The sequence below is a fragment of the Aegilops tauschii genome, chromosome 3, assembly GCF_002575655.3.
Source record: "Aegilops tauschii subsp. strangulata cultivar AL8/78 chromosome 3, Aet v6.0, whole genome shotgun sequence".
Lineage (NCBI taxonomy): Eukaryota > Viridiplantae > Streptophyta > Magnoliopsida > Poales > Poaceae > Aegilops > Aegilops tauschii.
Genome location: NC_053037.3, coordinates 572,393,199 through 572,465,287, shown reverse-complemented (window position 1 = coordinate 572,465,287; position 72,089 = coordinate 572,393,199). Strand labels below are relative to the sequence as shown.

Sequence of the window (72,089 nt, the reverse complement as noted above, 5' to 3'; positions counted from 1 at the left end):
CGCGAACAAGTTATTACTACGTCGGGCTCCTGCATAGCATATAACCAACTCAACAACGAACTGATTGATCGGCACCCCTGCGGTGATAAAGCTCTACCAGCTGCCATGTCCCCGCCTCCGGCTGGCGGGTGGCGGCACTGAACGCAGAATGCAGGATCTCAGTTTGGTGAGATATTTGGCATCGATTTCTCACCTTAATAAAAAGTTAAAAGGCTGTATCTATTCTTAGGTCAGTTCGGTGAGATATTAGGCATCGATTTCTCACCTTAAAGTTAAAAGGCTGTGTCTACTGTCTACTCTACTCTTAGGTCAGTGTCTTTCCTGCTAGCAATAGGCGGCAGATGTAACCTCGTTGTTTTGCTTTCGTTATTGAGCGGATGATTTGATTTGGTTGTTGTTCCGTTATCTAACGACAGTGTGACCCGATTTATGTTGGATCGTACAGGGGGGAAATAATATCTACTCTTAAGTCCAGCATCGAAATTCTGATTTCTAGGACGATAATTCTAAATTTTATTCCTAGGACGATAATTCTGATTTAACAGTAATTTAGTGTTACAATTTAAACAAAAAAAAAATGAAGTGTTGTTATAACAGATTAAGCTGGGGGCAACTTGAAAATTTTCCTTCCCCTCTTGCGAAGCGGCTAGGTGAAGAACTTGTGATCCCCTTCAGGCTCTCCCGCGGCTACCCATCTGCATGCTGCTCCACCAGCCAGTGAGTGCGGGGGTACACTGGCAGAGCTAAAACAAAATTGTTGGACGGGCCATAGTAGTTCGGACTAAAGGAAAACAATTACTTCCCTGTAAAGAAATATAATATCGTTTGGATCACTACTTTAATGATATTATCGTTCTTTATAGAGTGAGTATTTTTTACTCTCAGAGCCCACCTTTTTGCCTTCACCCTCTAATTTTTTCAGCCGAGCTGGGCGACACACTGCCTTGTTTTGTTTCAAGGAAGCTCCGCCCCTAGCCCAGTAGTTCACTAGTAGAAAAGAGGGCTTTGGTTCAGGCCGGGTCAGCCCATTACTCCCGGTTCAGTCCAGAACCGGGACCAATGGGGGCACTGGTCCCGGTTCGTGAGGCCAGGGGCCTGCCAGGCCTCGTGGGGGCATTGGTCCCGATTCGTCTGGCCCCTTTGGTCCCGGTTGGTGGGACGAACCGGGACCAATGGCCCACCATCATTGGTCCCGGCTGGTGGCTTGAACCGGGACCACAGGCTGCCCTTTAGTCCCGGTTCATGCCACGAACCGGGACCAATGAGGTGCCTATATATACCCCTCGTCCGCGAGCAGAGCACTCCAGTGCTCTGTTTTTCTCTGGCCGGCGAGGGGAGGTCTTTGTGGTGCTCTAGCTCACCTCCTATGCACATGAGGTGTTCGATGAAATGCCCGAGCCACACTAGTTAAGCTTTTTCCTCTCGAAGCTCGACCTCAAAGCTCCATTTTCCTCGAGATTTGTCTAGGTTTAGCGGCCCGTCACGTCCCATTCCCGTCTTCACCGTCGTCGATCGCCCGCGCCGATCTCGTCGCCGGCACCACCATGGTGAGCCTCTTGTTCTTATCTTCTTTCTGAAAGAAAAAATTCTTACTTTAGATAGATACTTGTCTAATTTTCTTACTATTTTATTGCTTGTTATTATATAGTGCGATGGTTTTGGTATCCGCCCCCGTCGGCCCTCGTCCTGTCTATGATTCGGATGTGGTATATATTATCTTTATAACTATTGGTTCATTTATTGTTTATGAAAATTATGCCGACCAACGTGACATAGATTTTATTTATGTAGGAGGTATGTGAACCGGAAATTCCAACCGACCCTATTGTCGAGAGGTTAAATTTAGTTGAATAAGAAAACAATTTCTTGAAGGAAAAAATAAAAAAAATTAAGGAGGAGAAGATGATATTGGAGTTGCATGTTGCGGATGTCGTCAATGATCACAAGATCAAGATGGATGCAATGCGCTTGAAAATTAGAAGGATTAGAAAATATATCATTCATACCGAGGCTTGGTATCATTATGTCGTTGGATCAATTGTTACCTTGGTTGCGATTATGATCGCATTTGTTTTCGCATTGAAATGTTTTACATAGTTTCAATGTATGGTTTAATTAATTAGATGCTCTGGAGAGCTATATGTTGTTAGATGAGAACTATGTATATACTTTGATTTTAATGTGATGATGAACTTCTATTAATTTGGTCATTTAATTATCTATTCATGATGTTCTGTAATGGTTTTTGACACACTTAATTATATATAATGCACGCAGATGAACCGGCAATGGATGTACGGTGACAGACACACCTCCGAGTACAATAAGGGCTGAGGCAAACAAGCAGAATGGTTTTATGTGTTGTCCATGCCCTAAATATGGGAATACGAAGTCTTACTCTGACCGGAAAATCCTTCACACCGACCTGCTTTACAAGGGTTTCATGCCACACTATAATGTTTGGACGAGGCACGGAGAAATAGGGGTTATGATGGAAGACGACGAAGAAGAAGAGGACGATGACAACTATGTGCCCCCTGAATACGGTGATGCTGCAACGGGGGAAGCTGCTGAAGATCAAGAGGAACCAGACGATGTGCCCAATGATGCTGCAACGGGGGAAGCTGCTGAAGATCAAGAGGAACCAGTGCCCGATGATGATGATCTCCGCCGGGTCATTGTCGATGCAAGGACGCAATGCGAAAGTCAAAAGGAGAAGCTGAAGTTCGATCGCATGTTAGAGGATCACAAAAAAGGGTTGTACCCCAATTGCGAAGATGGCAACACAAAGCTCGGTGCCGTACTGGAATTGCTGCAGTGGAAGGCAGAGAATGATGTGCCTGACAAGGGATTTGAGAAGCTATTGAAAATATTGAAGAAGAAGCTTCCAAAGGGTAACGAATTGCCCGACAGTACATACGCAACAAAGAAGGTCGTATGCCCTCTAGGATTGGAGGTGCAGAAGATACATGCATGCCCTAATGACTGCATCCTCTACCGCGGTGCGTACAAGGATCTGAACGCATGCCCGGTATGCGGTGCATTGCGGTATAAGATCAGACGAGATGACCCTGGTGATGTTGACGGCGAGCCCCCCAGGAAGAGGGTTCTTGCGAAGGTGATGTGGTATGCTCCTATAATACCACAGTTGAAACATCTGTTCAGAAACGAAGAGCATGCCAAGTTGATGCGATGGCACAGTGAGGACCGTAAGAAAGACGGGAAGTTGAGAGCACCCGCTGACGGGTCGCAGTGGAGAAAAATTGAGAGAAAGTACTGGGCTGAGTTTGCAGCTGACCCAAGGAACGTATGGTTTGGTTTAAGCGCGGATGGCATTAATCCTTTCGGGGAGCAGAGCAGCAATCACAGCACCTGGCCCATGACTCTATGTATGTATAACCTTCCTCCTTGGATGTGCATGAAGCGGAAGTTCATTATGATGCCAGTTCTCATCCAAGGCCCTAAGCAACCCAGCAACGACATTGATGTGTACCTAAGGCCATTAGTTGAAGAACTTTTACAGCTGTGGAATGAAAACGGTGTACGTACGTGGGATGAGCACAAACAGGAGGAATTTAACCTGCACGCGTTGCTGTTTGTAACCATCAACGATTGGCCCGCTCTCAGTAACCTTTCAGGACAGACAAACAAGGGATACCACGCATGCACGCACTGTTTAGATGACACTGAAAGTATATATCTGGACAAATGCAGGAAGAATGTGTACCTGGGCCATCGTCGATTTCTTCCGACCAACCATCAATGTCGAAAGAAAGGCAAGCATTTCAAAGGCGAGGCAGATCACCGGAAGAAGCCCGCCATGTGTACCGGTGATCACGTACTTGCTATGGTCAATGTTTTACACGTAATCTTTGGAAAGGGTCCCGGCGGACTAGCTGTTCCGAATGACGCTGAGGGACACGCACCCATGTGGAAGAAGAAATCTATATTTCGGGACCTACCCTAATGGAAAGACCTAGAGGTCCGCTCTTCAATCGACGTGATGCACGTGACGAAGAACCTTTGCGTGAACCTGCTAGGCTTCTTGGGCGTGTATGGGAAGACAAAAGATACACCTGAGGCACGGGAGGACCTGCAACGTTTGCATGAAAAAGACGGCATGCCTCCGAAGCAGTATGAAGGTCCTGCCAGCTACGCTCTTACGAAAGAAGAGAAAGAAATCTTCTTTGAATGCCTGCTCAGTATGAAGGTCCCGACTGGCTTCTCGTCGAATATAAAGGGAATAATAAATATGCCAAAGAAAAAGTTACAGAACCTAAAGTCTCATGACTGCCACGTGATTATGACGCATCTGCTTCCGGTTGCATTGAGGGGGCTTCTACCGGAAAATGTCCGATTAGCCATTGTGAAGCTATGTGCATTCCTCAATGCAATCTCTCAGAAGGTGATCGATCCAGAAATCATACCAAGGCTAACGAGTGATGTGGCGCAATGTCTTGTCAGTTTCGAGCTGGTGTTCCCACCATCCTTCTTCAATATCATGACACACGTCCTAGTTCATCTAGTCGACGAGATTGTCATTCTGGGGCCCGTATTTCTACACAATATGTTCCCCTTTGAGAGGTTCATGGGAGTCCTAAAGAAATATGTCTGTAACCGCACTAGGCCAGAAGGAAGCATCTCCATGGGCCATCAAACAGAGGATGTCGTTGGGTTTTGTGTTGACTTCATTCCTGGCCTTAAGAAGATAGGTCTCCCTAAATTGCGGTATGAGGGGAGACTGACTGGAAAAGGCACGCTAGGAGCGGACTCAATAATATGCAGGGACGGGCATTCTTGGTCTCAAGCACACTACACAGTTCTACAGAACTCTACCTTGGTGACCCTGTATGTCGATGAACACAAGAACAGTCTGCGCTCCAAACACCCGGAGCAGTGTGACGACTGGATTACATGTGAACACATCAGGACTTTCAGCAGTTGGTTGGAAACACGTCTCAGAGGTGACACCACTGTTTGTGATGAGTTATACTCGTTGTCCAGGGGACCATCTTCGACTGCATTGACTTACAAAGGATACGAGATAAATGGGAATGCATTTTACACGATCGCCCAAGATCAAAAGAGCACCAACCAAAACAGCGGTGTCCGCTTTGATGCAGCAACCGAGAGGGGAAAGGACACATATTATGGTTACATAATGGACATATGGGAACTTGACTACGGACATGATTTTAAGGTCCCTTTGTTTAAGTGCAAATGGGTCAATCTGTCAGAAGGCGGGGTACAGATAGACCCACAGTACGGAATGACAACAGTGGATCTGAACAATCTTGGGTACACTGACGAACCGTTCGTCCTAGCCAATGATGTGGCACAGGTTATCTATGTGAAGGACATGTCTACCAGACCAAGAAAAAGAAAAGATAAGGAAGCGAATACATCATACGATGAGCCAAAGCGCCACATAGTTCTTTCAGGAAAAAGGGACATTGTGGGAGTGGAGGGCAAGACAGACATGTGTGAAGATTATGAAAAGTTTCATGAAATTCCTCCCTTCAAAGTCAAGGCTGACCCAAGCATCCTGATAAACGATGAAGATTATCCATGATTACGACGCAATAAGCAAATGACGCAAGCGAAGAAAAAGTGAAGACTTTCCCCCGCAACTATTATGATGATACCATGCCAACTTTGTAACAGACGAGTATGATACCATTGTCCGTTTTGTACACGAAGTCCATCCAGTTTTTGCCGTAACCCTCTCAACTTTCTTGCACATGCTATGTGGATGAAATGATGATACCATGCCAACTTTCAACCTTTTCAGATTTCATTTAAAATGTTTTTCAATTTCAGGGTCTTATAGCTCAAAATAATCAATAAATGCATGAAAAATAACAAATGAAGTCAAAAAGGGTTGAAAATTGATGATGTGGCTTTGAATGGTGCATTTTGAACACACAAAAAGTCGGGAGTTCAAATAAGTTTAAAAAAATGAAATCTCTTTCTAACAGACGAGTTTTCGTATGAAATCCTGATACTTCGAAAGAGATTGTCCGTTTTGTACACGAAGTGCATCCAGTTTTTGCCGTAACCCACTCAACTTTCTTGCACATGCTATATGGATGAAATGATGATACCATGCCAACTTTCAACCTTTTCAGAGTTCATTTGAAATGCTTTTCAATTTTAGGGTCTTATAGCTCAAAATAATCAGTAAATGCATGAAAAATGGTGCATGAAAAATAAAAAAATAAAATAAATAAGTAATTAGAAACAAAATAATATAAACCTTAATAAAATATATAAGTAGAAACAAAATAAAATAAACTTTAATAACATAAATAAAATTTATGAAACTAAAATTATCAAAGTATTTTCTGTTCAAAACATTATAAGCAACCTCTAGTATTATTGAAACTAAAATTATATAAAATTGATGCAACTAAAATTATCGAAGTATTTTCTATTCAAAATCATTGAAAGCAAAAAGAATTTTCATAAAGAACTTTTTTGTTAGAAACTTTAATAGCAAAAAGAATTATCATAAAGTAAAATAATAAGTAACTTGAAACAAAATAAAATAAAATAAATAAGTTTTTTGTTGTAAGTAGAAACAGAACAAAATAAATAAAAGAAAAAAGAAAACAAGAAACAGGCAAAAAATAAAAATTATGCCACCTACTGGGCCACCACGGCCTGAATACGACTAGAAACCCATCCATGGGCCAGGATTCAGGCCCGCGTAAGGCCCAGTAGGCCCACAGGCATGTACAGAGAGGTTAGGCCCGTAAGCCTGCTTTAGAGAGGAGCTCGACAGCTCAGGCGCACCGCACCTTATAAACAGGTGCGGCTCTCTCTCAGCTAGCGAGGTGGGACTAAACTCCCACCACCACGCCGCTGTGCAAGGCTTTCCGTCCCGGTTGGTGGCACCAACCGGGACCAATGCCCCCCCTTTAGTCCTGGTTGGTGGCACCAACCGGGACCAAAGGCCGCCGAGGCCTTTGGTCCCGGTTGGTGGCACCAACCGGGACTAAAGGGTGTCTTTGGTCCCGGTTGCTGCTACGAACCGGGACCAAAGGCCTGGGTATATAAGTAGCACTTAGGAAAATTTGACGAACTCATTGCCAGTTGCCCCGACGACGCCGAGCTCATCGATCCGCCAGGCTGCCCAGATCGACGTCGTCCGCTGCCCCGACGCCGCCCGCCGCGCAGACGCCGTCCGCGCGCCCCCGTCGTCGCCCCTGCGCCGTCGCCGCCAGGCTGCCCCGACGCCGCCCGCCGCCCCCGTCATCGCCCCTGCACCGATTCCGGCCGGCGACCTCGACCCCTCCCCGCGCTGTGAGCCCCTGCCTCCTCCCCTTTCCTTCTCAATTTCGTCCCCGCACGCCAAGCGCGCGCCACCTCCAACCATCGTCGCCGTCGCCGACCACCGGCCTATTTTTCATTTTTTTTGTTACGATGTATGTATGTATGTATGTTCACTGTATAATGCTCTGTATATGCTCATTTAAGAAAATGTTCATATGTAACATTTAAGAAAAAAAGTAAATGTATGTATGTTCATATGCAAAAAATTATTTTTGGATGAAATGAGATGAGATGAGATGTGTTTTGTGTTGGAGAAGAAAAGAGGAAGAAGGAAGAAGGAAGAAGAAGGAAAAGAGGGTCGAGGGGGGGTCGATATACCCCCTCCCCGATAACATTTTTTTCCATGTATATATGCAAAAGTTACATTTTCAGAAAAGTTGTATATATCTAGCTAGGAAAGGAAGAAGAAGAAAAAGAATGAGAGGAAAAAGGAAAATAAGAAGAAGAAGAAAGGAGAAGAAGAGGAGAAATAAATAAGAAGAAGAAAAAAGAAGAAAAAGAAGAGGAGAAGAAGAAAGGAATAGAGGAGAAGAAGAGAAAGTAGAATATTCTATTCCTTTCTTCTTCTCCTCTTTTTTTTCTTCTTTTTTTTCTTCAATCTTCACCTCTATTAATATCTTCTTCTCCTCTTTTTATTTCTTCTTCATCTTCTTATTTTTTATCGGATATGTCGTTGTCGATATACCCCGTGTCCCGATAACTTCAACACAAGGGAGGGATTCGACCTACCCCCTCCCCGATAACATTATTTTCCCATGTATGTATGTCGTCGTTGTCGATATAACCCCCTCCCGGATAACTTCGACCGTGATAACTTATAAACGGGAGCACCCCCCGGCCCTCTCGCTCGACCAAAACTCTCGAGGACACCCAAACCCTAGAAAAAAACGATGTCGGTCTCCTACCCCCTCCTGCCGCGCCCCTACCCTTGAAGCGTTGCCGAGGCCACCCCAAACCCGGAATAAGCTAGGTCTACGTTTGCACTAATATATCCACCTGTTGTCATGTTTGTGTAATAATTTCCATGTTGTAATATTTGCAGAAACAAAGGAGCACGGACGAGACGAGGAAGCAGAAGAGGTGTTGGGGGACATAATCTTAGCCGGAGGTGATGTCTTGTCGTATCTTAACGACAATGATGGTCTGGAAGAACAGGGTGAAGAAGCAGGCTACGGTGATCGAAAAGTGGAGGAGGAAAGACATCATTATGATGGCTCCGGTGACCCAATGCTGGTGCAAGAAGGAGCCCGTGGTGACGGCTCCGGTGACCGAACAGAGTCCGGCCAGGTAAATATATTAGTTAAGCCTGTGCTGACTAGCTAATTGATGCATTCATTGTTTTGGTATGTACACATATTAATTAACTCTCGTCTTTCTTCTTTTTTCTAGCCCTCCGGATCGAGCACAACTTCGGTAAAGAGACGAGGCCCGAAGAGAAAGTTGCGCTCGGATGAAAGGTTTGAGATCACAGCAATCGCGCGCGACAGCCAACCGATTGAACCCATCCGGACAAAGGAAGCATTTGCTGCTCAGTGCGGGGTTCTTGTTAGGGACAAGATCCCGATCAGCATCCACCAATGGTATAAGCCTAAGAAGGAAGACCCTGAGGTGTCTTATGTCAATGATATGCAGAAAGATGATCTTTGGACTGAGCTGAAGGCAAATTTCACCCTACCGCCAGAGGAGGATCTGGAGAAGCCAGTTAAAGAGCAATTAATCAAGTGTCATGCTCTTAAGAAGATGGCAGACCTATTCAGGAGGTGGAAGAATGAGCTGAAAACGTTTGTCGACAAAGAAGAGACACCAGAATTCATCGGCAAATATGAGAAGATCAGAGATCACCGGCCCGCATTTGTGGCCCACAAGACATCGGAAAAGAGTAAGAAGTTGTCAGCGACAAACAAGAAAAATGCTGCGAAGAAGAAGCTTCATCATCGCACGGGGTCAGGTGGCTACCTCAAAGCCCGGCCTAAGTGGGCCAAGGCTGAGAATGATCTGCTTGATAAAGGGATCGAACCAGAGACAATGAACTGGCCAGACCGTTGCCGGACTTGGTTCTTCGGGGCTGGCGGAACCTTGGACCCTGTATCAGGGAAGTGCATTTGGACGGACGAGCAAATGAGAATACCAGTCAAGAGGCTTCAGCACTATATCGATGCAACGCACCAAGGGACGTTCGTTCCAGACAGAGAGAACGACGAGCTCACAATGGCCCTCGGGAATCCTGAGCACCCTGGACGGACACGAGGCATGCCAGGCTCCGTTCCATGGAAGGCTTGTTTTCCGGACGCAGGCGGTTACAAAAGCCAGGATAGGAGGGAAAAGTGGAGCAGACCCAAATTCAGAAGCTGCACGAAATGGTTCAAGCGCTAGAGGAACGAGACGTAGCTCGCAGCAATCGACCTGCCGAAACTACCCCCGAAGCTACCCCGCCATCTCAGTGGAGAAGCAGCGTGGCTTCCACCAAGCTACTTCAGCCGGAGCATGTCTTGACGGCTCCTGCTAGCTACCCCGTGGATGCCATCACGGAGTCTCAACATTGCCACCTTATGACGCGATGGGAGAACTTCAAAGTCAAGGCGGCTGTCGGCTCTGTTCGACCTCCTGAACCCGGCGCAACTTTTCACTGTCGTCCGATTCCAGAAGGATATGCTAGGGTGACGGTGGACGAAATAACGGAGGGATTTGAGGACCTCCAGCTTGACCACCCTACCGGTGAAGGGGAGACTCGGCTGGGTTCTGCTCTGAAGACTCCATGCCTATGGCGGAAGGAGCTCATAAACCTTCCGAACTGGACGCCTCCAGCGAGTAAGGGCACTCCGCCTCCTCCTCCGGCGAGTGATCAGGGCACTCAGCCTCCTTCTCCGGCGCGTGGCGGCACTCCGCCTCCTCCTCCGGGTTGTGATCAGGGCACTCAGCCTCCTTCTCCGGCGCGTGGCGGCACTCCGCCTCCTTCTCCGCCTGCGCCGGCGCGCCGGAGCAGCCAGCCTCCTCCTTCTCCGCCTCGTCAGCAAGGGCGGAAGAGACCCGCGGCCGCTCCGGCTGCTCCGGCGCATCGTAGTCCTTCTCCTCCGCCTCGTAAGCAAGGAAAGAAGACAGCCGCAGCCGCTCCGTCTGCTATGTCAGCGTCTAGCAGTACAGCCAGAGGCAGGAGGCAATACAGATTCGGTCCTTCTCTGAAGACTCCAGAGAAGTTACCATACGAGAGGACCGAGGAGGAAACCACGAAGATTGTGCGAGCCGAAGTGAAGAACTTCTTTGAAGGGGTGAAAGCAAAGAAACATCCACCTCCGGAGGAGAAGGTAGATCCGGTGAAAGCGAAGCGCACTCTGGCTGCCCTGACAAAACCACCAAAGTCTCCGCCGAAAGGCAACTATGAGTGCATTATTGGAAAGACATTTGCCGAAGCGGGGCGGTCGGGAAGTACTGTCAGTGATCAAAGGTTAAAAGAACGACGAGCTGGGAAAAAATTGCCCAGCTCGGCGAACAAGCGAACCAATCGTGCCCCCCGCTCAAGGTGTCTAAAGACATCGTCGCTAATGATCCAAGGATGGTGGCCGGTTATAGCAATCTTGGAGATTACCTGCCCGACGATGTACATTATGATATCTTGGAGGTGGACGAACACAAATACCATTACGGGAAGCCTCTCGTCAAAGATGAAAGATCTATAACAACGATGATGCGAAGATTACATGATTGGTACATGAAAACCTGCAGAGCGTCTGGGGGAGGGATACTTTGATACTGAGAGTTAAAGAGGAGCATGACCTCGTTGGAATTGAACTATTGAATGTTCCATTTGAGGAGTTCTTCCAGTTTTTCAATCAAAAGGCCCTCGATAAATCAACGGTCACTTGCTACTGTCTGTAAGTAGTACTACTTCTGTCATTAAGTCTCTCTATATAGGTCAGCTCTTTCATTGCATGTATTTATAATTATCCTCACTATATTATGCAGATTGAAGATCGCCGAATTGAAGAAAAGACAAATCGGTGATATTGGATTCATTAACACAAATCTCATAGATGCAACTGAGGTTAAATATCATGCCGAAAATACCGAGGCCAACTTGCTACGATCGTTGGTAATAAATGAAAACAAAGATATAATACTCTTTCGTTACAACTTCAAGTGAGTGTTACTGTCTTGTGCATATTCGGTTTCCCTTATTAGTCCAGGTTATAGTAATGTAATGGATGACTTATGCATGCGTGCGCAGCTTCCACTGTTGGGGATCGTAGCAGAAATTAAAATTTTCTACGCATCACCAAGATCAATCTATGGAGTTTACTAGCAACGAGAGGGGGGGGGAGTGCATCTACATACCCTTGTAGATCGCGAGCGGAAGCGTTCAAGAGAACGGGGTTCACTACTGGAATCAGCTAATTTGCCATCTGCCAGCTCTTTGCCGTCTGCTAGCTGACGGCAAAGAAGCTCTTTGCCATCAGCTACCCAAAAGCAGACGGCAAAGAAAGGGCAGACAGCAAAGCAGCTGTTTACCGTAGCCTACTTTGCCGGAGCCTTTTGCCGTCCGCGGCTGACGGCAAAGGCCTTTGCCATCCGCCGTTCGAGCCTTTGCCGTCCGACGTGGCAGATGGCAAAATAGCTGTTTCCTGTAGTGGTTGATGGAGTCTTACTCGTCGTGATCCAAATCACCGATGATCCAAGCGCCGAACGGACGGCACCTCCGCGTTCAACACACGTACGGAGCGGTGACGTCTCCCACGCCTTGATCCAGCAAGGAGGAGGGAGAGGTTGAGGAAGAAGGCTCCAATAGCAGCACGACGGCGTGGTGGTGGAGGAGTGACAGTTCTCCGGCAAGGCTTCGCCAAGCACACGCGGAGGAGGAGAGGTGTTGGGGAGGGGAGGGGCTATGCCTTGGATGTGGTGCTGCAGCCCTCCCCTCACCCCTCTATTTATAGGGAGAAGGGGGAAGGGGGCCGGCCCCTCTAGATGGGATCTAGAGGGGGCGCGGCGGCCAAGGGGAAGGTGGCTTGCCCCCCAAGCAAGGGGGGCGCCCCCCTTTAGGGTTTCCCCAAAACCCTAGGCGCATGGGCCCTAGGGGGGTTTGCGCCCAGCCCACTAAGGGCTGGTTCCCTTCCACCTACAGCCCATAAGGCCCTTCGGGGCAGGTGGACCCTCCCGGTGGACCCCCGGAACCCCTCCGGTGGTCCCGGTACAATACCGGTATACCCCCGAATATTTCCGGTGACCGTATGGTGACTTCCCATATATAAATCTTTACCTCCGGACCATTCCGGAACTCCTCGTGACGTCCGGGATCTCATCCGGGACTCCGAACAACATTCGGTAATCACATACAAACCTTCCTTATAGCCCTAGCGTCATCGAACCTTAAGTGTGTAGACCCTACGGGTTCGGGAATCATGCAGACATGACCGAGACACCTCTCTAGCCAATAACCAACAGCGGGATCTGGATACCCATGTTGGCTCCCACATGTTCCACGATGATCTCATCGGATGAACCACGATGTCGAGGATTCAAGCAATCCCGTATACAATTCCCTTTGTCAATCGGTACTTTACTTGCCCGAGATTCGATCGTCGGTATCCCAATACCTCGTTCAATCTCGTTACCGGCAAGTCACTTTACTCGTTCCGTAATGCATGATCCCGTGACTAACTACTTAGTCACATTGAGCTCATTATGATGATGCAATACCGAGTGGGCCCAGAGATACCTCTCCGTCATACGGAGTGACAAATCCCAGTCTCGATCCGAGCCAACCCAACAGACACTTTCGGAGATACCTGTAGTGCACCTTTATAGCCACCCAGTTACGTTGTGACGTTTGGTACACCCAAAGCATTCCTACGGTATCCGGGAGTTGCACGATCTCATGGTCTAAGGAAATGATACTTGACATTAGAAAAGCTTCAGCAAACGAACTACACGATCTAGTGCTATGCTTAGGATTGGGCCTTGTCCATCACATCATTCTCCTAATGATGTGATCCCGTTATCAATGACATCCAATGTCCATGGTCAGGAAACCGTAACCATCTATTGATCAACGAGCTAGTCAACTAGAGGCTCACTAGGGACATGTTATGGTCTATGCGTTCACACATGTATTACGATTTCCGGATAACACAATTATAGCATGAACAATAGACAATTATCATGAACAAGGAAATATAATAATAACCATTTTATTATTGCCTCTAGGGCATATTTCCAACAGTCTCCCACTTGCACTAGAGTCAATAATCTAGTTACATTGTGATGAATCGTACACCCATAGAGTTCTGGTGTTGATCATGTTTTGCCCGTGGAAGAGGTTTAGTCAACGGATCTGCGACATTCAAATCCGTATGTACTTTACAAATATCTATGTCTCCATTTTGAACATTTTCACGAATGGAGTTGAAGAGACGCTTGATGTGCCTGGTCTTCTTGTGAAACCTGGGCTCCTTGGCAAGGGCAATAGCTCTAGTGTTGTCACAGAAGAGAGTCATCGGCCCCGATGCATTGGGAATAACTCCTAGGTCGGCAATGAACTCCTTCATCCAGATTGCTTCATGTGCTGCCTCCGAGGCTGCCATGTACTCCGCTTCACATGTAGATCCCGCCACGACGCTTTGCTTGCAACTGCACCAGCTGACTGCCCCACCATTCAAAATATACATGTATCCGGTTTGTGACTTAGAGTCATCCAGATCTTTGTCGAAGCTAGCATCGACGTAACCCTTTATGACGAGCTCTTCGTCACCTCCATAAATGAGAAACATATCCTTAGTCCTTTTCAGGTACTTCAGGATGTTCTTGACCGTTGTCCAGTGTTCCATGCCGGGATTACTTTGGTACCTTCCTACCAAACTTACGGCAAGGTTTACATCAGGTCTGGTACACAGCATGGCATACATAATAGACCCTATGGCCGAGGCATAGGGGACGACACTCATCTTTTCTCTATCTTCTGTCGTGGTCGGGCATTGAGCCGTGCTCAATCTCACACCTTGCAATACAGGCAAGAACCCCTTCTTGGACTGATCCATATTGAACTTCTTCAATATCTTGTCAAGGTATGTGCTTTGTGAAAGACCTATGAGGCGTCTCGATCTATCTCTATAGATCTTGATGCCTAATATGTAAGCAGCTTCTCCAAGGTCCTTCATTGAAAAACACTTGTTCAAGTAGGCCTTTATACTTTCCAAGAATTCTATATCATTTCCCATCAATAGTATGTCATCCACATATAATATGAGAAATGCTACAGAACTCCCACTCACTTTCTTGTAAACACAGGCTTCTCCATAAGTCTGTGTAAACCCAAACGCTTTGATCATCTCATCAAAACGAATGTTCCAACTCCGAGATGCCTGCACCAGCCCATAGATTGAGCGCTGGAGCTTGCATACTTTGTCAGCATTCTTAGGATCGACAAAACCTTCCGGCTGCATCATATACAATTCTTCCTTAAGGAAGCCGTTAAGGAATGCCATTTTGACGTCCATTTGCCATATTTCATAATCGTAGAATGCGGCAATTGCTAACATGATTCGGACGGACTTCAGCTTCGCTACGGGTAAGAAGGTCTCATCGTAGTCAACTCCTTGAACTTGTCGATAACCCTTAGCGACAAGTCGAGATTTATAGATGGTAACATTTCCATCCGCGACCGTCTTCTTCTTAAAGATACATTTATTTTCTATCGCTCGCCGATCATCGGGCAAGTCTGTCAAAGTCCACACTTTGTTTTCATACATGGATCCTATCTCGGATTGCATGGCTTCAAGCCATTTGTTGGAATCTGGACCCGCCATTGCTTCTTCATAGTTCGGAGGTTCACCGTTGTCCAACAACATGATTTCCAGGACAGGGTTGCCGTACCACTCTGGTGCGGAATGTGTCCTTGTGGACCATGAAGTTCAGTGGTAACTTGATCATGATCGTCATCATTAACTTCCTCTCTAGTCGGTGCAGGCACCACAGAAACATTTTCTTGTGCTGCGCTACTTTCTGGTTCGAGAGGGGTCATCTCATCGAGTTCCACTTTCCTCCCACTTACTTCTTTCGAGAGAAACTCTTTCTCCAGAAAGGACCCATTCTTGGCAACGAAGATCTTGCCTTCGGATCTGAGGTAGAAGGTATACCCAATGGTTTCCTTAGGGTATCCTATGAAGACGCATTTTTCCGACTTGGGTTCGAGCTTTTCAGGTTGAAGTTTCTTAACATAAGCATCGCATCCCCAAACTTTGAGAAACGACAGCTTAGGTTTCTTTCCAAACCATAATTCATACGGTGTCGTCTCAACGGATTTCGACGGAGCCCTATTTAAAGTGAATGCGGCAGTCTCTAAAGCATAACCCCAGAATGATAGCGGTAGATCGGTAAGAGACATCATAGATCGCACCATATCCAATAGAGTGCGATTACGACGTTCGGATACACCATTACGCTGTGGTGTTCCAGGCGGCGTGAGTTGTGAAACAATTCCACATTTCCTTAAGTGTGTGCCAAATTCGTGACTCAAATATTCCCCTCCACGATTTGATCGTAAGAACTTTATTTTCCTGTCACGTTGATTCTCAACCTCACTCTGAAATTCCTTGAACTTTTCAAAGGTCTCAGACTTGTGTTTCATTAAGTAGACATACCCATATCTACTCAAGTCATCAGTGAGGGTGAGAACATAACGATAGCCACCGCGAGCCTCAACGCTCATTGGACCGCACACATCAGTATGTATGATTTCCAATAAGTTGGTTGCTCGCTCCACTGTTCCGGAGAACAGAGTCTTGGTCATTTTGCCCATGAGGCATGGTTCGCACGTGTCAAATGATTCATAATCAAGAGACTCCAAAAGTCCATCTGCATGGAGTTTCTTCATGTGTTTGACACCAATGTGACCAAGGCGGCAGTGCCACAAGTATGTGGGACTATCATTATCAACCTTACATTTCTTGGCATTCACACTATGAATATGTGTAACATCACGTTCGAGATTCATTAAGAATAAACCATTGACCAGCGGGGCATGACCATAAAACATATCTCTCATATAAATAGAACAACCATTATTCTCGGATTTAAATGAGTAGCCATCTCGCATTAAACGAGATCCAGATACAATGTTCATGCTCAAAGATGGCACTAAATAACAATTATTGAGGTTTAAAACTACTCCCGTAGGTAAATGTAGAGGTAGCGTGCCGACGGCGATCACATCGACCTTGGAACCATTCCCGACGCGCATCGTCACCTCGTCCTTTGCCAGTCTCCGCTTATTCCACAGCTCCTACTTTGAGTTACAAATATGAGCAACCGCACCGGTATCAAATACCCAGGAGCTAGTACGAGCGCTGGTTAGGTACACATCTATAACATGTATATCACATATACCTTTGGTATTGCCGGCCTTCTTATCCGCTAAGTACTTGGGGCAGTTCCATTTCCAGTGACCGTTTCCCTTGCAACAAAAGCACTCAGTCTCAGGCTTGGGTCCATTCTTTGTCTTCTTCCCGGCAGCTTGCTTACCGGGCGCGGCAACTCCCTTGTCGTCTTTCTTGAAGTTCTTGTTACCCTTGCCTTTCTTGAACTTAGTGGTTTTATTGACCATCAACACTTGATGTTCCTTTTTGATCTCCACCTCCGCTGATTTCAGCATTGAATATACCTCAGGAATGGTCTTTTCCATCCCCTGCATATTGTAGTTCATCACAAAGCTCTTGTAGCTAGGTGGGAGCGACTGAAGGATTCTGTCAACGACCGCGTCATCCGGGAGATTAACTCCCAGCTGAGACAAGCGGTTGTGCAACCCAGACATTTTGAGTATGTGTTCGCTGATGGAACTATTCTCCTCCATCTTACAACTGTAGAACTTGTCGGAGACTTCATATCTCTCGACCCGGGCATGAGCTTGGAAAATCATTTTCAGCTCTTGGAACATCTCATATGCTCCGTGCTGCTCAAAACGCTTTTGGAGCCCCGATTCTAAGCTGTAAAGCATGCCGCACTGAACCAGGGAGTAATCATCACTACGTGACTGCCAGGCGTTCAGAACGTCTTGAGTTGCTGGGAAAACAGGTGCATCACCTAGCGGTGCTTCAAGGACATATGCTTTCTAGGCAGCTATGAGGATAATCCTCAGGTTACGGACCCAGTCCGTGTAGTTGCTACCATCGTCTTTCAGCTTGGTTTCTCTAGGAACGCGTTGAAGTTGAGGGCAACATTAGCGTGGGCCATTTGATCTACAAGACATATTGTAAAGGTTTTTAGACTAAGTTCATGATAATTAAGTTCATCTAATCAAATTATTAATGAACTCCCACTCAGACAGACATCCCTCTAGTCATCTAAGTGATACATGATCCGAGTCAACTAGGCCGTGTCCGATCATCACGTGAGACGGACTAGTCAACATCGGTGAACATCTTCATGTTGATCGTATCTGCTATACGACTCATGTTCGACCTTTCGGTCTCTTGTGTTCCGAGGCCATGTCTGTACATGCTAGGCTCGTCAAGTCAACCTAAGTGTATTGCGTGTGTAAATCTAGCTTACACCCGTTGTATGCGAACGTTAGAACCTATCACACCCGATCATCACGTGGTGCTTTGAAACAACGAACCTTCGCAACGGTGCACAGTTAGGGGGAACACTTTCTTAAAATTTTAGCGAGGGATCATCTTATTTATGCTACCGTTATTCTAAGCAAATAAGATGTAAAACATGATAAACATCACATGCAATCAAATAGTGACATGATATGGCCAATATCATTTTGCTCCTTTTGATCTCCATCTTCGGGGCGCCATGTTCATCATCGTCACCGGCATGACACCATGATCTCCATCATCGTATCTTCATGAAGTTGTCTCGCCAATTATTACTTCTACTACTATGGCTAACAGTTAGCAATAAAGTAAAGTAATTACATGACGTTTCAGTTGACGCGCAGGTCATAAATAAATTAAGACAACTCCTAGGCTCCTGCCGGTTGTCATACTCATCGACATGCAAGTCGTGATTCCTATTACAAGAACATGATCAATCTCATACATCACATATATCATTCATCACATCTTTCTGGCCATATCACATCACATGACACTTGCTGCAAAAACAAGTTAGACGTCCTCTAATTTGGTTGCAAACTTTTACGTGGCTGCTATATGTTTCTAGCAAGAACGATTCTTACCTACGCCAAAACCACAACGTGATATGCCAATTTCTATTTACCCTTCATAAGGACCCTTTTCATCGAATCCGATCCGACTAAAGTGGAAGAGACAGACACCCGCTAGCCACCTTATGCAACTAGTACATGTCAGTCGGTGGAACTTGTCTCACGTAAGCGTACGTGTAAGATCGGTCCGGGCCGCTTCATCCCACGATGCCCCCGAATCAAGATAAGACTAGTAACGGCAAGTAAATTGACAAAATCAACGCCCACAACAACTTGTGTTCTACTCGTGCATAGATACTACGCATAGACCTAGCTCTGATACCACTGTTGGGGATCGTAGCAGAAAATAAAATTTTCTACGCATCACCAAGATCGATCTATGGAGTTTACTAGATACGAGAGGGGGGAGTGCATCTACATACCCTTGTAGATCGCGAGCGGAAGCGTTCAAGAGAACGGGGTTGATGGAGTCGTACTCGTCGTGATCCAAATCACCGATGATCCAAGCGCCGAACGGACGGCACCTCCGCGTTCAACACACGTATGGAGCGGTGACGTCTTCCACGCCTTGATCCAGCAAGGAGGAGGGAGAGGTTGAGGAAGAAGGCTCCAACAGCAGGACGACGGCGTGGTGGTGGAGGAGTGACAGTTCTCCGGCAGGGCTTCGCCAAGCACACGCGGAGGAGAGGTGTTGAGGAGGGGAGGGGCTGCGCCTTGGATGTGGTGCTGCAGCCCTCCCCTCACCCCTCTATTTATAGGGAGAAGGGGGAAGGGGGCCGGCCCCTCTAGATGGGATCTAGAGGGGGGGCGGCGGCCAAGGGGAAGGTGGCTTGCCCCCCAAGCAAGGGGGGGGGCGCCCCCCTTTAGGGTTTCCCCAAAACCCTAGGCGCATGAGCCCTAGGGGGGTTGGCGCCCAGCCCACTAAGGGCTGGTTCCCTTCCACCTACAGCCCATAAGGCGCTCCGGGGCAGGTGGACCCTCCCGGTGGACCCCCGGAACCCCTCCGGTGGTCCCGGTACAATACCGGTATACCCCCGAATATTTCCGGTGACCATATGGTGACTTCCCATATATAAATCTTTACCTCCGGACCATTCCGGAACTCCTCGTGACGTCCGGGATCTCATCCGGGACTCCGAACAACATTCGGTAATCACATACAAACCTTCCTTATAGCCCTAGCGTCATCGAACCTTAAGTGTGTAGACCCTACGGGTTCGGGAATCATGCAGACATGACCGAGACACCTCTCTAGCCAATAACCAACAGCGGGATCTGGATACCCATGTTGGCTCCCACATGTTCCACGATGATATCATCGGATGAACCACGATGTCGAGGATTCAAGCAATCCCGTATACAATTCCCTTTGTCAATCGGTACTTTACTTGCCCGAGATTCGATCGTCGGTATCCCAATACCTCGTTCAATCTCGTTACCGGCAAGTCACTTTACTCGTTCCGTAATGCATGATCCCGTGACTAACTACTTAGTCACATTGAGCTCATTATGATGATGCAATACCGAGTGGGCCCAGAGATACCTCTCCGTCATACGGAGTGACAAATCCCAGTCTCGATCCGAGCCAACCCAACAGACACTTTCGGAGATACCTGTAGTGCACCTTTATAGCCACCCAGTTACGTTGTGACGTTTGGTACACCCAAAGCATTCCTACGGTATCCGGGAGTTGCACGATCTCATGGTCTAAGGAAATGATACTTGACATTAGAAAAGCTTCAGCAAACGAACTACACGATCTAGTGCTATGCTTAGGATTGGGCCTTGTCCATCACATCATTCTCCTAATGATGTGATCCCGTTATCAATGACATCCAATGTCCATGGTCAGGAAACCGTAACCATCTATTGATCAACGAGCTAGTCAACTAGAGGCTCATTAGGGACATGTTATGGTCTATGCGTTCACACATGTATTACGATTTCCGGATAACACAATTATAGCATGAACAATAGACAATTATCATGAACAAGGAAATATAATAATAACCATTTTATTATTGCCTCTAGGGCATATTTCCAACATCCACTATATTCTCCTAGAGATTAAGCTTGAGCAGGGAGTAGTAACCGTCTTAGACTCGAGACGAAAAGATCCCCAGGACTATGCGGACATGACTCAAATGCTCGAGAAGTAAGTTAAATCGATCATTATCCACTATATCAGCAACTTTGTTCATTTCCTGATATCAAGTAATTGTTTTCTTTGTCTGGCAGGGTTTGGAGAAAATTCACCAAAAAACTCCGGGACTGCCGAAGAAGCTGCAATTTAGACACCCGAAAGTAAGTACTATAGTAGCATGTTCTGCGCATCTCCTAGTTATTCAAGCGCTAATCAATACCATTTAGCATGCTTGCTTATCAGTTTGATTGACCTCTATTTCTTGTAAAGTGGTTGTGGCAGGAACAAGGGAATGATTTCTGTGGATACTATGTTTGCGAGTCCATCCGCCACACGACCTGTGAGCGGGGCTACTCTGACGAACAATATGAAGTGCGTAAGCAATAATATTCACAATTTTATTTTATTACCATCATTTGTGTTGACTTTCATTTATTCACATATATATATGTATTGACCCCCTTCTTCAAATTAGATCTTTCAGATGCGGGATCAACTCCTAGCACCAGATCGTATGCGAGCAATTCAAGAGGAATTGGCGGCATTCTCCCTTGACCACGTGATCGCTGAAGACGGAGAATACCATGTGGACCTTGACTTCGTATATAATTAGGAGATTGTATTGTAAGAGATAATTATTGTATATATGTAGCCAGTAGTGTCGGATAGATATACGAGAACTTGTTGTTCGACCAATCTCTCGGAGAAGGAGAGGTGGTCGATATCACTTCTCTCTGTATGCATATGTTCATGACGATCTTTTGTTTCCTTCATTTTCTTACTAGCTAGCGTGTCTAGTCCTCTCTATACGTATATAGTACGTAGCGTCGACCAAGCACGGAGATAAGAGAGGACACTTTTCTCTATTAATTAGCTAGCTAACACAATATATGAAACACCTAAATTAACCCCCCAAACCCCCCCCCCCCTTCAAAAAAAAACAAAACCCCAGCCCCTGAAATGCTGACGCGTGGATGCCTATTGGTCCCGGTTAGTGCCACCAATCGGGACCAAAGGCCCTCCTGCCTAGGCTCGCCGCACCGGCCACGTGGAGGCCCATCTGTCCCGGTTCGTGTAAGAACCGGGACTAAAGGGTTAGGGCATTAGTAACGACCCTTTAGTCCCGGTTCAAAAACTGAGACAAAAGGCCCTTACCAACCGGGACAGATGCCCCTTTTTCTACTAGTGGTTGAGCTTAGTATTCTTTAGTTCTTGCAGTGGCGGTGCTCGAGCGAATGACAGTGTTTCCTCTTTAAGTGGTCTACGAACCTTCTTAAGCTTGTCCGTCAGAACGGGGCTTCGTGTATATTTCTACCATCTCTTTGGGGTGGCGAGGTTAGAGTTTCTCGTCCCGCGTGCATGACAATCGTGAGGAGCTTCATATCAATTCAAGGGTGACGACTGCGATTCCAGGACGCTGGTCCTTAGTACGAGCAAAAAACTTCCTGGTTGTCGCCGCAAGGTTTGAGTAGGGGAGCGGCGACGCGCGACGTGTTGATGGCTTGTTCTAACTGCAGTAGTGGTCATTTGACGGTCTGAAGGCCTCGTCGTGATTTCCATTATGTTTGTTGTGCTTTGTATTTTTTATGAACATTTTGCCTACACTTTACTTTGATTTTATAATAGAAAATCCGGATACTTTTTCAAAGAAAAATAACCTTTAATTTTGTGAATATATGTGCTCGGGACGTTCGGTTCAAACATGGACCCATCATACGCACATGGGCACGGGCCCCACCACACAGCGGACCCGGTCAGACCGCGACCGGCCTCCTTTCTGATCTGATCTCCACCCCGAACCCGGCGAACGATCTTGACGGGAACTCCAGATAAGCCTCAGGGGCAGCCGCGTCTTTTCACAATAATCACCAGTTCGTACAAACAATCCTACTCCTTCCCTATATAAACACTCTCTCTCGCTAACGAAATCCCCTTCCCCATCCCTTCCATTCGCTCCCGTGATTTAAATTATTAAGGATTCTAATTTATTTGTCCCCTTCCTCGTCTACCCAGTAGCTTCCACGGCTCGCTTTTCTACTTTGTTTGCACCAATTAGGCAATAAAATTCCGGCGCGAGCTCCGTCGGATTCGCCTCCCGGTCGCCGCGCGCAGCTAGCTTCCGGCGTCTCCCCAGGCCCACCGGTCCGTCCGGTGATCGCGCGGCGCGGGGTTTCGGTGGTGGATCGTCGGCAGATTCGGTTCCGGCCTCCGGTAAGGCGATTCGCCGGCTCCTGTGCGCTAAGTTTGGCGGGATTTTCGCTCGACTGTGGTTTGATTCTCTGGCTGGAGGTTTCAGGGGATGGCGCGCCGCGGGTTGCTCAAGGCGGCTCTACTGGCGTGCTTGCTCGTCCTTTGCTCCGGGAGAGGTAAACGATTAGCTTAGCCCTCCTCTTTTCAGCTTGCTGTAATTTGTTAACTGTAAATGATTGGCCTCCCTGATTTATTTTCACGTCCTGCGCGCATTTGGAGCTCTTTGTTGTGCTTACTTAATTGGTTTGGTTTGCTTCCAAACTGGAAACATGTGTAGAAAACTTCGACCGACAACACCAAATTATAACTAGAGATGTGAAACTCAAATGACCAGCAAAGGAAAAACACATGTATCACTAGTGCATTCACATTCCAAATGCCTGGCCTGGTCTTGTAGAATGGTCAGATTCAGAATCAATCTTTTTTCTTCCTGTATATAAGACGGTTCAGCTTAACTTTAAAAGGTAACGGTGAATTTCAGATCCAGAGAAACAGAGCAAAAGGCTGTTGGAAAGATAGTATGCACTACACTTAATTCTGAGTAATACTATAACATATCCTTATCAACTTTGATTTTACAAGTCACCTTGCCATGTTACATGATTCTTTCCTCCATGTACCCAGCATTATCCATGTTGCTCTTGATGCTGATGTTTCTAAGTTTGTGCTACAGTACCTACGGTTATACAACAGCCATCCACTACCATATACAACTCAACCCTTGCCAAGACACTAGTGGAATATGCTGCTGCCGTAAGTTCATTTTTTCAACATTCAGTATTATACAGTATTAGTTTGTCAAATTCTTTCTGGTACCTTGCAAAATCCCTCAAAAGTATACTCTGTTAGTACAGTTTCTACCATTTATCTCCGCAAATTTGGAGTTAAGTTTGGTGATGTCTTGCAGATCTATACTGCTGATTTGACACAATTGTTTACCTGGACATGTGATAGATGTGGTGACCTGATTGAGGTAAGGCTTCTTACCACTCTGAGTGCTTTCTGTTTTCTGTGACATAAGAAACGACTATCCAACTTCATACAACACTGTTATGGATGATGAAGTAAACTTGTTGAATGACCCAGGGGTTTGAGATGATGGACATCATCGTAGATGTGGAGAACTGCTTAGAGGTTCGTCCCTACTTGCCTTCAGTGTGTTTATCTCTATGTTTCTTCCGCCTGCTAAGTGCCTGGGTTGATCCCTTTTTTCACGATGAACAAGCAGGCATATGTTGGTTTTGCCAGTGATATTAATGCTGTTGTCGTTGTGTTTAGAGGAACTCAAGAGAACAGGTAATTACCACACACACCTCATTTTGTTTGGTTGTAATAAAATTGTAATCTATGTTTTGATTCAGAATGTTTTGTCACTGATTTTACGTATTTTGAATTCATTCTTGTGTACTTAGAATTATAAATCCTTGACATGTTTCCTTAGTTTGCATATTTTTCTCCATATGCATGTAATAGTCATTTAAAAGTGTGTCAATATACTTTATAACCCCTCAACTGTATTCATCTTCCAATTTATCAGCATCCAGAACTGGATAGAGGACTTGTTATGGAAACAACTTGATCTTGATTACCCTGGCATGCCTGAAGCAATGGTGAGCATAGCTAAAGCATATAGTTAATGCAATTGTGTCGAACCAAAATCTCTAGTAATGCTCGATTCGTATAGGTACACCGAGGATTTTACTCTGCTTATCATAACACAACCATACGCGATGGAATGGTCAGCGGTATTCAAAAGACTCGGAAATTGCATGGAGATGTTCCGATCATGGTCACAGGGCATTCAATGGGGGCAGCTATGGCTTCATTTTGTGCACTTGATCTTGTTGTGAGTACTGAACTCTGTTTGCTCGTAAATACATTAAAGTTGAGCTTCTCCTATTATATTCTCATAGGAAATGGTTTCCCCTAACTTAAATCTGCTAAAATTTTCTCATTGTGAGTTATATGGACCTTTTACATATTTTACTACTGTTTACTTTTAGTTGGTACAGACTTCTACATGTCTGACAGTTTGTTATTTGCCACTTCTTTCTTTCCTGATGGTTTAACCTCCACAGATAACAAGAAATATGTTTTCTTTTTAGGTGAACTTCGGGTTAGATGATGTGAAGCTGATGACATTTGGGCAACCTCGCGTCGGCAATGCTGCTTTTGCTTCTTACTTCAAGAGATACTTGCCTCACGCGATTCGAGTTACTAACGCAAATGATATCGTCCCTCACCTGCCACCATACTTCTCATTCTTCCCACAGAAGACCTACCATCACTTCCCAAGAGAGGTATGCTCCACTCTGTGGCACTCTTGCTGTTTCTACTACTTGTGTAGACACCTATTTACACCTGTTCATGCTCGATACATGCACATAGTGCCTCTTGAAAAATGCATTCAGTCCTGTGTAGTTCGTGCATAGTGCCATATTGTTTCTTACTTGGGGATCAAACCTTCCCCTGTAAACCAATTGCATCAGTTTCCACTGTATAACGCCATGCTGTTCCTGCCCTCCCTTCCTTCAGGTATGGGTCCATGATGTCGGGCTCGGGAGCCTGGTATACACGGTGGAGCAGATCTGCGACGACTCCGGCGAAGACCCGGCATGCAGCAGGTCCCTCCCTCTCTCTCCCCGCACCACCATCCCCCCTGAATTGTACCACTACGTGCCTCATGGTACCCGCTCTTGGTTAACATTGTTCGCCGCCTTCTCAGGTCTGTGAGCGGCAACAGCATTCAAGACCACATAACCTACCTGGGCGTGAGCATGCACGCTGAGGCCTGGAGCAGCTGCAGGATCGTCATGGACTACGCCGAGCTGCGGTACAAGATGGACCTCCATGGAAACGTCGTCTTGTCGAAGCAGCACCAGCAGCCCGGTCTGTCGGACGAGCGAAGAAGACACAGCGCCCAGTGAAACCAATGTAAACAAGTTCTGTATCATCATAGTAGCACCACGCACGCAACTTGTCATTCCCCTCTCTGCTTCATTGTTTCTGCATCCAGAGAGGGGATAACACAACCACGCTCGACAGGAAAATGCTTGCTGTAAATGTTTGCTTGGTAATGTGAAGCATTTTCCAGTACAAAATACCTCTGTTCTCTTTGCTCGCCTGTTACCACTGAAGTTCTCTTCCATGGTATTCATGGTCGTCGCTCCCACAATCAACGCGATCAGTTTGAAAATGTTTTGAGCTGATTTGCAAGATGCGCGCATGACTGACAAAAATAGCAGTATATACATGAACAACATGGTTTCCAGGAACAAAAGTAGGGATAACATATGGGCACTGAAATTCTGAATAACCTGGTACTTTTGCTGCATGCTAAACCATGTTCGCACGAAGATACAAGCAGAAGTACGCCGAAGCTAATACAAATAAATGACCGATCCCGCGACTCGACACAAAAACAATAGCGGCTGTACGAAACATGGGTAATCTCTATCCTATCCCCCAACCAAACCTGAAATCTCATCCATCAGAAGAAACTGCCTGGCACGGTTGCGCAATCAGTTCCAGAACACAGGTGCAGCGGTGCGTACTCGTCGACATCGTGTAACTGCAGAAGAATGAAAGGAAGGGCCTGACAGACGCAGCTCTGCGGCTTCGACGGTCTTGCAGTTCCCTTTCCTACATTTCCAGCTGCATCTTGTAGGCTCCTGAGCTCTAAAGGAGACGAGTACATGACACAATCACATTCGCAAGGAATGGACGCCGCCCGGAGAAGGCATGTCAACTGCAACAACTTACAGATAAAGCAACCGTGAGGCAGTGCTGATGGCAAGAAAAGCCTTTATTCACAGACAACGGGACAGAGCTGGAACAAACACCGTGTTCCTAAACCTGGCCCGTCTGGTGCTGATGAGCAAACTCGTCGACCCCCTGCTAGAGTGACGTCGTGAAAGAGAACTGTCCAGTTTACTCATTTGTACTATCAAAGCTGTCGTTCGGTCGCTTCCGCTCTCTGGAGTTCTCCCCCCACATTTTAGCGTCCGCAATGGCGCGCTGCCTGTCAGCGGTCCTGGGGGTTTCTCTCTTCCTTCCTGTCTGTGCTGGGCTGCCTGCCTGTGATCCTGCCATGTCCATTTCATCCAATCCTGACCTCCGGCCAGAATCACCACCAGTAGAACTAGTCCGGCTGACCTCCCCTCCGTGCTTTGATGTCCTAGGAGAATGATGATTTGGTGAGCGTCCGTTGCGCTGTTCGCTGTTCCGCCCACCAACATTTCTGGCCCTAGGGGTCGATGAATTGCTCCGAGTATGTTGAGTTGGGGCATTTGGATCATATGTCTGAGAAGCTAGATATGAGAGAGCAGTGACAACATCTCCTATATGAGGACGGGTTGTGGCTTGCTCTTGCAAACACATGGCAGCAACAGCTAAAGCCTGATACAGACCCCTCATGGGAAACCGGCCTTGAAGCATTGGGTCAGCCATCTTCGGAAACTTCCTGCGATCCTTGAAGAGTGGACGAGCCTGCAGATCAGACGAGATGTATTATTATCCAAACTCAATGACCAGAAGTTATATCTTCTGCTAAGAAACTGCAGTGGCAACTGGTTCCAGATAGTAATTTTAGAAAAGTGACAGAAAAGAACATTTTCAGTCAATGGCTTAGCTGGCAGGATGGTGTTTCACTAAGAAAGCTGAAGTGAAACCAGGAGCTACTTGCAAACCCTGGCAGAAAATTATCAGGTATAGCCTGCCAACTGAAATAACTATAGCATAGAAGCATACCCATGCCACCAGGTTTTGCTCCCCCTGGGGTTTGGTGTTGTCGATTGCTTTGCGCCCTGTAATCAGTTCAAGGAAAACAACGCCAAAGCTATAGACATCTGATTTCACTGTGAGCTGCCCAGTCATAGCATATTCTGGGGCACAGTAGCCATAAGTTCCCATCACACGTGTTGAAACATGAGTGTTGTCACCAACTGGACCGAGTTTTGCAAGGCCAAAGTCAGACAGCTTCGGGTGAAACCCTTCACCAAGAAGAATGTTTGACGATTTGAAATCCCGGTAAATAACAGGAGGGCTGGCCTTGTCATGAAGATGCTCTAAGCCCTTGGCTGCACCTGCAGCTATCTTCATCCGTGTGTTCCAGTCAAGAGGTTCCTTCTCAGGTGGCACATCTACATATATTAGAAAATAATACTTTAGCCTTCAACTAAAGATGCCATTGATTTTTAAAGGATTCATGAAGCAGTCATGCTGAGTACATATGTAATAATAAAAATACTACGTACTTTGTATATACTGCTATAAGCACACACGGAATTTTTAAAGATGGCATTGCAAAGAGAAGATAAACGAACCATGCAAGTGATCTTCTAATGAGCCCAGTGGCATAAACTCATAAACAAGGAGGCGTTGGTCACCATCAGCACAATAACCAATTAGATTGACAAGGTTAGTGTGATGCAAGAGACTGAGCATGAGGACCTCAACAAGGAATTCTCTATTTCCTTGGAGACCGTTACGATCAAGTTGCTTCACAGCAACAGCCTGAGAAGTACAATCAGTTTGTTAGTGTCCAGGACTAACCCAATTAAAATAAACATAGAAACTCTACCAACATTTCGCATAAGAGGTGAATATTTCAGCTGAATCGCTCAAAATCTATAAGTTAGAGTGTATTCAGGAAGATCTCAGTGTATAGAGACGGTATACTGACCTGCCCACTCTCTAGGCGACCTTTATATACACGTCCGAAACCTCCCTCACCCAACATGCAATCTTGTCTGAAGTTCTTAGTGGCAGCAGCAAGCTCACGGAAAGTGAAAATCTGTGCGGCAATGTTTTGGCTGCTCCCATCGCGAGGGATGGTTAGATGATTATTCTTAGGGTCTGATCCACCCTGCAGCCTCAATTTATCTGAGCAGAAAAGGGTTCAGAGTTAGCAGTCAGTTTTAGTAGAATCAGTTAAATTAAATAATTTAACAGGAAAAAAGTGGTTCACTCTTAGAGCACCAACATTCTGCCAGCAGAGAGTAGAAACATTAAAAGAAGTTGAGTGGTATTAGATGAAGGAAACTTTGCTACTACTCTAGAAGGACTTCAGCTTGAAGGAAATACCTATTTTTAACCATTTGTCTTAACCACGCAACAACAACAAAATCATATTCCTCCCATGGGAGCTAGTGAACAGCCACATTTAAGTAGAAGGCTTGGAATTAATACTCAGCTTGTTTGAAACAGCCGTTAGGTAGAGAAAAATTCGGCAAGGAAACTTTGCTACATGAAGGAAACTTTGCTACTCTACAAGGACTTTAGCTTGAAGGAAAAACCTATTTTTAACCATTCTTCTTAACCACACAACAACAAAAAAACATATTCCTCTCCTGGGAGCTAGTGAACAGCCACATTTAGGGAGAAGGCTTGGAATTAATACTCAGCTTGTTTGAAACAACCGTTAGCTAGAGAAAGATTCGGCAATCAGTTTCTGAAGTAACACCAGGAGCATTACCACAATGATGTAAATATTGAAAGTATTTTCTACAATTCCTCCATCACTCAGTTTCATGAGAAGAAAGGATCCTCTGCCAGTCTTTTGTACACCAGAATAGGCAGGGTCCTCTTAGTATCAGTCTTCTGTACGCTACCATTGGCTTGCGCTTTATGCTGCCAAACCGGCAAACCTCCCAAGGAAAGGAATGGCAGATAAATTGTGAATCGCCACGACGAGTTAGCGGCCTAGCTGGACAAATACACGGCCTCAAACATAACCACTATATGTAAAAAGGAGTATTGAAATGGCAGCCACATCATGTGTGTGTGTCCTCCCCTCTCCTATCTCATCGACTGTATACTCTCGCGTGCTATGTGCCTAGGGTTCAAGGGATGGTAACAAAATATCCATGACTTAGTACCCATGCATAGACAGCCTGCTACCTGTTGTCCGAGTTTCAGTATTGCCAGAACAAGTACCCAGCTCTCAATCCAACGCGCTATGTGCTAACTAACCACGGCTAAAAACAATCCAAGCACCAGCATATGCATTCCCATCTCTTGCTCACTAAGTGTAGCAAAAGTAGCACACATAGTCAGTCCTACTGTCAAGATGGCAGCTCAGCCCATTCCTCTGCTTCCACCCACCACAACCATGGCTGGCACGCAGTAAGCAAGCAAAAGTAGAAGCGCAGTACAATAAACAACACCACGCCGCTGCCGCCGCCGCAGGTCTCCTAGCAAGTACTAGCAACGCGAAGCAAAGAGAAAGCTAAAGCCAGAGGTGGAGAGGGATTTGCAATTGCAAGATCCAGCGGGCGCACCTGATCCGGCGCGATCCGAGACCGCGCCGTCCTTGGCGCGGGGGTCCTTGGCGTCGGGCACCGGCTTGCGGCCCTCCGCCTCCAGGGCCGGGCCGAAGCAGGAGAAGCAGCTCATCCAGGCGCGCTCCCTCCTCTCCTCCGCTCCCTCGCCGGAACCAGGAAAACGCGTGGAGGACGCGGACAGGAGAGGCCGCCGCGCCGGGGCGGACGACGCGGGATCCCCTCCCGGCGAGGATCTCCGCTTGCGGGGAGGGACGGCCCCCAAGCAAGACTGGATTTTTAGGCGGGGGGGCGGGAGGGGAGGGTGGAATTGGGGGAGGGGGAGTGGGATGGAAGCTACAGGAAGGGGGAGAAGAACATGAGGCTGGGGAGGGAGGGAGAGGAAAGAGGAGTGTGGAGGAGGAGCAAAAGTCAGCTCTGGCTGTCCGAGCGGAGAGGGGAGAGGGGGGATCTTTGGGGGCACAATCCGTTTCTCTCTCCATGCCTGCCGCTGACAGTGCCACCTCGGCAGGCATTGAAACTTCTCGCGTCATCCACAATTCAAATTCACACTGGCAGGCGGTACAGTGCAGCGGTTACGTTTTCTCTTTCGCACACACGTAGTATATGGAGCAACAATCTGTATGTACTCCTTGATGCGTGGCTAGCGTACGCACGCCCATCCATTTGTGGTGGTGGTAGTGGATCCTGTCACGTATCTTTAATTTATTTTGTTTATTTAAACATTTATTTATTATGGTGGAGAGAGTCGGTCGTCGACTGACCGCGGCAAAGCAAGGACGGCCATGCACACACCACATGTGTGATTCGCGTGGGGAATACTACTACTACTACCATTTGTGATTCATCTACCGAAGCTCAACTATCACCACGGAAGCAGGAGGAGGAGGAGGAGGAGTAATGATAAAGCTTATCGGAAACGGCGCTGTGGAGTTTTTGTTTTTGTTTTTGTGGGGGTAGTTTGCGCCGGGCCGGGCCGGGCCACAAGGATGAACGATGATGATGTCCCTCTGGAAGGAGGGACGAACGGGTGGTGCTCCGGTGTTTCGCCGGTCGTCGTCGGCTTTGTCGTCTGTCTCGTGCGCGCGTTCCCCTAGAAATTAAACTAGTACTACCACGGATACGATCAAGCGACCGAAGCGGATCGACTCGATCCATGGAGGTGGAGAGAGTATCTATCCTGCCCTGCCCACGGATACGGATGCCTGCTCGCTCCATGGCCGTTTCCTGCCGCCCCCCACCCCACGCGGTGCCGTGCCACGCCATGCCATCATGGCCGACGTGGCCATCTGCAAAATGCGCGCGCCGAATCGGTATCTCGCGTCAGGTGTCTGTGCATCGCGGTGCCAGACACAACATGAAGCGTACAAGCAGGGCGCGCGGAGCTGAGAACGTGCGTGCCGTCAGGATCCAGAAACACAGCTGGGTGGAGCACGCAGAGACGCGTCGTCCCGTGACCCAGAGCCGGGAGGGGAACGCCAGGTCCCGCATATTCCACAGGCCATTGGAGAGAAACGGCACACATGGCTTTACAGCAGCAGTGCGCGCGTGTCAGGGGCTCCATGCCACGCTGGTCGTGGTCAGGGTCCGTCTCTCCCGGCCCACGAGACGTACGTATGGCGCGAACCGCTATAGATGGAAGCAGCCAAGCCAACCGCTGCGCTGCGCGTCACAGGGACGGAAACGGAAAAGGACATGGCGACGGCGACGGCGCTGTCCGGTCCGGATCCATGGACGCGTGGCGCGCCCCCGCCCGGGCGCAATCCCTGCGTCTGCGTGCGTACGAGCCGCCGTCCCTAGGACTAGGACGTGGAGTTGGCGCGCGCCGTGCCATGCCGCCGCCCGGGACGCTCCGGACGCGCACGCACGCACGCACGCCATCTCTCGCAATCCCCACGCATCATCCTCATTGAGTCCGGGTGCCGGGGAGAGGGCAACCACGACAACGGGCACGCACACGATCGAGGAGTATCACGCCCGCCCGCTCATGGCACACGAGCAGGCAGGACGACGAACCTAACCTACGGGGAGAAAGAAAACGTGGAGTGGAGCAAGACCCTACGCCACGCCCGCCCGCGTCAGCCTGCCTGCCCGCCTGCCTCTGCCTTCACCAATGACCAATCGCCGTCGTACGGCCGGGCCGACCTCGCTTTCCTCCCGGCCAACAGGACCAGGAGAAATTGGACAAGAAAAAGGCGCTACCCCATGCCGCGCCTGCCTTGCCTTGAATTGATCCGGCCGACCTCATTCCACCAGGACATAAAAATGATCGGATATGCGTTGGCCGCATCGTTCGGCTCTCGGCTCGGCTCGGCGAGCATCCATCTTGCACCCATACATCCTTAAATGACTCCATTTATAACCATAAGGGCATCTTCAACGTTAACGCGTAAATTTGCTCTGACATTTGTTCGCGGACTGTCCGTGAACATTAATGTTGGAGGAAGCTATCTGATGCTATCATGTACTCCCTCCGTCCCATAATATCAGAGTGTTTTTGACACTGCACTAGTGTCAAAAACGCTCTTATATTATGGAACGGAGGGAGTATATAACTATCAGTAAAGGGCAATTTGAAATTCAAATAAAAGTCTGATTCATAGCGCGTGCCGGATCACACACTCAATCACATCCAGAAAAAAAAGGCAAGTATGCTTAAATTTGCTGCATATCATGCACGCTCAAGGTGTCGTCGCCGCCGCGTATATGTAGCCTCCATCTCCATCTCCGCCGCCGCCTCCTCCTCCTTGTCCACCGCCTCCAACTCCTCATGATGCCGACACAACATCTTGTAGTTGATGGCTTGCACGATCATTCTTGCATCAGCATCCAAAGACTCCAACTTCAAGGACAACATCTTGGCGTCCTCGCGTCGGCTGCGATCTTCACCTCCTTCTCCTTGAGCATGGTCTTCTTTTATTCGATTAAGGACCTCTTCTCTTCGAGCACCAGCTTCTTCTCGGTCACCTCCATCAACAGGTTGAACTACCCGCCTTTTTCTCCTCCTTGATCTCTGAGCACTTGACGTTTGCCTCCTCCTTCTTCGACAATATGTCCTCAAACTTCTCCCTCAACTTGGCAGCCGCACCTTCTCACTTCACCCTCTCTTCCTCCCACTTCTTTCTCCGAAACCCTCTTCTAATATTCTTGGGCGGTTCTTTTGTTGGGTCGGTTGGGTCCCCGGTTTCTTCCTCGTGGCTTAGGCGAAAGTCTTGGCTATGCATAGGTTCCACTTTGGTTGCTCATTCAACTTCAATCAACAACTTATGACGGTGAAGTTTTTCTTCTCCAACTTTCTGAACATCGTACATGCACAAGATGGCAACAAAGAAAAAACATTGTCAAGACCTATGCATGCATATCCGGCTAGTGATCAACAAAAGTATGCATATCTGGATGATGGTCAACAATATTTTGCATATCCGGCTACAAAACTATGCATGTTCGGCTACAAAGCTATGCATATCCGGCAAGTATCAACAAAAATATGCATATCCAGTGGATTTGCGCACCGCTAGGCGGCCGTGCGATGAGATGCTTCAAGTGGCCGCAATACTTCTAGATGGACTCTTGGATGGTGTGCCATCGATGGTTGAGGGATTTTGATTCACGGTTACGGATGACCACGTCGGAGTAGGGCGTGAAATGCTTGTGTTCATAGAACCATATGTGAATGTTGTCCTAGAAGGTTGCCCCCTTTTGCTCCATGCCATGGATCGGATCGAGGCTAGTGACCAACCATGCATCGCACAACAGCTCATCCTCCCGCACGGTGAAGCTTCCTCCTCTACCCCTCTTCTTCGGATCACCAGCAAGATCATCCAGATCATCGTCCTCGCCCTCGTCTTCCTCCTCCTCCTGTTGATGTCAGGTAGCCCAATCTGCCCGTTGTGTGCCCATTTGGGTGTTGGCCTGCTGCGTGCCGGTCTGGGTGTAGTTGCCGGACTAGTTGGGATCTGAGTCTTCCACATGCCCATCGTCATAGGCACCACCTCCTCCACCTCCGTCGTGAATGATCTCAATCATCTCCCGGTCCTCGTCGTAGGCCGGCACCCCTGTTTTAGGCATACACGCGAACAACGTGTGGGCACCCATCTGCTCCCTTCCCGCATTCTGCGTCTGGACAAGCTGCGGCGAAGAACACTTCGAGAAGATCAGCGATGCTGCACGGTGGCAGCTGCGGGGGTTTGCCTACCCAGCTGCTTCACGGCGTAGAAGTACATAGCCTTGTAATGCTCCGGGCATGGCAGCGTCTATACGGTGGGCGACACCATTTGCGCACTACTGCCACGACCTCCACCTCATTCTTTTGGTTGGGTCGGGGGTGTCAGAGTCCTATGTGTCTGTTGTCCGGACTCCCCCCCCTCCCGCCCCCGCCCCTGACGTTAACTTGGTCCCGACCACTCGACGGACCGATACATGACCATGTTGGATGGCACAACTCGTCCGTGCAGCTCGGTCCTGATGTATGTGGGCGGTTCGAGGGTCGGCGTTGGAGAGGCCCTAACCCTTACTTTTAAAAACTTAAATCCACGTAGACACATGCACATCGATCATCACACACAAATACAAATCGAAGCATTGTCAAAACGCAAAATTTGTTCATAGTGCATAACTGAAACATAAACAGCACCGTTTAGTTATTTCCGGAGTGGATCCACATATGCTTCACAAGATCATTGAGAAGTTGCATATGCAGTTGTTGATTTAAAAATTGATGATGCATCTCAAGAAAGTTGGCCATATGCTCCGCCTCTTGTTGTGGGTTGGTGCGTCCGGTTGTAGATGCTCTTATGTGGCAAACTGAAACTTCGAACCTTGTCGTACTATATACACCTCCTCTTCTTCGGGCTAGCTCTGGCCCGCCTCTAGCCTGCATAGTTACGTCATTTTCAACACAGACCCCTAAACAGACATAGTATACATGACGTGTGATATGGGAGCTGACAATTAAACCCTATCCATCAAACGGTTGAACACACTTTAAATGAAGTTTGAACAAACCGAACAAATTTCATGCAAACCGGACAATTTTTTATTTAAACCGGACCAAATTCATTACATTCTCGTCATATTTTATTGAACAAAATAATCCGAAGTGAACACAATTTAAATCTTTGCCAACGTTCGTATTCCAAGTCCTTGTTGTTCCCCATGTCCGGCATCTTCATCAGCCCTGAGCCCTGAGAAGTGAAGTTGCGGGTCGCTGGCGAGGGAGAGTAAGACATGGGACGTGGATGTGCCCACATGCCACACTGACGCCTCCGTCTCCCATGCCCTACCCTTCCTCGTTGGAGTCTGCGGCCTTGACGTCGTTGGTTGAGGTGTGGTCCACGATAGACACGGACAGGGCCATCTGGTGGTCGTTGCGGCACGGGGCGAACCGTGCGGGTGGCCCGAACGATAGAGAGTTGTTGACATGCCGTCTGTTATCGCCTACGGTACCAGCGCCACCTTCGTGCCAGGTTCCCTGCAGCCTGTGCAAAAGTCGGCTTTATCCGTTCGAGGGGCAAGTGAAGAGGAGAGAGAAAGGGTACGGGAGCGAGGGATCTTTCATAGGGAAGTAAATGGCACGAATAATTTCCGTTCCGAATCTGCACCCACATCCGTTTTTATGGATATGGTATGCACTTGCACGAATCTATTAGGTATGGATGCACATACAGATTTTTGTCAACCAGATATCTGATGGATATGGATTATCCGATATTTTTTGCTGCTTATCCAAGGTTATGAAATGGGATTATTTGATAAATTTAGACCTTAACAAGCCCAAATACCAAATTAACTCATAAATTAGAATCACCGCATATACCGTATTGGTATGCGTTATGACTTCAGACGCTTGGCCACTCTCTAATTTTATGTGGTTGGATAAAAAATCGTGCTCATATTATTTGCATACTATAAATAAAAACATGTCTCATTGGACATATGACCCGATATTTTTGTGCTTTTCCGGTTCAAATCCGCTTCGTCAGTCCTCATTCAAATTCACATCCGGTCATTAGCCTCTGAATCCGACCCAAATATATGGTAAAGGATATGTCAAAAGCATTATCCGGTTCGATCTGATCTGTTTACAACGCTAATCTCTGAGGGCACAATCCGTTTTGTGGCACGTCAGCGTTGAAATTTCCGGAACATCCATGAATTTCAAGTTCACACGGGCAGGCAAGCAGGCAGGCAGCAGAGGTTGGTTTTCTCTTTCACACCGTATGTGTACATACGTTGTTCATGGCGTACTATATGGTCCAAATAGATACGGGATACATACATAACTTGTACTTTGATCTTTATGATATGAATGAGACACGTATTATCATGCAAAAAAATATAGGATACATACGTAGTAGATCTTGTCACGTATCCATAATTTATTGCGGTGGCTTCGACTGAGGCAAAAGACGGCCACTCATCCCACACATGTGTGATTCGCGTGGGGAATAGTACTTGTATTCAACCGAAAACAAGGAGGAGCTTATCGAGATTCGCGCCGTGGAGCCTGTGCTCGCTCGGCCACATCTGATGATGATGTCCCCGTGGTCCGTGGACGAAAAGAACCGGCGGTGTTCCGGTGTTCCGGCGTTTCGTCGGTCGTCGTCGGCTTTGTCGTCTAGCGCGCGCTTCCCCACCCCAGAGAATTAAATTAAACTCAAAACGACCAAGCGGCTGGAATGGACGCACTCCAGTGATACGAATAATGTCACCCATGATCGATGAGGTGCATCGCGTCAGGTGCTGGCTCCTTGGCCCCAGCCCAGTGTGCATCCATCGTGGTGTCGGTATGCACAGCCATGAAGCGTAGCGTAGGAGCAGTGCGCGCGCAAGCAGGGTTCTGAACGTGCATGCCGCGTCAGAAACTACAGCTGGCTGGAGCACGAACTCGAGAGGGCCCTGCAGATTATATGGCACAGGGATGTACTACATACACACCTGACAGCAGTGCGTGTCAGGTCCCCTAGAAAAAGCAGTGCGTGTCGGAAAAAAACACATATTTAACCTGAGGATGAAAACAATTCATGATCTGAACTGCTTTCAAAAAAATTTCACTGAGCTGACCGTTTCGAGTGGCGCCCGACAGATAGGCGCCACACTATACTGTGCAGCGCCTGGCTCTTAGCCACACGCCGGTCCAGCGTGGCAGCCCTTGCCCCACTCCTGGTTGTGCAGCGCCTAACTGAAAGGAGCTGCACTACCTTATATTAAAACTGTTGTAACTTTTAAGTGCATCCGATGAAAACGTGCCTTATATGAATGTTGTACATTTTTCCGTGTTCTACGCAATGGTGGCATTTTCATCTATGTTAGGATCAATTTGCTTGATGAAAACCCTGTTGCAAAAGTGCATCATAATATAACTGACAGAATCTGTTAAAATTTACAAACTTGGCATGATGATAGCCATTGACCTATAGCTCTTACGCATTTGCAACCTACATGAGTTTTGCACTGCATAATGTGTACTTTCACGCCATGCCTATGCTTGCCATGTTAATCATCTTTAACATGTTCATTTCTTGCATCTAAGTGACTAACATGATATAAGTGAACTTCTGTTACAGAAAATTACATTTTGTAAGATCCATAGTAATTAATCCCGACATCATATGAATATGATCTAACTATGAAAGTTGGAAAATTTTATGTCTACCTTAAGTCCATGTCACTTTCATACCCACTAAATATTTGCATCACTATGTTTTGAGACACTAAAGTACCTAAGACAATGTTCTGCCAGATTGACACGTTAATTTCACCGTCACTGGATGTCAATAGAACTTTGCATTTTGTAAAATGCATAATAAATCAACCATGCTTCATATGGAATAACTTTATATATGAATTTGAGCATCTCCATGTCTACTTTCAGTATATCCAGCGTGTTGCCATGTTAAAAACATTTAACCTGATGTTATGTCGCACTAAAGTAGGCATGATAATGTTGTTGACAAATTTGTTGCATATCTTGACATAATCATATCTTGATTTCTACAAAACCCCTTGGCATGAACTTGATATGCTTTGTTGGGGATCGTTGCAGAAATTAAAATTTTCTACGCATCACCAAGAACAATCTATGGAGTCTTCTAGCAACGAGAGGGAAAAGAGTGCATCTACATACCCTTGTAGATCGCGAGCGGAAGCGTTCAAGTGAACGAGGTGGATGGAGTCGTACTCGTCGTGATCCAAATCACCGATGACCGAGTGCCGAACGGACGGCACCTCCGCGTTCAACACACGTACGGTTGGGAAGATGTCTCCTCCTTCTTGATCCAGCAAGGGGGAGGGAGAGGTTGATGGAGATCCAGCAGCACGACGACGTGGTGGTGGAAGCAGCGGGGATCTCGGCAGGGCTTCGCCAAGCTCAGCGAGAGGTGTCACGGGAGGGAGAGGGAGGCGCCAGGGGCTTGGGTGCGGCTGCCCTCCCTCCCCCCTCTTTATATAGGGGTCCAGGGGGGGCGCCGGCCCCCAGAGATCCCATCTCAAGGGGGGGGGGGGCGGCCAAGGGGGGGTGGACTTGCCCCCCAAGTCAAGTGGGGCGCCCCCCACCCCTAGGGTTTCCAACCCTAGGCGCAGGGGAGGCCCAAGGGGGGCGCACCAGCCCACCAGGGGCTGGTTCCCTTCCCCACTTCAGCCCATGGGGCCCTTCGGGATAGGTGTCCCCACCCGGTGGACCCCCGGGACCCTTCCGGTGGTCCCGGTACAATACCGGTGACCCCCGAAACTTTCCCGGTGGCCGAAATTGGACTTCCTATATATAATTCTTCACCTCCGGACCATTCCGGAACTCCTCGTGACGTCCGGGATCTCATCCGGGACTCCGAACAACTTTTGGATTTCCGCATACTAATATCTCTACAACCCTAGCGTCACCGAACCTTAAGTGTGTAGACCCTACGGGTTCGGGAGACATGCAGACATGACCGAGACGACTCTCCGGTCAATAACCAACAGCGGGATTTGGATACCCATGTTGGCTCCCACATGTTCCACGATGATCTCATCGGATGAACCACGATGCGAGGATTCAATCAACCCCGTATACAATTCCCTTTGTCAATCGGTACGTTACTTGCCCGAGATTCGATCATCGGTATCCCAATACCTTGTTCAATCTCGTTACCGGCAAGTAACTTTACTCGTACCGTAATGCATGATCCCGTGACCAAACACTTGGTCACATTGAGCTCATTATGATGATGCATTACCGAGTGGGCCCAGAGATACCTCTCCGTCATACGGAGTGACAAATCCCAGTCTCGATTCGTGCCAACCCAACAGACACTTTCGGAGATACCCGTAGTGCACCTTTATAGCCACCCAGTTACGTTGTGACGTTTGGCACACCCAAAGCACTCCTATGGTATCCGGGAGTTGCACAATCTCATGGTCTAAGGAAATGATACTTGACATTTGAAAAAGCTCTAGCAAACGAACTACACGATCTTGTGCTATGCTTAGGATTGGGTCTTGTCCATCACATCATTCTCCTAATGATGTGATCCCGTTATCAATGACATCCAATGTCCATAGTCAGGAAACCATGACTATCTGTTGATCAACGAGCTAGTCAACTAGAGGCTCACTAGGGACATGTTGTGGTCTATGTATTCACACATGTATTACGATTTCCGGATAACACAATTATAGCATGAACAATAGACAATTATCATGAACAAGGAAATATAATAATAACCATTTTATTATTGTCTCTAGGGCATATTTCTAATAGTCTCCCACTTGCACTAGAGTCAATAATCTAGTTACATTGTGATGAATCGAACACCCATAGAGTTCTGGTGCTGATCATGTTTTGCTCTAGGGAGAGGTTTAGTCAACGGTTCTGCTACATTCAGGTCCGTATGTACTTTACAAATATCCATGTCTCCATTTTGAACATTTTCACGAATGGAGTTGAAGCGACGCTTGATATGCCTGGTCTTCCTGTGAAACCTGGGCTCCTTGGCATGGGCAATAGCTCCAGTGTTGTCATAGAAGAGAGTTATCGGGCCCGACGCATTGAGAATAACTCCTAGGTCGGTAATGAACTCCTTCACCCAGATTGCTTCTTGTGCTGCCTCTGAGGCCGCCATGTATTCCGCTTCACATGTAGATCCCGCCACAACGCTTTGCTTGCAACTGCACCAGGTTACTGCCCCACCATTCAAAATATACACGTATCCGGTTTGTGACTTAGAGTCATCCAGATCTGTGTCGAAGCTAGCATCGACGCAACCCTTTACGACGAGCTCTTCGTCACCTCCATAAATGAGAAACATATCCTTAGTCCTCTTCAGGTACTTCAGGATATTCTTGACCACTGTCCAGTGTTCCATGCCGGGATTACTTTGGTACCTTCCTACCAAACTTACGGCAAGGTTTACATCAGGTCTGGTACACAGCATGGCATACATAATAGACCCTATGGCCGAGGCATAGGGGACGACACTCATCTTTTCTCTATCTTCTGCCGTGGTTGGGCATTGAGCCGTGCTCAATTGCACACCTTGCAATACAGGCAAGAACCCCTTCTTGGACTGATCCATATTGAACTTCTTCAATATCTTGTCAAGGTACGTACTTTGTGAAAGACCAATGAGGCGTCTTGATCTATCTCTATAGATCTTGATGCCTAATATATAAGCAGCTTCTCCAAGGTCCTTCATTGAAAAACACTTGTTCAAGTAGGCCTTTATGCTTCCCAAGAATTCTATATCATTTCCCATCAACAGTATGTCATCCACATATAATATGAGAAATGCTACAGAGCTCCCACTCACTTTCTTGTAAACACAGGCTTCTCCATAAGTCTGTGTAAACCCAAATGCTTTGATCATCTCATCAAATCGAATGTTCCAACTCCGGGATGCTTGCACCAGCCCATAGATGAAGCGCTGGAGCTTGCATACCTTGTTAGCATTCTTAGGATCGACAAAACCTTCCGGCTGCATCATATACAATTCTTCCTTAAGAAAGCCGTTAAGGAATGCCGTTTTGACGTCCATTTTCCATATCTCATAATCATAGAATGCGGCAATTGCTAACATGATTCGGACGGACTTTAGCTTCGCTACGGGTGAGAAAGTCTCATCGTAGTCAACCCCTTGAACTTGTCGATAACCCTTAGCGACAAGTCGAGCCTTATAGATGGTCACATTACCATCCGTGTCTGTCTTCTTCTTAAAGATCCATTTATTTTCTATGGCTCGCCGATCATCGGGCAAGTCAGTCAAAGTCCATACTTCGTTTTCATGCATGGATCCTATCTCGGATTTCATGGCTTCTAGCCATTTGTCGGAATCTGGGCCCGCCATTGCTTCTTCATAGTTTGAAGGTTCACCGTTGTCCAACAACATGATTTCCATGACAGGGTTGCCGTACCACTCTGGTGCGGAACGTGTCCTTGTGGACCTACGAAGTTCAGTGGTAACTTGATCATGATCGTCATCATTAACTTCCTCTCTAGTCGGTGCAGGCACCACAGAAACATTTTCTTGTGCTGCGCTACTTTCTGGTTCGAGAGGGGTCACCTCATCAAGTTCCACTTTCCTCCCACTTACTTCTTTCGAGAGAAACTCTTTCTCCAGAAAGGACCCGTTCTTGGCAACGAAGATCTTGCCTTCGGATCTGAGGTAGAAGGTATACCCAATGATTTCCTTAGGGTATCCTATGAAGACGCATTTTTCCGACTTGGGTTCGAGCTTTTCAGGTTGAAGTTTCTTGACATAAGCATCGCATCCCCAAACTTTAAGAAACGACGGCTTAGGTTTCTTCCCAAACCATAATTCATACGGTGTCGTCTCAACGGATTTCGACGGAGCCCTATTTAAAGTGAATGCGGCAGTCTCTAAAGCATAGCCCCAAAATGAGAGCGGTAGATCGGTAAGAGACATCATAGATCGCACCATATCCAATAGAGTGCGATTACGACGTTCGGACACACCATTTCGCCGAGGTGTTCCAGGCGGCGTGAGTTGTGAAACTATTCCACATTTCCTTAAGTGTGTGCCAAATTCGTGACTCAAATATTCCCCTCCATGATCTGATCGTAAGAATTTTATTTTCCTGCCACGTTGATTCTCAACCTCACTCTGAAATTCCTTGAACTTTTCAAAGGTCTCAGACTTGTGTTTCATTAGGTAGACATACCCATATCTACTCAAGTCATCAGTGAGAGTGAGAACATAACGATAGCCACCGCGAGCCTCAACACTCATTGGACCGCACACATCAGTATGTATGATTTCCAATAAGTTGGTTGCTCTCTCCATTGTTCCAGAGAACGGAGTCTTGGTCATCTTACCCATGAGGCATGGTTCACACGTGTCAAATGATTCGTAATCAAGAGACTCTAAAAGTCCATCAGCATGGAGCTTCTTCATGCGCTTGACACCAATGTGACCAAGACGGCAGTGCCACAAGTATGTGGGACTATCATTATCAACCTTACATCTTTTGGTACTCACACTATGAATATGTGTAACACTACGTTCGAGATTCATTAAGAATAAACCATTAACCAGCGGGGCATGACCATAAAACATATCTCTCATATAAATAGAACAACCATTATTCTCGGATTTAAATGAGTAGCCATCTCGAATTAAACGAGATCCTGATACAATGTTCATGCTCAAAGCTAGCACTAAATAACAATTATTGAGGTTTAAAACTAATCCCGTAGGTAAATGTAGAGGTAGCGTGCCGACAGCGATCACATCGACCTTGGAACCATTCCCGACGCGCATCGTCACCTCGTCCTTTGCCAGTCTCCGTTTATTCCGCAGCTCCTGCTTTGAGTTACAAATATGAGCAACCGCACCGGTATCAAATACGCAGGAGCTACTACGAGTGCTGGTAAGGTACACATCAATAACATGTATATCACATATACCTTTGGTGTTGCCGGCCTTCTTGTCCGCTAAGTACTTGGGGCAGTTCCGCTTCCAGTGACCACTTCCCTTGCAATAAAAGTACTCAGTCTCAGGCTTGGGTCCATTCTTTGGCTTCTTCCCGGCAACTGGCTTACCGGGCACGGCAACTCCCTTGCCGTCCTTCTTGAAGTTCTTCTTACCCTTGCCTTTCTTGAACTTAGTGGTTTTATTCACCATCAACACTTGATGTTCCTTTTTGATCTCCACCTCCGCTGATTTCAGCATTGAATATACCTCAGGAATGGTCTTTTCCATCCCCTGCATATTGAAGTTCATCACAAAGCTCTTGTAGCTCAGTGGAAGCGACTGAAGGATTCTGTCAATGACCGCGTCATCCGGGAGATTAACTCCTAGCCGAGTCAAGCGGTTGTGTAACCCAGACATTTTGAGTATGTGCTCACTGACAGAACTATTTTCCTCCATCTTATAACTGAAGAACTTGTCGGAGACTTCATATCTCTCGACCCGGGCATGAGCTTGGAAAACCATTTTCAGCTCTTCGAACATCTCATATGCTCCGTGTTGCTCAAAACGCTTTTGGAGCCCCGGTTCTAAGCTGTAAAGCATGCCGCACTGAACGAGGGAGTAATCATCAGCACGCTGCTGCCAAGCGTTCATAACGTCTTGGTTCTCTGGGATGGGTGCGTCACCTAGCGGTGCTTCTAGGACATAATCTTTCTTGGCAGCTATGAGGATGATCCTCAGGTTCCGGACCCAGTCCGTATAGTTGCTGCCATCATCTTTCAGCTTGGTTTTCTCTCGGAACGCGTTGAAGTTGAGGGCAACATTAGCGTGGGCCATTTGATCTACAAGACATATTGTAAAGATTTTAGACTAAGTTCATGATAATTAAGTTCATCTAATCAAATTATTCAATGAACTCCCACTCAGATAGACATCCCTCTAGTCATCTAAGTGAAACATGATCCGAGTCAACTAGGCCGTGTCCGATCATCACGTGAGACGGACTAGTCAACATCAGTGAACATCTTCATGTTGATCGTATCTTCTATACGACTCATGCTCGACCTTTCGGTCTTCCGTGTTCCGAGGCCATGTCTGTACATGCTAGGCTCGTCAAGTCAACCTAAGTGTATTGCGTGTGTAAATCTGGCTTACACCCATTGTATTCGAACGTTAGAATCTATCACACCCGATCATCACGTGGTGCTTCGAAACAACGAACCTTCGCAACGGTGCACAGTTAGGGGGAACACTTTCTTGAAATTATTGCGAGGGATCATCTTATTTAAGCTACCGTCGTTCTAAGCAAATAAGATGTAAAACATGATAAACATCACATGCAATCAAATAGTGACATGATATGGCCAATATCATTTTGCTCCTTTTGATCTCCATCTTCGGGGCGCCATGATCATCATCGTCACCGGCATGACACCATGATCTCCATCATCATGATCTCCATCATCATGTCTTCATGAAGTTTTCTCGTCATTTATTACTTCTACTACTATGGCTAACAGTTTAGCAATAAAGTAAAGTAATTTACATGACGTTATATGTTGACACGCAGGTCATAAATAAATTAAGACAACTCTAATGGCTCCTGCCGGTTGTCATGCTCATCGACATGCAAGTCGTGATTCCTATTACAAGAACATGATCAATCTCATACATCACATATATCATTCATCACATCCTTTTGGCCATATCACATCACACGGCATATGCTGCAAAAACAAGTTAGACGTCCTCTAATTGTTGTTGCAAGTTTTTACGTGGCTGCTATAGGTTTCTTAGCAAGAACGTTTCTTACCTACGCCAAAACCACAACGTGATATGCCAATTTCTATTTACCCTTCATAAGGACCCTTTTCATCGAATCCGTTTCGACTAAAGTGGGAGAGACAGACACCCGCTAGCCACCTTATGCAACTAGTGCATGTCAGTCGGTGGAACCTGTCTCACATAAGCGTACGTGTAAGGTCGGTCCGGGCCGCTTCATCCCACGATGCCGCCGAAACAAGATAAGACTAGTAGTGGCAAGAAAATTGACAACATCTACGCCCACAACAAGTTTGTGTTCTACTTGTGCATAGAAACTACGCATAGACCTAGCTCTGATACCACTGTTGGGGATCGTTGCAGAAATTAAAATTTTCTACGCATCACCAAGAACAATCTATGGAGTCTTCTAGCAACGAGAGGGAAAAGAGTGCATCTACATACCCTTGTAGATCGCGAGCGGAAGCGTTCAAGTGAACGAGGTTGATGGAGTCGTACTCGTCGTGATCCAAATCACTGATGACCGAGCGCCGAACGGACGGCACCTCCGTGTTCAACACACGTACGGTTGGGGAAGACGTCTCCTCCTTCTTGATCCAGCAAGGGGGAGGGAGAGGTTGATGGAGATCCAGCAGCACGACGGCGTGGTGGTGGAAGCAGCGGGGATCTCGGCAGGGCTTCGCCAAGCTCAGCGAGAGGGAGAGGTGTCATGGGAGGGAGAGGGAGGCGCCAGGGGCTTGGGTGCGGTTGCCCTCCCTCCCCCCTCTTTATATAGGGGTCCAGGGGGCGCCGGCCCCCAGAGATCCCATCTCAAGGGGGGGGGGGGGCGGCCAAGGGGGGGACTTGCCCCCCAAGTCAAGTGGGGCGCCCCCCACCCCTAGGGTTTCCAACCCTAGGCGCAGGGGAGGCCCAAGGGGGGCGCACGAGCCCACCAGGGGCTGGTTCCCTTCCCCACTTCAGCCCATGGGGCCCTCCGGGATAGGTGGCCCCACCCGGTGGACCCCCGGGACACTTCCGGTGGTCCCGGTACAATACCGGTGACCGCCGAAACTTTCCCGGTGGCCGAAACTGGACTTCCTATATATAATTCTTCACCTCCAGACCATTCCGGAACTCCTCGTGACGTCCGGGATCTCATCCGGGACTCCGAACAACTTTCGGATTTCCGCATACTAATATCTCTACAACCCTAGCGTCACCGAACCTTAAGTGTGTAGACCCTACGGGTTCGGGAGACATGCAGACATGACCGAGACGACTCTCCGGTCAATAACCAACAGCGGGATCTGGATACCCATGTTGGCTCCCACATGTTCCACTATGATCTCATCGGATGAACCACGATGTCGAGGATTCAATCAATCCCGTATACAATTCCCTTTGTCAATCGGTACGTTACTTGCCCGAGATTCGATCGTCGGTATCCCAATACCTTGTTCAATCTCGTTACCGGCAAGTCACTTTACTCGTACCGTAATGCATGATCCCGTGACCAAACACTTGGTCACATTGAGCTCATTATGATGATGCATTACCGAGTGGGCCCAGAGATACCTCTCCGTCATACGGAGTGACAAATCCCAGTATCGATTCGTGCAAACCCAACAGACACTTTTGGAGATACCCGTAGTGCAACTTTATAGCCACCCAGTTACGTTGTGACGTTTGGCACACCCAAAGCACTCCTATAGTATCCGGGAGTTGCACAATCTCATGGTCTAAAGAAATGATACTTGACATTTGGAAAAGCTCTAGCAAATGAACTACACGATCTTGTGCTATGCTTAGGATTGGGTCTTGTCCATCACATCATTCTCCTAATGATGTGATCCCGTTATCAATGACATCCAATGTCCATAGTCAGGAAACCATGACTATCTGTTGATCAACGAGCTAGTCAACTAGAGGCTCACTAGGGACATGTTGTGGTCTATGTATTCACACATGTATTACGATTTCCGGATAACACAATTATAGCATGAACAATAGACAATTATCATGAACAAGGAAATATAATAATAACCATTTTATTATTGCCTCTAGGGCATATTTCCAACATGTTTTTCATTTAGAATTTTGTTTAGATCAATTTAGTTTTCCTGCTGGCTAAACTCTGTTATTCATTATGCTTGTAAGATAAGCGTTCTAACATCCAGCTAGTAGCGCTGACAGCTAGTTTTCCTGTCAACTCTGTTTTGTCGTCCTGGTTAGCATGAGGCCATCCTGGGTTATCAAGTTCAAACCGACTCACTCCATAGCGACCTCAGCTTTTTCCAGTAGCCTAAAGACAAATTCCAAATCAGAGAACATGTGCTCTTGCTACTGACAACAAACATTATAGGTGCTAAATTTCGAGACTATATAATTATACATCTTTATAAAATGTGAAGTTCTGATGATATCCATGAACTCGATGAAGTTAATCTGTCAATCTGGCAGAACATTGCCTTAGGTACTTTACTGTTTCAAAACATAGTGATGCACATATTTAGTGGGTGTGAAAATGACATGGACTTAAAGTAGACATAATATTTTCTAAGTTTCATAATTAGATCATATTCATATGATGCGAGGATTAATTACTATGGATCTTACAAAATGCAACTTTCTGTAACAGAAGTTCACTTATATCATGTTAGTCACTTAGATGCAAGAAATGAACATGTTAAAGATGATTAACATGGCAAGCATAGGCTGTTGGGGAACGTAGTAATTCAAAAAATTACTACGATCACGCAAGGTCTATCTAGGAGAAGCATAGCAGCGAGCGGGGAGAGTGTGTCCATGTACCCTCATTGACCGAAAGCGGAAGCGTTTAGTAACACGGTTGATGTAGTCGAACGTCTTCATGATCCAACCGATCCAAGTACCGAACGTACGGCACCTCTGTGTTCAGCACACGTTCAGCACAATAACGTCCCTCGAGCTCTTGATCCAGTTGAGGACGAGGGAGAGTTTCATCAGCACGATGGCGTGGCGACGGTGATGATAAAGTTACCGGCGCAGGGCTTCCCCTAAGCACTACGACGTTATGACCGAGGTGTTAGACTGTGGAGGGGGCACCGCACATGGTTAAGAGATTGTCTGTTGTGCCTTTGGGGTGCCCCTGCCCACGTATATAAAGGAGGGAGGGAGAGAGGCCGGCGGCCAGGAGAGGCGCGCCAAGGGGGGAGTCCTACTTGGACTCCAAGTCTAAGTAGGATTCGCCCCCCCTTTCCTTTCTTCCATCGGAGGGAAAGGAAGGAGGGGAGAAGGAGAAGGAAGGAGGGGGCCGCACCCCCACCCCTTGTCCAATTGGGTTTGGGCAGGGGGGAGGCGCGCGCCACCTCGTGGCCCTTCTTCCCTCTCTCCACTAAATCCCACTAAGGCCCATTAACTTCCCCGGGGATTCCGGTAACTCCTCGGTACTCTTGAAAAATACCCAAATCACTCGGAACCATTCCGATGTCCGAATATAACCTTCCAATATATTAATCTTTACCTCTTGACCATTTCGAGACTCCCCGTCATGTCCGTGATCTCATCCGGGACTCCGAACAAACTTCGGTCACCAAATCACATAACTCATAATACAAATCGTCATCGAACGTTAAGCGTGCGGACCCTATGGGTTTGAGAACTATGTAGACATGACCGAGACACATCTCCTGTCAATTACCAATAGCGGAACCTGGATGCTCATATTGGCTCCTACATATTCTATGAAGATCTTTATCGGTTAAACCACATAACAACATACGTTGTTCCCTTTGTCATCGGTATGTTACTTGCCCGAGATTCGATCGTCGGTATCATCATACCTAGTTCAATCTCGTTACCGGAAAGTCTCTTTACTCGTTCCGTAATGCATCATCCCGCAACTAAATCATTAGTCACATTGCTTGCAAGGCTTATAGTGATGTGCATTACCGAGAGGGCCCAGAGATACCTCCGGTGTTCCTCCGGTATTCGGGAGTTGCATAATCTCATAGTCAAAGGAACATGTATAAGTCATGAAGAAAGCAATAGCAATAAAACTAAACGATCATAATGCTAAGCTAATGGATGGGGCATGTCCATCACATCATTCTCTAATGATGTGATCCCGTTCATCAAATGACAACACATGTCTATGGCTAGGAAACTTAACCATCTTCGATTAACGAGCTAGTCAAGTAGAGGCATACTAGGGACACTCTGTTTGTCTATGTATTCACACATGTACTAAGTTTCCGGTTAATACAATTCTAGCGTGAATAATAAATATTTATCATGATATAAGGAAATACAAATAACAACTTTATTATTGCCTCTAAGGCATATTTCCTTCATAGACATGGCGTGAAAGTACACATTATGCAGTGCAAAACTCATGTAGGTTGCAAACGCGTAAGAGCTATAGGTCAATGGATATCATCATGCCAAGTTTGTAAATTTTATCAGATTCTGTCAGTTATATCGTGATGCACTTTTGCAACAGGGTTTTCATCAAGCAAATTGATCCTAACATAGATGAAAATGCCACCATTGCGTAGAACATGGAAAAATTTACAACATTCATATAAGGCACGTTTTCATCAGATGCACGGATTAAAAGTTACAACAATTTTAATATAAGGTAGTGCAACTCCTTTCGGTTAGGCGCTGCACTACACTGTGCAGCTCCTTTCAGTTAGGCGCTGCACTACATGGTGCAGCTCCTTTCAGTTAGGCGCTGCACAACCAGGAGTGGGGCCCGGGCTGTCACGCTGGACCGGCGTGTGGCGCTTAAGAGCCAGGAGCTGCACAGTATAGTGTGGCGCCTATCTGTCGAGCGCCACTCGAAACGGTCAGCTCAGTGATTTTTTCGAAAGCAGTTCAGATTATGAATTGTTTTCGTCCTCAGGTCAAATATGTGTTTTTTGCCGTGCGTGTCAGGGACTCGGGGTATGGTGCACTGGACGAGTCGCCGTCGTCATGGGCCATGGCTGGCCAGGTCCCTCCCCCTCCCAGGCACGCACGGGGCGGGCGTACGGTTCAAAGCGTGTGAACCATCCAAGCCAACCGCTGCACGTCGCGGAAACGGAAAAGGACCTGGGTGGCAGCGACGCGCTGCGGCCGCTCCACGCGCCAGGTAACACCCGCGCGCCCTTCCTGCGGGTCGCCGTCGGTGGGTCGCTCCGAGACGACGGAGAGGGACGTGCGTGCACCGGCCGGGCCGGGCGGGAGTTGGCGTCCGTGGCCGCCACCCGGGTCACTCCGGCCGCACACGCACGCGATCCCTCCCTCTCGATCGATCTCGACGCAACATCCATCCATCTATCACCACACGGCACTAGGGTCTTCGGGCGCGCTCTCTGGCTCTCGCTCGCTCTGCTACTGCCACTGCCACGCCTCCGAATGATGCCGCACGCTCTGGTTCGCCGGCCTTCCGCCTCGCCAAGACGGAGCGCCCGTCGACCGAATCATGACGGCAGGTGCAAGAGATGCTAGAAACTAGGTGCTCCTGCCTACGAGGTTCCAGGGAGCAGAGCTGATCCGGCCGACCTCATTCCACCAGGAGAAAATTTAAATGCATGTGCGAATCTGTATGTGTTGGCCACATCGATCGCCTTTCGGCCCGGCGAGCATCTCAGATAACGATGTCACGCTCTGCGCACGCGCGATGCGCGTTCGGGGTCACCACCAATTATTCCCCCATCGGCTCGCGCGGCAGCCGGCGCCGCCGCACGTCCATCCGGCGGAATCGGTCCATATCTTGGATCAGCTCCGTCGTTCGTATAAGTGGATACAAACCTCCGATTCCACCGAGGGGGAGCCACGTCACGTACATGCATGCATGCTTCCAAATCCAAGCCTCGTCGATGGACGCGCCACAGCACCTGCGAATGAACATGATACGATACGATGCCGCGAATATGTTCCTGTGCCCGGCCCCTACCCCGAAAGTGATACTCCATCTATCTTGCCTCTAGCGATATCCTATCCTAGCCCCGTTCCATACTTTGGCCGTCGATCGAGCCAACGAATCTCCCGCTGGATGGAACTGAAAGGTGCAGCGTGCACCGACTGCTTCTCTTAAATAACTTTTCAGCGATGACGTGGCAAAAGGAAGCCTGCCCCGAACCCTGCCATACTATACAGATAAGGCCCCGCACATTGCTGCTAAATTTATACAGCAATGAAGTTATCCAAAATAAAATTAAAATATACTCCCTCCGTTCGGTAATAGATGACTCCAGGGGGAGGGAATCGTGAACAAATCAATTTTACAATAAGACCCTTCCAAAATTTGAAATCATTACAATCCAGTACCCAGTTTTCCATCCGGACGTCGCGATCCACCGCGCGGAACCTCCATCCGCCGGCCAGAACCTCGATCTCCCGCCGGCCAGAACCTCGAGCTCCATCCCCAGCACTAGGACCCCGTCGCTGGCGTCAGCTCCTCGAGCTCCCGCACCTAGCACTTCGAGCTCCCCACCTCCGAGCACCTCGAGCTCCATATCCGGCAACAAGATAGCGCCCGCGACTCCAGCGCATCGAGCTCCATCTCCGCCGCTGCCAGGCTCAGGTGCCGCGGCTCCATCTTCCGCTCCTCCTTGCTATAGCGTGGGCAGGCGTCCCTGCATCTCCACGGCCAAGTTCATGGCCACAGGGGTGCAGCTGCTACCGCTACTGCTGCTTCTTGCCTGAGCAGGAAAAACCATAGACGAACTGCAACTGCTACCGCCGCCGCTGCTGCTTCTTGCCTGAGCAGTAGGTGCAGGGGAACCACGACGAGCTGCAGCTGCTACCTTCCATACCCTGGTGCTCCTTGCAAGAATTAGGCAACATGATCAACAACAAGAATTCATCATAGCAGCAGGATCAAGGAGTACAACAGCAGCAAGAATAAATTCTCGTCATAGCACAACAACAGTTCAGGAGATCACAGGTGCACAACAGTAGCAAGAGCAGATCAGCAGTGTACAACAGCAGGTGTAAATCAACACACGAGTACAATTTCGCAGTACAATAGCAGGTGTAAATCAGCACAAGAGTACAATTTCTCAGTACAACAGCAGGTGCAGGCAAGAGCACCAACAAAAGGAAAGGTAGAGCACCAGCACAACAGTGGAGTACTCATCATGCAGGAGTAGCACAACAGTAGAATTTCTCATCATAGCAAGAGCACCAAGAAGAATTTCTCATCATAGTAGCAGTAGCAAGAGGAAAAGTAGAGCACCAGCACAGCCGCAGTCACAACACTACCTGAAAATCACAACAACAGTAGCAACAGTACCTGAACATCACAGCAGCAACATCACAGTATGGTGCTTCCAGACGTGAACTGCTCACCACCTGCAGAAGAAGATGTTGATGTGAATATGATCCAAGAAGAAGCCGATGTCCAAGAAGAAGCTGCACCAGGAGGTACTTCATACACATACTCCTTGACAGCAACTGCTTGTCTCCTGCTGCTGTAACTATAACCAGGATGAATATACTCTTTATTTCAGGATAAGAAAAGTACCTCTATTAGGTTTTTGTCGACTGTAAGATGGTTGAGAGTGAGAGTTCCTTTTTTGTCGCAGCAGAGAACATCCATTCCTGCCATTTCCTCAATTGCTAACATCCTTTTCGTGATGGCACCCTGCAAAGTTAAGAAAAAATTCAGTTATATAAGAAGAGCACTGACACTCATGATGTCATCCATTTTCAACACATTTCTGTCTTTGTAATAATCCTTGCACAAACTAAAGTGAAGATAATCTGGATGGATGCCTAAAGTTTATCACAGTTTATGACCTGCTTTTCAACTTGCATGTCATAGTGAGCTCAAGTTGTGTCATCGCCACCACTACGATGATGTTTGGTGTTGATCTCAACATGAGTCCTCGACAAGATGATGAATGGGAAGTTGAAGAACCAGAAGAACAAGAAGAACCAGATTTAAATTGGCTTCCTCAAGAAGAACAAGATATGAATTGGATTCCTCAAGAAGAACAAGAAGAACCAGATTTACATTTCATTCCTCAAGAAGAACAAGTACCAGATCTGAATTTGATTCCTCAAGAAGAAGAAGTACAACTTGAAGCCAATGAAGAAGAAGAAGAAGAAGTACAACTTGAAGGTGTTGAGCATCCAAAAAGCAGAGAACTGACAAATAATGAGAGATTTGGTGTTTATTTTTCTCTCAAAGTAATCAAGAACAAAGATGGACAAGTGGTGAAAACAGACAAGAAGCTCGTTGCCGACCTACTGAAAACAAGCCTAAGCACTGTTAGCAGAATATGGAGAAGAGCAAATCACCAAATTTCATGAGGGGAGGAAGTTGATGTCTCGAACCAAAAGAAAAGTAGAGTCGGCAGTAAGCCGAAAGATCTGGACCTGTCGAGGATGGCGACAATCCCACTGAATAGGCGGAGGACATTTCGAAGTCTAGCAAGGTCTCTGGGTGTAAGCTGCATGACCTTACACGCAAGGTCCATGTTGGGTGAGTTGAGGCGCAACAATAACAAACTGAGGCCCACGATAAAGCCAGCCAACGAGATAGAGAGATTGAGATTTTGCATTTCTATGGCTGACGAGAATTGGCTGAGAACTCCCTGGCCTCATTTCCGGGAATTAGATGACATAGTCTACATGGATGAGAAATGGTTCAATCTGACACAGGAGGAGAATGGCTACTTGCTGCTTCCCGAAGAACCTGATCCTTACGCACCTTGCATCATAAGGATAGCATCGCGAAGGTGATGTTTCTTGCGGCCGTGGCTAAACCAAGATATGGCAATGATGGTGTCGTCACATTTGATGGAAAGATAGGCATTTGGGCCTTTGTCACAGAGTCTCCGGCTCAAAGAAGGAGTGAAAATAGAGAAAGAGGGACACTTGAACTCAAATCTTTGAAAGTTACAAGAGATGTAATGAGGCTCTATATGTGTGAGAAAGTGATTCCAACTATCCATGACATGTGGCCTGATGAAGATGAAGAACGGACCATCTTTATCCAGCAAGATAATGCTACACCGCATCTTAAGCCTAGTGACGAGGTTTTTCGACGGGCTGTAGAACAACCCGGTCTGGATATCAAGTTGATCCAGCAACCTCCAAATAGCCCCGGCCTGAATATTCTTGATCTCTGCTTCTTCAGGTCTCTCCAGTCGCATACCGATTGCAGAGCACCTCAAAGCATAAGGGAATTGATAGAAGGCGTGGAGGAAGAATATCGAAACTATGATGTCAACACGTTAGCTCGAAGCTTTGTGATGCCGCAATCATGCATGATAGAGATTATGAGAGAAAAAGGAGGGATAGGCTACAAGATTCCTCACATGCAAAAAGAGCGCCGTCAGCAAGAAGGAAGGCTTCCTATCGCTTTCTCTTTAAACGTTGAGCTTGTTGAGCAAACCTTAGCACTTATAGCAGCAGCAGATCTCGAGGCAGCAGCAGCAGCACCTTTGAAGCAGAGAAAGAGAAAGAGGAGCAGCAGCACCCTCCAAGCAGAGAAAGGGAAAGAAGACCTACAACATCCTCCAAGCAGCAGTACCCTACAAGCAGTAGCAGCAGCACCACCACCTTCGAAGCAGAGAAAGGGAAACAAGAGCAACAGCACCCTCCAAGCAAAGAAAGGGAAAGAAGACCAGCAACATCCTCCAAGCAGCAGTACCCTCCAAGCGGCACCACCTTCGAAGCAGAGAAAGAGAAAGAAGAGCAGCAGCGCCCTCCAAGCAAAGAAAGGAAAAGAAGCAGAGAAAGGGAAAGGAGCAATTCCGTGCGTCCCTGCGAAGGTTGTGTTCAGTAGGATAATGGAAGCAGTTGGCAGGCCAGTAATGTGTTAAATTTCACACAATCATTTCCATTGTTGATGGCCGGGAAGAGCATAGGATACGAGCACAGGGTAAGAGCATAGATTGTCTGTAAACTCCAACAGATATTATTACTGTATATAGAAAGGAAAGGATGATGCAATTTTTTTATTAGCAACATGGCAATCTCTGTGTCAATAACTATGTGGTTCAACTTGTATGATTGTGTGAGCATGAATTAGGAGTAATAATTGTTTCTTCTAGAAACACATCAGTGGTAAGTTGCATGCCATTATGAAAGTGACAATTCAAGCTAAAAACATTTATATTGTTTTATAAATGGATTTAGTCATTCTGCACAACTCGTTGTTAATCTATACTGATTATTGGACATAATACTCCAAAATATCAACCTTGAAATTCATACAATTGTTGCAAAGAGAGCAGGGGATAGCTTTCTTGGAAATGCACACACTTGAAATTAAACCTTACTCCATACAAGCACTGCAGTGGGTGTGGCAAGACCAAGAGCACATGGGCAAGCAATTACCTGCACATGAAGATCAATACTGTTAACTGTTCATGAAAGATCGTGAATGTCGCCTAGAGGGGGGGGGGGTGAATAGGCGCTTTAAATAATTACGGTTGAGGCTTGAACAAATGCGGAATAAACCTAGCGGTTAATTTGTCAAGCACAAAACCTACAACAACTAGGCTCACCTATGTGCACCAACAACTTATGCTAAGCAAGAAAAACTACTTAGGTGATAGCAAGATATATGACAAGAAACAATATGGCTATCACAAGGTAAAGTGCATAAGTAAAGGGCTTTGGTAAGAGATAACCGAGGCACGCGAAGACGACGATGTATCCTGAAGTTCACACCCTTGCGGATGCTAATCTCCGTTTGGAGCGGTGTGGAGGCACAATGCTCCCCAAGAAGCCACAAGGGCCACCGTAATCTCCTCACGCCCTCGCACGGTGCAAGATGTCGTGATTCCACTAAGGGACCCTTGAGGGCGGTCACCGAACCCGTACAAATGGCAACCCTTGGGGGCGGTCACCGAACCCGTACACTTTGGCAACCCTTGGGGGCGGTCACCGAAACTCGTCAAATAGCTCGGGGCGATCTCCACAACCTAATTGGAGACCCCGACGCTTGCCCGGAGCTTTACACCACAATGATTGAGCTCCGAACACCACCAACCGTCTAGGGCGCCCAAGCACCCAAGAGGAACAAGCTCAAGGGCACCAAGCACCCAAGAGTAATAAGCTTCTCAACTTGTAACTTCCACGTATCACCATGGAGAACTCAAACCGATGCACCAAATGCAATGGCAAGGGCACACGGAGTGCCCAAGTCCTTCTCTCTCAAATCCCACCGAAGCAACTAATGCTAGGGAGGAAAAAGAGAGGAAGAACAAGAAGGAGAACACCAAGAACTCCAAGATCTAGATCCAAGGGGTTCCCCTCACATAGAGGAGAAAGTGATTGGTGGAAATGTGGATCTAGATCTCCTCTCTCTTTTCCCTCAAAAACTAGCAAGAATCCATGGAGGGATTGAGAGTTAGCAAGCTCGAAGAAGGTCAACAATGGGGGAAGAACACGAGCTCAAAGGATAAGGTTCATTGGGGAAGAAGACCCCCTTTTATAGGAGGGGGAAAATCCAACCTTTATGTGCTCAGCCCGCACACGAGCGGTACTACCGCTCGGGCGGAAGAAGCAGGGAAACAGATCAACAAAACATGAACCTTGGGGCGGTAGTACCGCTTATAAGCGGTACTACCGCTCACCCCAAAGCGGTACTACCGCTCACCCCAGTGGTACTATCGCTCGACCGGAGCGGTACTACCGCTTATAGGCGGAACTACCGTGCCTTACTGCCGCGCGACTACCGTTGAACCCGACACGAAAAGAGCAGACCCAAAATCAAGGCGGTAGTAGAGCGGTACTGGAGCGGTACTACCGCTTGATGCTACAAGCGGTACTACCGCTGCCACCGCGGTACTACCGCAGGGAGAAAAACAGAACTGCCAAAACTTCTTCATATGAGCTCCGAATTGAGCAAACTCAAGCTTGTTGGATAGAGGAAGACGAGTAGCATCAAAACAGCATAAGCTCGAAAACATCCTTCCGCACATAACCTCCAACAAATAGAGGAGTGAAACCTCCAACCGAGAAGAACCGGCATAACCTCCAACATCGAAAACATCATAGAAGATGTGAGTGAACTCCGTTTTCGATGAACTCGAGCTTGTCATCAAGATGACCATAAGCTCGAAAACTCACAAAGAGAAGAACCAAACAAGAACCAATAAAGATGATGCAAGGATGCAATGGTTTGAGCTCTCTATGAACGATACGATCAAGCTACTCATCGAGAGCCCCCCTTGATAGTACGGCAATCGATCCTATAACCCGGTCTCCCAACTACCATCATGAGACCGGTAAAATAGAAAAACCTATCAAAAGCAAACCTTTGCCTTGCACATGGTCCAGTTGAGCTAGATGATGACGATCTTGACTCCCTAAAGATGGACCACCTTTCTTGATTGCGTTGGCTCGATGAAGACTAGTTGATTGCTCCCCCATACTCCACTATGGGTGAGCCACCCTTCCGCACATCTTCACAAGTCCATTGTCACCACAATGGACGGCAAGCTTCAAGCACTTGATCTCTTCGTGATGCTCCACTTGAACTTGCACACGACAATGTTGATGACGATCACCACTTGATGCCATCCTCTCCATGGGTTGAGTGATATCTTCCTCTTGACGCAAGCCCATGAACACGTACCTAACCCCACATAGAACACTCACGAAGACCATGGATTAGTACACAAGGCGTAATTGACAATGCTTACCATACCATGGGATCGCTTGATCCCTCGGTACATCTTGTGCGCTTTGTGTGTTGATCAGCTTGATTCACTCTTGACTTAGTCTTGATCAACCTTGACTCTTTCCAACTCTCTTCATTTGGATGATGTCTTGAAGGTAAACATGAATGATCACACAATCTTCTTCTTCAAGACATGCTTGCAATAAGCTCAACTCTCACATGACCAATCTTTGGATAATTCCTTAATAACACCTTGGTCACCACATAAACTCCTTGAAACCAACACATGGACTTCAAGAAATGCCTATGGACAAATCCTTCAAATATAACTCAAGGCAACCATTAGTCCATAGAGATTGTCATCAATTACCAAAACAAAACATGGGGGCACCGCATGTTCTTTCAGTTCAGAAAGTAGGGCACATTGTAGGCAACTAAGGCAAGGAGAAGTTAAATTAGAAAAAAGGAAAAACTATCCTGAACCCTGAACTATGGTGTTTGGTTTGACTATAACACTAACACTGACTATAAAACAATAGACCCTGAACTTTCTAGAGTCATTTGTCCTAACTGGTTTTAGATGGTGGTTATGTATTCTGGGGTTTCTAAAAAATGTGAACAATCATTGCTGTAAAGGATGTTAGAGAGTGAGAACCTGCAAATTTTCAGCCAAAGATACAACTATTTGTGTCATGAACAAAATAGGGAAAGATATATCAATCCATCTCGTCTTTTTGGTATAGGATACAAATGATCATATTCTCTGATGCAAATTTTTCAGCTCCTCATTTTTTCAGGTATTCATTCACTACATCTACGAAATGTTGCACATGGTGGTCATTTTCCAGAGTTATTTTCAGCTCCTCAATATATCAATCCATTGGAGTATTATTTTCCAGAGTTTCAGAGTTCGGAGTTCAAAGTTCAGAGACCAGACCAGTCTCATGACAAGATGAACACGAAGATGAATTAAGCGCAAGAACTTATTGCATTGCAAAAGGGGGACATTTTCAGTGAGGAATCATGGCAATGGCAATGGCAACTGACAAGGGTCAGCACACAGACAGAATCACAAGACATCTTTTAGTAGTTGGGGTTGAAATTAGATGAAGGGGATCATATATCACATTGCAAAAGGGGACATTTTCGGTGAGGAATCATGTCAAAACGTTTACTAAGCACGCACGCAGCATCATGTCACCTGGACATCTAGTGGCACACGGGACTGAAACTCGCAGCGAGCGAGATGAACCTGAATGGAATAAAGCACGCGCAGCCACAGCAAATAGCACGAACTTGGCAACCATTCAAAGCGGGCACGGGCGGGTGAGAGGAGATGACTGGAGGCGATACCTCGCAGCGGGGTCGCTGGCGGGTGGCGAGCCACCGTAGCTGGCAGTCGTCGTGGACGAACCTGATGCTGCCGCGGCAGGCGCAGGGGTGGCGCAGGGAGGCGGCAGATGCGGCATTGCTCCTCCCCCCTCCTCGCCATCCTCATCTCCGGGGCCGTCCGCTGCGGGGAGCGCTGTCTCCGGCTGAGAGGCATCGGCGGCCATTGGCTTGGCCTCTGCCACCCACGAAGCACCGAGGAGGGCAATCTGGTGGAATCCGTGGAGGAGCACCACCGGGCCGGCGGCGCTTCCTTGCTCCGCGACGTCGAGGGAGACGCCGGACGCTCCTGTCCTCGCGTACTGCCGCTCCAAGCCGCCGCCCGCAGATCTACCCGCAGCTCAACCATCGGCGCCCAGCAAAAATCGAACCTTGAGATGGTGGGGAACGAGGAGGGGGACGAGGCGGCGGCATGGCAGCGTGGTTCGGGGGAGGAAGGCGGCATGGGGTGGGGGAGGGAGGAAGGCGGCATGGGGCGGCGCCGGAGAGCCAAGACCGTGAGCGACGGAGCTGTGTGGGGGGAGGGGGAGAAGACGGTGAGCGACTGAGCGAGGACCGCGGGATTGGTCCGAGAAAAGAGAAGGACCATTTTGCAAAAAGTGCCACCGGGTCATCTATTACCGAACGGAGGGAGAAGCATAAGAACAATAATGTGTCACATTCTTACCATATGACGGTAGAAAACCTAGACATTTTTTTCGAATTGAGGGGAGCACCCCCGATTTCATTTCATTAGATGAAAAGAAACCGATAAACAGGTTAAATACAAGATTCTTCAGGCTCCAAGCACCCTACCGTGGCACCCGGGAGAATGAAAGTATACTCAGCTAAGCAACAGGTGAACAAAAGCAACAGTGTGACCGTGCAGGGTTTACTCCTGTGCACAAAAACATTCTCCAGAACTCGCAAAGCAGAGACCATCACTTCATTTCATTACTAAAAGGAACATAAAAAACACGACTACCCTACTCCAATTCTTCTTGTCATTGGTGCCCACCCGCTTCTTTCGTTGAAGAAACCATTCGCCACATCAACTACCAGTGATGCCACGGCACGAAGCATCTGTTGTTTTCCGTTTCTCTGCAGACCAGCCCAATACGACATCCAGTAAGATATTTGGAAGAACAAAACACTAGGATTGTTGGGGAACGTAGTAATTTCGAAAAAATTCCTACGCACACGCAAGATCATGGTGATGCATAGCAACGAGAGGGGAGAGTGTTGTCTACGTACCCTCATAGACCGTAAGCGGAAGCGCTATGACAACGTGGTTGATGTAGTCGTACGTCTTCACAATCGACTGATCCTAGCACCGAAGGTACGACACCTCCGCGGTCTGCACACGTTCGGCTCGGTGACATCCCACGAACTCACGATCCAGCAGAGTGTCGGGGAAGAGCTTCGTCAGCACGACGGCGTGATGACGGTGATGATGAAGCTACCGGCGTAGGGCTTCGCCTAAGAACTACGACGATATGACCGAGGTGGATTATGGTGGAGGGGCGCACCGCACACGGCTAAGAGATCAATGATCAACTTGTGTGTCTATGGGGTGCCCCCTCCCCCGTATATAAAGGAGTGGAGGAGGGGGAGAGGCCGGCCTCCTAGGCGCGCCCCAAGGGGAGTCCTACTCCCACCGGTAGTAGGATTCCCCCCTTCCCTAGTTGGATTAGTAGAGAAGGAAGGGGGAGGAAGGAGGAAGGAAAGGGGGGCCGAGCCCCCTCCTAATTCGGATTGTGCTTGGGAGGGGGGGCGCCCCCTCCTTTGCTCCCTTCTCCTCTCTCCCACTATGGCCCAATAAGGCCCATATACCTCCCGCGAGGTTCCGGTAACCTCCCGGTGCACCGGTATATTCCCGATCTCACCCAGAACCATTCCGATGTCCAAATATAGTCGTCCAATATATCGATCTTTATGTCTTGACCATTTCGAGACTCCTCGTCATGTCCGTGATCATATCCGGACTCCGAACTACCTTAGGTACATCAAACACATAAACTCATAATACCGATCGTCATCGAACGTTAAGCGTGCGGACCCTACGGGTTCGAGAACTATGTAGACATGACCAAGACTCATCTCCGGTCAATAACCAATAGCGGAACTTGGATGCTCATATTGGTTCCTACATATTCTACGAAGATCTTTATCGGTCAAACCGCATAACAACATACATTGTTCCCTTTGTCATCGGTATGTTACTTGCCCGAGATTCGATCGTCGGTATCTCAATACGTAGTTCAATCTCATTACGGGCAAGTCTCTTTACTCGTTCTGTAATGCATCACCCCGCAACTAACTCATTAGTCACATTGCTTGCAAGGCTTATAGTGATGTGCATTACTGAGAGGGCCCAGAGATATCTCTCCGACAATCGGAGTGACAAATCCTAATCTCGATCTATGCCAACTCAACAAGTACCATCGGAGACACCTGTAGAGCACCTTTATAATCACCCAGTTACGTTGTGACGTTTGGTAGCACACAAAGTGTTCCTCCGGTATTCGGGAGTTGCATAATCTCATAGTCATAGGAACATGTATAAGTCATGAAGAAAGCAATAGCAATATACTAAACGATCAAATGCTAAGCTAACGGAATGGGTCAAGTCAATCACATCATTCTCTAATGATGTGATCCCGTTAATGAAATGACAACTCATGTCTATGGTTAGGAAACATAACCATCTTTGATTCAACGAGCTAGTCAAGTAGAGGCATATTGGTTACACTCTGTTTGTCTATGTATTCACACATGTACTAAGTTTCCGGTTAATACAGTTCTAGCATGAATAATAAACATTTATCATGATATAAGGAAATATATATAACAACTTTATTATTGCCTCGAGGGCATATTTCCTTCAGTCTCCCACTTGCACTAGAGTCAACAATCTAGATTACACAGTAATGATTCTAACACCCATGGAGTCTTGGTGCTGATCACGTTTTGCTCGTGAGAGAGGCTTAGTCAACGGGTCTGTGACATTCAGATCCGTATGTATATTGCAAATCTCTATGTCTCCCTCCTTGACTTGATCGCGGATGGAATTGAAGTATCTCTTGATGTGCTTGGTTCTCTTGTGAAATCTGGATTCCTTTGCCAAGGCAATTGCACCAGTATTGTCACAAAAGATTTTCATTGGACCCGATGCACTAGGTATGACACCTAGGTCGGATATGAACTCCTTCATCCAGACTCCTTCATCTGCTGCTTCCGAAGCTGCTATGTACTCCTCTTCACACGTAGATCCCGCCACGACGCTTTGCTTAGAACTGCACCAACTGACAGCTCCACCGCTCAATATAAACACGTATCCGGTTTGTGACTTAGAGTCATCCGGATCAGTGTCAAAGCTTGCATCGACCTAACCATTTACGACGAGCTCTTTTTCACCTCCATAAACGAGAAACATATCCTTAGTCCTTTTTAGGTATTTTAGGATGTTCTTGACCACTGTCCAGTGATCCACTCCTGGATTAATTTGGTACCTCCCTGCTAAACTAATAGCAAGGCACACATCAGGTCTGGTACACAGCGTTGCATACAGGATAGATCCTATGGCTGAAGCATAGGGAACACCTTTCATTTTCTCTCTATCTTCTGCAATGGTCAGGCATTGAGTCTGACTCAACTTCACACCTTGTAACACAGGCAAGAACCCTTTCTTTGCTTGATCCATTTTGAACTTCTTCAAAACTTTATCAAGGTATGTGCTTTGTGAAAGTCCAATTAAGCGTCTTGATCTATCTCTATTGATCTTGATGCTATATGAGCAGCTTCACCGAGGTCTTTCATTGAAAAACTCTTATTCAAGTATCCTTTTATGCTATCCAGAAATTCTATATCATTTCCAATCAAAAATATGTCATCCACATATAATATTAGAAATGCTACAGAGCTCCCACTCACTTTCTTGTAAATACAGGCTTCTCCAAAAGTCTAAATAAAACCATATGCTTTGATCACACTATCAAAACGTTTATTCCAACTCCGAGATGCTTGCACCAGTCCATAGATGGATCGCTGGAGCTTGCACACTTTGTTAGCATCCTTTGGATCGATAAAACCTTTAGGTTGCATCATAAACAACTCTTCTTCCTGAAATCCATTCTGGAATGCAGTTTTTACATCCATTTGCCAAATTTCATAATCATAAAATGCGGCAATTGCTAACATGATTCAGACGGACTTAAGCATCACTACGGGTGAGAAAGTCTCATCGTAGTCAAACCCTTGAACTTGTCGAAAACCTTTCGCAACAAGTCGAGCTTTGTAGACAGCAACATTACCATCAGCGTCAGTCTTCTTCTTGAAGATCCATTTATTCTCGATGGCTTGCCGATCATCGGGCAAGTCAACCAAAGTCCACAGTTTGTTCTCATACATGGATCACATCTCAGATTTCATGGCCTAAAGCCATTTCACGGAATTTGGGCTCATCATCACTTCCTCATAGTTCGTAGGTTCGTCATGGTCAAGTAACATGACCTCCAGAACAGGATTACCGTACCACTCTGGTGCGGATCTTACTCTAGTTGACCTACGAGGTTCGGTAGTAACTTGATCTGAAGTTACATGATCATCATCATTAGCTTGCTCACTAATTGGTGTAGGAGTCACAGGAACAGATTTCTGTGATGAACTACTTTCCAATAAGGGAGCAGGTACAGTTACCTCATCAATTTCTACTTTCCTCCCACTCACTTCTTTCGAGAGAAACTCCTTCTCTAGAAAGGATCCATTCTTAGCAACGAATGTCTTGCCTTCGGATCTGTGATAGAAGGTGTACCCAACAGTCTCCTTTGGGTATCCTATGAAGACACATTTCTCCGATTTGGGTTTGAGCTTATCAGGTTGAAGCTTTTTCACATCAGCATCGCAGCCCCAAACTTTAAGAAACGACAACTTTGATTTCTTGCCAAACCACAGTTCATAAGGTGTCATCTCAACGGATTTAGATGGTGCCCTATTTAACGTGAATGCAGCCGTCTCTAAAGCGTAACCCCAAAACGATGGCGGTAAATCAGTAAGAGACATCATAGATTGCACCATATCTAGTAAAGTGCGATTACGACGTTTGGACACACCATTACGCTGTGGTGTTCCAGGTGCCGTGAGTTGCGAAACTATTCCGCATTGTTTCAAATGAAGACCAAACTCATAACTAAAATATTCTCCTCCACGATCAGATCTTAGAATCTTTATTTTCTTGTTATGATGATTTTCTACTTCACTCTGAAATTCTTTGAACTTTTCAAATGTTTCAGACATATGTTTCATTAAGTAGATATACCCATATCTGCTCAAATCATCTGTGAAGGTGAGAAAATAACGATACCCGCCGCGAGCCTCAACATTCATCGGACCACATACATCAGTATGTATGATTTCCAACAAATCTGTTGCTCGCTCCATTGTTTCGGAGAACGGAGTTTTAGTCATCTTGCCCATGAGGCATGGTTCGCAAGTACCAAGTGATTCATAATCAAGTGATTCCAAAAGTCCATCGGAATGGAGTTTCTTTATGCGCTTTACACCAATATGACCCAAACGGCAGTGCCACAAATAAGTTGCACTATCAGTATCAACTCTGCATCTTTTGGCTTCAATATTATGAATATGTGTGTCACTACTATCGAGATTCAAAAAGAATAGACCACTCTTCAAGGGTGCATGACCATAAAAGATATTACTCGTATAAATAGAACAACCATTATTCTCTGATTTAAATGAATAACCGTCTCGCATCAAACAAGATCCATATATAATGTTCGTGCTCAAAGCTGGCACCAAATAACAATTATTCAGGTCGAGAACTAATCCCGAAGGTAGATGTAGAGGTAGCGTGCCGACCGCGATCACATCGACTTTGGAACCATTTCCACGCGCATCGTCACCTCGTCCTTAGCCAATCTTCGCTTAATCTGTAGTACCTGTTTCGAGTTGCAAATATTAGCAACAGAACCAGTATCAAATACCCAGGCACTACTGCGAGCATTAGTAAGGTACACATCAATAACATGTATATCACATATACCTTTGTTCACCTTGCCATCCTTCTTATCCGCCAAATACTTGGGGCAGTTCCGCTTTCAGTGACCAGTCCCTTTGCAGTAGAAGCACTCATTTTCAGGCTTAGGTCCAGACTTGGGCTTCTTCACTTGAGCAGCAACTTGCTTGCCGTTCTTCTTGAAGTTCCCCTTCTTCCCTTTACCTTTTTTCTTGAAACTGGTCGTCTTGTTGACCATCAACACTTGATGCTCCTTCTTGATTTCTACCTCCGCAGCCTTTAGCATTGCGAAGAGCTCGGGAATTGTCTTATCCATCCCTTGCATGTTATAGTTTTTCACGAAGCTCTTGTAGCTTGGTGGCAGTGATTGAAGAATTGTCAATGACACTATCATCCGGAAGATTAACTCCCAGTTGAATCAAGTGATTGTTATACACATATATTTTGAGTATATGCTCACTGAAAGAACTATTCTCCTCCATCTTGCAGCTGTAGAACTTATTGGAGACTTCATATCTCACAATCCGGGCATTTGCTTGAAATATTAACTTCAACTCCTGGAACATCTCATATGCTCCATGACGTTCAAAACGTGGTTGAAGTCCCGGTTCTAAGCCATAAAGCATGGCACACTGAACTATCGAGTAGTCATCAGCTTTGCTCTGCCAGACGTTCATAACATCTGGTGTTCCTCTTGCAGCTGGTTTGGCACCTAGCGGTGCTTCCAGGACGTAATTCTTCTGTGCAGCAATGAGGGTAATCCTCAAGTTACGGACCCAGTCCGTGTAGTTGCTACCATCATCTTTCAACTTTGCTTTCTTTAGGAACGCATTAAAATTCAACGGAACAACAACACGAGCCATCTATCTACAACAACAGAGACATGCAAAATACTATCAAGTACTAAGTTCATGATAAATTAAAGTTCTATTAATCATATTACTTAAGAACTCCCACTTAGATAGACTTCTCTCTAATCATCTAAGTGATCACGTGATCCATATCAACTAAACCATGTCCGATCATCACGTGAGATGGAGTAGTTTTCAATGGTGAACATCACTATGTTGATCATATCTACTATATGATTCATGCTCGACCTTTCGGTCTCAGTGTCCCGAGGCCATATCTGCATATGCTAGGCTCGTCAAGTTTAACCCGAGTATTCTGCATGTGCAAAACTGGCTTGCACCCGTTGTATGTGAACGTAGAGATTATCACACCCGATCATCATGTGGTGTCTCGGCACGACGAACTTTCGCAACGGTGCATAATAAAGGAGGAAAATTGCACCTTGAAATTTAGTGAGAGATCATCTTATAATGCTACTGTCGATTTAAGCAAAATAAGATGCATAAAGGATAAACATCACATGCAATCAATATAAGTGATATGATATGGCCATCATCATCTTGTGCCTTTGATCTCCATCTCCAAAGCACCGTCATGATCACCATCGTCACCGGCGCGACACCTTGATCTCCATCGTAGCATCGTTGTCGTCTCGCCAACTATTGCTTCTACGACTATCGCTACCGCTTAGTGATAAAGTAAAGCAATTACATGGCGATTGCATTTCATACAATAAAGCGACAACCATATGGCTCCTGCCAGTTGCCGATAACTTCATTACAAAACATGATCATCTCATACAATAAAATTTAGCATCATGTCTTGACCATATCACATCACAACATGCCCTGCAAAAACAAGTTAGACGTCCTCTACTTTGTTGTTGCAAGTTTTACGTGGCTGCTACGGGCTGAGCAAGAACCATTCCTACCTACGCATCAAAACCACAACGATATTTCGTCAAGTATGTGCTGTTTTAACCTTCACAAGGACCGGGCGTCGCCACACTCGATTCAACTAAAGTTGGAGAAACTGACACCCGTCAGCCACCTGTGTGCGAAGCACGTCAGTAGAACCAGTCTCGCGTAAGCGTACACGTAATGTCGGTCCGGGCTGCTTCATCCAACAATACCGCCGAATCAAAGTATGACATGCTGGTGAGCAGTATGACTAGTATCGCCCACAACTCACTTGTGTTCTACTCGTGCATTTAACATCTACGCATAAACCTGGCTCGGATGCCACTTTTGGGGAACGTAGTAATTTCAAAAAAATTCCTACGCACACGCAAGATCATGGTGATGCATAGCAACGAGAGGGGAGAGTGTTGTCTACGTACCCTCGTAGACCGTAAGCGGAAGCGTTATGACAACACGGTTGATGTAGTCGTACGTCTTCACGATCGACCGATCCTAGCACCGAAGATACGACACCTCCATGATCTGCACACGTTCGGCTCGGTGATGTCCCACGAACTCACTATATATCCAGCAGAGTGTCGGGGAAGAGCTTCGTCAGCACGACGGCGTGATGACGGTGATGATGAAGCTACCGGCGTAGGGCTTCACCTAAGAACTACGACGATATGACCGAGGTGGATTATGGTGGAGGGGGGCACTTCACACGGCTAAGAGATCAATGATCAACTTGTGTGTCTATGGGGTGCCCCCTCCCCCGTATATAAAGGAGTGGAGGAGGGGGAGGAGGCCAGCCTCCTAGGCGCGCCCCAAGGGGAGTCCTACTCCCACCGGGAGTAGGATTCCCCCCTTCCCTAGTTGGATTAGGAGAGAAGGAAGGGGGAGGAAGGAGGAAGGAAAGAGGGGGCCGAGCCCCCTCCCAATTCGGATTGGGCTTGGGAGGGGGGGCGCCCCCTCCTTTGCTCCCTTCTCCTCTCTCCCACTATGGCCCAATAAGGCCCATATACCTCCCGGGAGGTTCCGGTAACCTCCTGGTGCACCGGTATATTCCCGATCTCACCCGGAACCATTCCGATGTCCAAATATAGTCGTCCAATATATCGATCTTTATGTCTTGACCATTTCGAGACTCCTCGTCATGTCTGTGATCATATCTTGGACTCCGAACTACCTTCGGTACATTAAATTCATAATACCGATCGTCACCGAACGTTAAGCGCGCGGACCCTACGGGTTCGAGAACTATGTAGACATGACCAAGACTCATCTCCGGTCAATAACCAATAGCGGAACCTGGATGCTCATATTGGTTCCTACATATTCTACAAAGATCTTTATCGGTCAAACCACATAACAACATACGTTGTTCCCTTTGTCATCGGTATGTTACTTGCCCGAGATTCGATCGTCGGTATCTCAATACCTAGTTCAATCTCGTTACCGGCAAGTCTCTTTACTCGTTCCGTAATGCATCATCCCGCAACTAACTCATTAGTCACATTGCTTGCAAGGCTTATAGTGATGTGCATTACCGAGAGGGCCCAGAGATACCTCTCCGACAATCGGAGTGACAAATCCTAATCTCGATCTATGCCAACTCAACAAGTACCATCGGAGACACCTGTAGAGCATCTTTATAATCACCCAGTTACGTTGTGACGTTTGGTAGCACACAAAGTGTTCCTCCGGTATTCGGGAGTTGCATAATCTCATAGTCGTACAAACATGTATAAGTCATAAAGAAAGCAATAGCAATATACTAAACGATCAAATGCTAAGCTAACGGAATGGGTCAAGTCAATCACATCATTCTCTAATGATGTGATCCCGTTAATGAAATGACAACTCATGTCTATGGTTAGGAAACATAACCATCTTTGATTCAACGAGCTAGTCAAGTAGAGGCATACTAGTGACACTCTGTTTGTCTATGTATTCATACATGTACTAAGTTTCCGGTTAATACAATTTGTGCCTGAATAATAAAAAATTATCATGATATAAGAAAATATAAATAACAACTTTATTATTGCGTCTAGGGCATATTTCCTTCAAGGATCATGCGGGTAAACATGATGGAAAGTGGCCGAGGTTTTGGCTTTCCACAAAGACCAAAACACTGCCGCAACACCCACTGCTAACACCTGTCTCTGATTCTTATTAGGAAAACTTTCTATACATCCACTAAACTCTTCAATCTTGCAAGGAATATTAGCCAACCCAGTCACACTTCCAACTACTCCCCAAACAAACTTGGCAACCACACAGTTACAAGAAAGGTGCTCTACATTTTCATTATGATCACAAAAGCTGCAGCTAACATCTTTACCTTTCCAATTCCTCTTTGCTAGATTATCTCTAGTTAAAATGCTATTCTTGAAGACAAGCCAAAGGAAAACTTTAATTTTCAGCGGGATTTTTGCATACCATAACTTTCTATGAGGCCAAGGTCCCTGACTCGATTTCAAAGTTAGATACAAAGATCTGATAGTGAATCTAGCAGTTTTATTCAGGAGCCAGCTACACCTATCCTCTTGGTCTGTCAAGACCACATTCTTACACAGGTCTTTTAATTCATGCAACATGTCAGCAGTGTCCCCCCACAGTACTCTTCTAAATCTAATCTTACTCATCCCATCAGACAAAGCACTTGCCACAGTAAAACCCGCACTGAAAGTAAGAAAACCTAGACGTAAACAGAGGGTAGATGCATGTTATATTGTCTTGTGAAATTCAACTTTGATTATTCAATACTAAAGAATAAACTAATAATGTGGAGGACTAGCATGTGGTAGAAAGTAGAAATTGGAAAGTAGGATGGTTAGATGCGTGCTTGATGATGGGGCTTGCATATAGTGGGAAATGGAGAGTAAAAAGTGGACTGTTGCATACATTGAAAGATGTGGATAGCTTGTATTGATGATGTGGAGGCCTTGCTGTAGAAAATGAGAAATGGAATGGTTGCATGCCACGCTTGATGATGTGAAGGGATTGCATGTGATTGAAAGTGGAATGTGAAAAGTGCATTGGTTACATGCGCTTGATGACGTGGATGATTTGCATGTGCATTTAAATAAGATCTTATTTAGATACATACTTTTTCCATCCCATAATATAAGAGCGTTTCTAATACCACACTAGTGTAAAATACGTTGTTATATTATGGGACCGAGGAGTACACAATATGTGCTCACACATTTGACCATAAATGATGAAGTAGTGTGTCAATGATTAGTAACAGGATTTTTGCAAAAAAGAAAAATGATTAAGTGACAGGCTCCTCGTAAACATCTTGTATAATATAGACTTTTCTATTTGCGTACATCTACTGAAAGACTGCTATCAAGATATTTTGTATACCATACTCTATAGAGATTTATAATAAGACCGCAACCTGAAAATAAAAAGTGTGCCTTTTTAAATAATACACATAAAAAACAATATATTCATGCAATAGTCACAGATTAATCTAAGAAAAATGGAATTATATATTTTATATCTCCAAACATTTAAGTGAATTTGATTTAGTTACTTTTAAGGTATATACATTTTAAAAAAATACAGTGTAATTTTAGTATAGCGTACTCTCTCTGTCTGGAATTAGTTGTCACTCAAAAGGATGTATCGTGCACTGGTTTCAATGCTAGATACATCCGTTTAAATGATAACTAATTTCAAACGAAAGAAGTATTACCTATAACTATCACTACTGGAATCAGCTAATTTGCCATCTGCCAGCTCTTTGCCGTCTGCTAGCTGACGGCAAAGAAGCTCTTTGCCATCAGCTACCCAAAAGCAGACGGCAAAGAAAGGGCAGACGACAAAGAAGCTCTTTGCCATCTGCCAGCTCTTTGCCGTCTGCCAGCAGACGGCAAAGAGTGAGGTGGCCCCCACCCCCCGCCCGTTTGGGAAAAACTTAACGGGCCACCTCTTTGCCGTCCGCTAGCAGACGGCAAAGAGGCAAAAAAGCGAACGGCAAAGGTGGGCGGACGGCAAAGAGCTCACTACCTAACGGCCCGTACCCCCACCCGTTACTCACTTCTTCCCTCTCCCTCGCCGTTTCTCTCCTCCCACCCCGCCGTTGCCGCCGCCCGCCGCGCGCCGCCGCCGCCCCGCCGCCCCCGCCGCCCCGGCTCGCCGCCGCCCCGGGGCCCCGTCGCCCCCACCGCCCCGTCGCCCCCCCTCCCCCCCGCCCCGGCCCCCCGCCGCCCCGCGCCCCGCCGCCCGGGCCCGGCCCCCCGCCGCCCCAGGCCGCCTCCTCCACCGCCCGCCCCCCTCCTCCACCGGCCTCCTCCACCCCCCAGGTGAGCCCCCCATTTTTCTGTTTTTTTTTCCTTTTTAGTTTTAGTTTTAGTTTAGATTTAGTTTTAGTTGTAGTTTTAGGTTTAGTTTTAGTTTTAGGTTTAGTTGTAGGTTTAGTTTAGTTTGAGGAAAGAAGAAGAAGAAGAGAAAAAGAGGAGAGGAGGAGAAGAAGAAGAGGAAAAAGGAAAGGAAGAAGAAGAAGAGGAGGAGGAGAAGAAAAAAGAAGAAGAGGAAGAAGAAGAAGAGAAAAAGAGGAGAGGAGGAGAAGAAGAAGAGGAAAAAGGAAAGGAAGAAGAAGAAGAGGAGGAGGAGAAGAAAAAAGAAGAAGAGGAAGAAGAAGAAGAAAAAAGAGGAGAGGAGGAGAAGAAGAAGAGGAAAAAGGAAAGGAAGAAGAAGAAGAGGAGGAGGAGAAGAAAAATGAAGAAGAGGAAGAAGAAGAAGCAAAAAGAGGAGAGGAGGAGAAGAAGAAGAGGAAAAAGGAAAGGAAGAAGAAGAGGAGGAGGAGAAGAAAAAAGAAGAAGAGGAAGAAGAAGAAGAAAAAAGAGGAGAGGAGGAGAAGAAGAAGAGGAAAAAGGAAAGGAAGAAGAAGAAGAGGAGGAGGAGAAGAAAAATGAAGAAGAGGAAGAATAGGAAGAAGAAGAAAAGGAAAAAAAACCCGACCCGACACGGCACCCCGACCCCGACCCGGCACCCCGACACGACACCCCGACCCCTATACCCCGACCCCGCCACCCCGACCCCAACCCCGACCCCGACACGCCGACCCCGACACGCCGACCCCGAGCCTGACCCGACACCCCGACCCCGACACCGACACGGCACCCCGACCCCGACCCGGCACCCCGACCCCGACCCCGACACCCCGACCCCGAGCCTGACCCGACACCCCGACCCCGACACCGACACGGCACCCTGACCCCGACCCGGCACCCCGACCCGACACCCCGACCCCGACACCGACACGACACCCCGACACCGACACCCTGACACCACACCCACCCTTACCCCGACACCGACACGGCACCCCGACCCCGACCCGGCACCCCGACCCGACACGCCGACCCCGAGACGGCACCCCGACCCGACACCCCGACCCGACACCCCGACCCGGCACCCCGACCCGACACCCCGACCCCGAGACCCCGACCCCGACCCCGACCCGACACCCCGACCCCGA

The 72,089-nt window shown here is 47.0% G+C and overlaps 2 protein-coding genes and 1 non-coding gene across 5 annotated transcripts; 1 reads left to right on the top strand and 2 right to left on the bottom strand.

The window, feature by feature from the left end:
- The first annotated feature begins 22,566 nt into the window (after positions 1-22,566).
- On the top strand, positions 22,567-25,987 carry LOC109777260 (probable feruloyl esterase A). 2 transcript variants are annotated; one of them, XM_020335907.4, is made up of 11 exons: positions 22,567-22,847; positions 22,933-23,002; positions 23,560-23,639; positions 23,794-23,859; positions 23,973-24,020; positions 24,115-24,182; positions 24,424-24,496; positions 24,571-24,732; positions 24,992-25,186; positions 25,422-25,510; positions 25,612-25,987. In XM_020335907.4, exons 2-11 carry the CDS (start codon positions 22,936-22,938, stop codon positions 25,811-25,813), a joined length of 1,050 nt encoding a protein of 349 aa, XP_020191496.1. In that variant the 5' UTR covers positions 22,567-22,847; positions 22,933-22,935; the 3' UTR covers positions 25,814-25,987. The 2 variants fall into 2 exon arrangements, with proteins under 2 accessions (XP_020191496.1, XP_073367270.1); XM_073511169.1 differs by having other exon boundaries at positions 22,577-22,845; positions 22,895-23,002.
- A 129-nt stretch (positions 25,988-26,116) lies between these two features.
- LOC109777259 (receptor-like cytoplasmic kinase 185) lies at positions 26,117-30,740 on the bottom strand. The gene is made up of 5 exons (XM_020335905.4): positions 30,167-30,740; positions 28,570-28,769; positions 28,211-28,400; positions 27,636-28,027; positions 26,117-27,374 (listed from the first exon to the last, which is right to left on the bottom strand). The coding sequence occupies exons 1-5, from the start codon at positions 30,279-30,281 to the stop codon at positions 26,817-26,819; spliced, it is 1,455 nt and encodes a 484-aa protein (XP_020191494.1). The 5' UTR covers positions 30,282-30,740; the 3' UTR covers positions 26,117-26,816.
- Positions 30,741-51,075: 20,335 nt separating this feature from the next.
- Positions 51,076-59,376, bottom strand: LOC109757164 (uncharacterized). 2 transcript variants are annotated; one of them, XR_012205654.1, is made up of 5 exons: positions 57,075-59,376; positions 55,089-55,146; positions 52,322-52,441; positions 52,091-52,149; positions 51,076-51,612 (listed from the first exon to the last, which is right to left on the bottom strand). It is a non-coding gene; the product is annotated as an uncharacterized protein (transcript). The 2 variants fall into 2 exon arrangements; XR_012205653.1 differs by lacking the exon at positions 51,076-51,612 and having other exon boundaries at positions 51,630-52,149.
- Between the last annotated feature and the right edge of the window lie 12,713 nt (positions 59,377-72,089).

Bases quoted from the DNA above. Each gene is read 5' to 3' on its own strand.
- LOC109777260 (XM_020335907.4), top strand. From the start codon at position 22,936: ATGGCGCGCCGCGGGTTGCTCAAGGCGGCTCTACTGGCGTGCTTGCTC. The intron at 25,187-25,421 runs GTATGCTCCACT...CCCTTCCTTCAG, and splicing joins ACCATCACTTCCCAAGAGAG to GTATGGGTCCATGATGTCGG. The intron at 25,511-25,611 runs GTCCCTCCCTCT...CCGCCTTCTCAG, and splicing joins GAAGACCCGGCATGCAGCAG to GTCTGTGAGCGGCAACAGCA.
- LOC109777259 (XM_020335905.4), bottom strand. From the start codon at position 30,281: ATGAGCTGCTTCTCCTGCTTCGGCCCGGCCCTGGAGGCGGAGGGCCGC. The intron at 28,770-30,166 runs GTGCGCCCGCTG...TTTTCTGCTCAG, and splicing joins CTCGGATCGCGCCGGATCAG to ATAAATTGAGGCTGCAGGGT. The intron at 28,028-28,210 runs GTTCGTTTATCT...TAATATATGTAG, and splicing joins ATTAGAAGATCACTTGCATG to ATGTGCCACCTGAGAAGGAA.